We start from the raw sequence: 72,089 nt of genomic DNA, 5'->3' as shown, positions 1-72,089 counted from the left end.
TCACCCACCATCTTTATCCAAAAATCCTTCTTAATTTTTTAAATAAAACTTTACAGAGGTACAATATATATACAACAAAAGCACATCCATTTAAAATGTGCAATTGGGTTAGTTTAGATATAAGTATATACTGTAAAACTTCCATGACAATTAAGAATTTCCATGAGCTCCAAAGTATTCCTTGTGGCCTCATTGGCTGTCCATCTCTCCCTCCAATTCTCCAGGCAGTCACTGATACGCTTTTTATCATTATAGATTACTTTGGAACTTCTGTAATTTTATACAAATGATATCAGATACCATACACTCTTTTTTTGGGGGGGCAGGGGGTGGCCTGGCTTCTTTTACACATCATCATAATGACTTTGACATTCATACAGTTGCATGTACCAATAGTGTGTTCCTTTACATTACAAAGTAGTATTCCATTGTGTGGACGTACCACAGTTTTTTTTTTTTTTTTAACCATTGAAGGACATTTGGTCATGTCCAGTTTGGGTTATTGTAACTAATGTTCCCATGAACATTTGTGTACCAGTCTTTGCATGGACCTTTTCATTAGTTGTTAATTTAAATATTTTTTTTTTGGTACTAGGAATTGAATTCAGGGTTTCTCAGCCACTGAGACACATCCCCAGCCCTTTCTATATTTTCATTTTTTATTTTATTTTATTCACAAAGGGAAATATTGATAATTTTGACCAGATCAAAATTCTGTACAAGATACCATAAGCAACCTCAAAAGATAAGCTGTGGTCTTTGCAAGGACAACTGTACAGCATAAAACTAATAAATTCTTAGTACATAGAACATACAAAACCATAGAAGATAAAAATGGGGTATAAAAAATAGAACATATGGAAACTACAATCACCCCAACAGAAAACTGGACAAAGCCTTCAAGTAGGCAAAGCACAGAAGAGAAAGTTGGAAACACCTTAAAAGATGTTTCATTTTACAGCTGATCTAACAACCAGCTACCATCCTGTCACACGGTCAGCTTGACAAGAGAAAGCATGATGCTGCCAAGTCTTGGTGAAGATGTAGAGAAATGAACCGCTGCTAAAATAGAAAGGTCAAGTTCTGCACACTTGAGAGAGTGATTTAATGATCCCTAGTAAATTAGAGAATTTTCATGCTGTATGACCAAGAAATTTCACTCGACAGCCTTCACTCTAGGAAGACTCATGTGCATTCATGTTAATCACGGCAATATTTGTAACAGCAAAACTTGAAAGCAGCCTAGGTTCCCCTCAGGTTTTACCAGTATCTGAAACTTATCTTTCTTTCTCTCTCCCTCCCTCCCTCTTTCCCTTCCTTCCTTCCTTTTCTTTTCTTTCTTTCTTTCTTTCTATTTGTTCCAATTAGTTATGAATTGGACACTATTGCCCTGTGTGCATATTTGACTACACGACCCGTGTGATTCTACATCATGTACAACTAGAAGAATGAGAAGTTATATTCCATTTATATATATTTTTTGAGACAGGGTCTCACTAAGTTGCTTAGGGCCTTGCTAAGTTGCTGGCTTTGAACTTGGAATCCTCCTGCCTCAGCCTCCCAAGCCACTGGGATTACAGGGGTGAGCCCCTGCACTTGGCTCAATTTCAATAATTTTGAGAGGTTATTTTGAGAGCTTCTTACTGGGTCTTGCTGCCTCCAGCCTTACCCTGCACCAATACGCCCTACGCATTTCTTCCAGGACATTCTTCCAAAGGCACAGCTCTGATCCTATCATGCCCTCAATGGTTGTCTGTAAGTAAAGGTCAAGAACATCCCCGCTTCTTTCTACACTGCTCATAGCTCACGCTTAGTACCTTTCCTCTGTCTGCAACAAACCCCACTCTCCAGCAGGTTGCCTATTCCTGGACCATCCGCCTATTGTTTCAGAAAGCCTTCCCATCAGACGTTCTGCACCTGATGTTTAAGAAGGTGTAGAAGAAGGGCCATTTCCTCCTTGAAGTTCAAGGTGGCCCTCGGACCCTCCTCTGATTTTCCATCCCCCTTCGTGGCCTCTCACAGACCCAGTGCTCTTGTGCAGAGGAGGCTCTCCTCCTGTTACACAGGTGAGCTTGTGCAGCTGTGATTCTGTCTGGGACACCCGCAGCAGGATGTTGTCTGTCCTGTGCTATTGGCATATACAACAAACGTGTGGCTCATCCAGAAAGTTAAATGTAATAGCATTTAAAATCTTAAACCATGTTATGAAATGTTTCTAAAATGAATTTTGAATGCCTCTGCCTTCTTACCCAGACTTAACTGAAGCTCATCTGGACCTTTTTGCAGGTCAGGATCATCACCATAATCGTCAGGTGTAGGTGTGCACTGTCCATGGGCAGTGGAGGGCACAGAGCTTTTACCCGCCCCAGCTAAATGACCCTCTGCAGCTGTGCTTCTGTGCTTCGATTGCCTTTCTCACCAGGCTGTTGGTTCTTGCTGCTCGGTGCCTGGTCTCTGCCGCCTGTCAGTCAGATAGAGTCAACCACATTCTCAAAGGAGGGGCTCATGTAATTTTTAATGAAATCATTCCAGGCTCCATGTGTGGAATTGCTCATCAAGCAAAGCTCTTTGTTAGTTTGTGTAGATTACAGTCCAAATGAGGAAAAGGCCCAGGAAGGAGTGAACTGGTTGGAAGTAGAATAAAGACCAGAACCTAACTTTCCCAGTTTGGACCCCAGGACTTCCCTTCCCTCACAGCTGATTTTCAGGAAGTAGAAACACACAGTGGTCCTCAGGTTTATGGCTACCTTTTGAGCAGCTGAGTTTCTAGAAGCATAGCTGACAGATTGATATGTTTTACTACATAAATAGTCACTAACTGGGTCTCCCTGTCTTCTGATGAACTTTGGAGACAGACCAAAAACTACCAGCAGCTGGCAAAGGGAGAACGGGCTCGTTCCTGGTCTGTTTGTGTCCTCAGAGGAGTCAGCTAGCAAAAGTGCCAGCGGCTAAGCCATCGCAAAGTGGGGCCCCAGCCTCCGGAGCTGCACACCAGTGCTCCTGTATCAGCTCCCTGCTCTGGGCACATTTTCAGGTTAAGACTGATAAAAATTCCAGTAAGGCCAAACTTTAGACAGAGCTGCTGCTTGTGTTCAGACCCTGCTGGCTGTCCATCCAAGGGCCATTGCCATCTCTTTCTTAACTCACACAACCCGGATTGTATTCGGAATGCGGAGACAACGCAAATGCATCATCTCCCAGACTTCCTTGCAGCAGGATGGCCATTGGATACATTTCTGACCAATGAGATGTGAGAGGCTCGGACAGAGCAAAACTCATGAGGATGCCTAAGTAGTTAGGGCAAAGGGGACCAATTCTGTAATTTACATTGAAATGTCTCAGATGATTGATGACAGGTAGTTGGACAGATGCGTGACAGAGCCGATATGTTGAACTGTTAATAGTAGAACCTAGGTGTTGGGTATACAAATGTTTCCTATAAATTACTTTCAACTATATAATTAGGCTATCATGAAAATAAAGTGTTGGGAAATACGGCTCCTGTGGAGAAGGCATTTGGCTCTTCGCCCTTCATCCCTCTCTTCCTGCATGTCTGGACCAAATATAGAGATTGTGGCATCCGTCTTGTGACCGTGGAGGCTGTTTGGGCTCACATGGGACATGAGATGCAGGAGTTCAGAGGATTCGAGTCCTTCTCTCATTCTTCAGGTGGTCGCTCCAGGAATTTCCTTCTAGACCTCTTGCTGAATGAAGCAAATGGATCCTCGTGTGTTTGCAACAGCATCGGCTAGGTTTTCTGGTACCCTTGGGAACTTTAGAAAAAGATACCTGTTTGAAAAGTTTTAACGATAGGGTGTATAAGGGAGACCATCCCAAATTGCTTTTCAGAGGCTTTTTGCAATGCATTTGTTGCAATGTCTCTTCTAGTGCGCAGTCTGCAAATTTTGCTCTCATCAAATGGACTTCTAGAGCAGAGGCCTGATTTCCAAGGGAGGGTCTGTGCTCCCTGGCAGACACTATAGCTGCACTTGGCAGGCTGTGGGGTCGGAGTTATGCTGATTCCTCATTTCAGAGAAGCAGCCGCAACGAGGCAGCCAGAGAGTGGTTACTATGGACGAAGACTATAGGATGTCCAGGCTCGGCACAGCACAGGGTGGCTTGTGCTCAAGAATGCAGAATGCAGAATGCAGAAAGCAGAATGCAGAACTGAAGCCGTGAATCCCAAAGACTGACCCTGGGAATTAGGGACTTCCTGAACAGGGGTTTAAAGTGAAATGGCTCTCCTGGGGGATCCCAACATACCACCATCAGGAACTAATATCTAACTTTAAAAATAGAACTCCCAAAGTATGGTCTAGTATCTCCTTTTGTTAAAAAAAAATGCATTACATTAAGAGTTCTCCTAGCTGGGCACAGTGGCACATGCCTGTAATCCTAGCAGTTCAAGAGGCTGAGGCAGGAGGATCACAAGTTCAAAGCCAGCCTTAGCCACTTAGCAAGCCCCTAAGCAACTTAACAAGACCCTGTCTCTAATAAAAATATAAAAAAGGACCAGGGATGTAGCTCAGTGGTTGAGCACCCCTGGGTTCAATCCCGGTGCCAAAAAAAAAAAAAAAAAAAAAAAAAAAAAGAAAGAAAGAAAGAAAGAAAGAAAGAAAAAAGGTGTTCTCCTATTTTGATGTTTTAAACTACATTCTTAATAAACTATATTTAACAAAATATATTTCTGTGGTATCTAGCATATTTCCAGAAATGATTCAGCAAAGCATTTCCTCTGTCTTCCCATGCCAGGCCAGTTTTCCCCACCTGCTCTCGTTTCAGTTCTGCGTCTCTGGAAGCTGGCTTCACCCATCTCAGGGGCCTTCTTTCCTTTGTTGGAGGCAGATACTCCCATCTGGGAGTGCTGCAGAGCCCTCTGCACCTCCATGGTCCCCTTCCTAGACAACAGCTCTTCATAGGGAAGTTTCTGGTCAGGAGGGCAGGGGCCTCTGTAACCTGGCCGGTCTGGCTGGGCTCTGTACCTGCTGTTACAGCTGAGATGCTTCCCTCCTCTCAGGCCTCTGGAGCTACATGCGCTTTGACACCACCACCTCTGCCAGCGTGTGACCCAGAAGAGGCCTCGCGTCTGGGCCCCTGGGAAGAACAGCCTCGGGAGGAGTGACAGTGTGGGCATCATCAGGTGGCCCTGATACTCTCTGTAACTGCCTGCAGCACAGCTAGGGTTGCCTATGTGGGTCTTTTAGCATGGCTCTGTCCCCAAGCCACAAGGCTTTGGATATGCCACCTGGGATGCTGGTGGGCCTGCGTGGGGAGAGCCCTACCAGATTCTTTGGGGACTGGCCAGATAGGCAGCCACAAAGTAGCAGCAGCTTTCTGAGTCAGGAGTCTCCCCACCAGCCCTGGAGAGAGCAGCTGGCCTCCCCACACATGTGGGAGACAGGGAGGCCCGGGTGGGAGTCTCTCTTGGGAACCCTTCCTGCCCAGGGATCACCCCAGTGTCCCTACTCCATGCTCCGAGTCTCTGCTCACTACCTTCAGCCTGGACTTCACTCCTCCAGCTCAGGCCCTGCAGCCCGTTGCCTGGTTTTTCCCCTTTGGCTTTTCCCCCTTCTGTTATGGTTTGGAAGTGAGGTGTCCCCCAAAAGCTCACACGGGAGGCAATGCAAGAAGGTTTGGAGGAGAAATGATTGGGCTATAGCCTCAACCTAATCAGCGAATTAATCCCTGATGGGATTAACTGAGTGGTAACTGGAGGCAGGTGGGGTGTGGCCTAAGGCTCCTCGGGGGCGTGGCTGTGGGGTATATATTTTGTATGGGAGCGTCAAGCCTCTCTCTCTGCTGCCTGATCACCACGTGAGCTGCTTCTCTCTTCCGCACTCTTCTGCCATGATGTTCTGACTCACCTCGAGCCTGAGGAATGGCGTCTGCTGTCTAAGGATTGAGACCTCAAGACCGTGAGCCCCTAAATAAACTTCCTCCTCTACAGTTGTTCTGGTTGAGCTTTTAGTCACAGCAGCAAAAAAGCTGATTAAAATACCTTCTTACAAGGGACCCAGAGTTCTAGAGGGCTTAGCTCGCCACTGCTTATCCTCAGAGTAGACTCCCTTCCTCCAGGAATCCCTCCCTGACTTTTTGTCCTGACTGGGTGTCCCCCTTCTGTGGACCCTCGGGGTCTTGCACCCCTCCGTTACAAACCTTGGCATCTTCTGCCATCATTCCTGCCTTGGTATCTGTCTCACCCACTGGAACGCAGTTCCCCAAGGGCAACCTGCAGCCTGCTCTGTGTCTCCAGCCCTGGAACAGGGCAGGGCGTCCAGGTGGGGCTCTGTAAACGTGTGGGCAGAGCCATCCTGGGGGAAATGTGTGCAGGTGAGCTTGACCTGTGACTCACACACGGTGCCTCACAGGCTGGCTTCAAAGGCCTTTCCAAAAAAGAAGGCATGAGATGGATTGAGTGACAGGTTGATGAACCTCCCAAGTGAACTCTGCTCATGTGGGATTGTGCTCCTTGGAATGAGAATGTTTTCAAACAAAAATTAAATAGTCTTGTGAATGAGCCAAACTCCACACAAAGGCAGCTGATGAAACATTCAGATTTTTTTCTTGCAGTTTTAGTTTGAATTTTTTTTTTTTTTTTTTCTGGTAGTTGCCCCTTCTTGCTTTGTTCAAAAGTCAGGGAGAGCAGACAGGTGACAGGGGTGACTCTGTGTTTTTACTACTTCTGAGTTAAAAAGAAAAGTAAAGCACCCTGGGAGCGAATTGCAAACTGTTCATTCTGGGTGTTACCTGTACAAAAAATGTAGGTGGAGGGATAGAGAACGGAGAACAGATACCTGCTAAATGCCTACTGTGTGCCAGGCCCAAGTACCTACCGTGGGCTGTTCTAGACACTTAAAAATGTGTATGACTTATTCAGTGTTCACAGATCTGTGAGGCTGGTGTTTTAATTTTGCAGCCAGGTGAACTGAGATGCTGGGATGCATGAAGGGATCGAGGGAGGTTAAGTCAGAGAACAGCTCCCGGCTGGTGAGGTGGTAAAATCAGTCTGCAGAGTTGGTTCCTCGTTCCTGTTCTCTCCACTCTATGATAGAAATGTTCAGCCCTGATGCCAAAGCAGTCTAGAGTCTGCAGGTCCAACTTTGAACACCTGAGAGCCGAGGTCAAATGAGCGACTCTCTTTGATGCTTGGAAACACTGTAAGAAAAAGGACTCCTTTCTCCTCTTTTGTAATTTGTGCATGTGGCACTACCTGTCACCTTATTGTTAAAACAGACCTCAACTATACGCGCACCCCAAATCCAGGAGGGAATCGTAAGTCACCTTCTGAGTACAGATAAGCTTTGGGAAATCATGGCTTATTGTAATAATCTGAAAAAGGCACTCAATTTATATGCAATTTATGGATGTTCCAGAAAGCCTTGGAGTTTAGGTGAAGGTTATTCCCAGAACTCGAGTTTCAACTGACCCTTCAATGACAGTCCTGCTCTGTGTGTGCATCTGCCTCTATGTGTGAGCAACGTGTGCACATGCATCTGTGTACCAAGGCGGGGGAGGTGGAAAGTCAAGGTGAAGGCTCCTCTTCTGGCATCGTGAGCACTGGCTCTGCACAGCATCATGCGCCCCTCCCTCCCCACAGCATTCGGCTTAGGGCCTCTTGACTTGCAGGAGCTTTGGGTTGATATTCCTCCATGAATCAACTAACATTCTTGCAATTCTCCAATACCTTGACCAGCTTTACATTTAGCCAATGGCAGATTTCACCATATTAAAACAGAGAGTTACAATGTCCTGATCTGGATTCTGGTCCCTGTGCTGCTGCTACTTAGACTAGTGACCTTGGTCGAGTCACTTTCCCCCTCTGGGCCTCATTCATTGGCTTCTATGCCCTTCCAATGCCTCAGAAGCTGGGTTAGGAATCTGGTGATTCAAAGTCTCCAATCTGAGTTCTCAGTCTTCTGGGAAGCCCTGAGTATCAGCAAACAAGTGTGCTATTCACAACATCGAGTCCTGCCACCACCACTCAGCAGGCTAAGCCTGGGGCTTCAGCTGAGTGGAGCCCTGCAAAGAAGGGAGATAGCCAAAGACCATTCCCACCATGCAGGTGTGCACGAGGATCTGTGCTGGCAGGAGAAGCAGCCACAAAGGGTCAGCTTCCACATCTGTAAAATGAGAGGTCAGGCCAGAGCAGAGGTCAGCCAGCTAGAGCGGACTCAACCTGTGGATCGAATTTGACCTGTCAGTTATTTTTGTAAACAATTTTGTTGAAGCGCTTCCCTGTTCTTTTGTTTGCATATTGTCTATAACCATTTTCCTGCTACGAGGGAGGGAAACAAGACAGTTTGGCCCACAATACCTAACATCTTTACTGCAGAAAGTTTTGCCAGTGCCCCAGACTACAAAACCTCTCATTTTCCTCCCATCGTGGCATTTCCATGACTCCCTTAGCAGGCGGAACACACAACTTGCATTAGGTAGATTTTCTTTAAAAAACTCAGCACAACATCTTTGTGACCCAAGGACACCCTTTCATTCTCTGGGAGAGTTGGGTCTGAAGACCATGCCCTTGAATACAGAAAAGAGGCTGGGTTCCATTCTTAGAGGAAACAAAAGTTCTGCTTATCAAGGTAGTGAATCCCTCGAGGGACTTGCTGTTGTATAGAGGTTGACAAGCATGTACTAGCAATTAAAACATTTCCGGGAGTCACAGTCTGCAAGTGCACTCAGTCATGTGAGAGCTGATCCACCTGAAGGCTGAGGGATCTACTCTCATGTTGGGCTAGCTGGGAAATCATGAACCCTGGCTGGGTTTTCTTTGCAGGAATCCATGGCCTGGAGCTGGGCATGCTCCATGGGAGGCTCTAACGGTAGCAGAATGAGCAGTTCCTTGAAGGATTGGATGAAGCCTGGAGCCAGTGGAAAGGTGGGAAGTGTGAGGCCAGACTCTGTTCGCCAGGGTCATGCACTCTTCCTCCTCTTGAACATCCCTTCTGTCTTTTTTCTTGATGTCTTGAAGGTGGACTCCAAGTCTCTAGATCCATATTTGTCTTTGAACCATCAGGAGTGATTGCATTTTTGGGCCTAGTTCTATATCCCTCTCCTATGCTTCCTTTCCTAGTAGGTTTTTGACCCTCCCACTATCTATGGGCAAAATGGCAGAACAGAGCTCCATACATCTGGAATCTGGGTTTGGCCATGCAACTTGTTTTGGCTAATGATAGATGGATACAAGTGATAGTGTGCCAGCTCTGAGCCTAAGCTCATATTTCCATCTGTCATTTGGTATCTCTACTATCACTATAAGATAAACATGCCCAGGCTAGCCCACTGGTCAAAGGAGGATGAAGTGCATATGGAGGAGGGTGGCACTGATCAACCATCAGACCTGCAGTGAGCAACAGAGACGCTGCAACGTCTGAAGCAGGGCTCTCGACTGAGTCCACCTAGAGCAGCCACATTCCAGCAGACCCAAGACGTGAGCGATAATAAATCACTGGGAGCTCAGCAATTAATTTTTTAAAAAGATGAACCTATAACTTAAGAAAGCACAAGAATGTAGACAGAAGATATCAAGAAAATCATTTAGGAAAAGATGCACATAAGGGGCAAAATATTCAGAAAGCATCTACTTGATACTTGTAAGAAAATTCAAGAAAATATAGACTTGCAAGATTAAGAAATTAATGTAGGATAAAACAACAACAGTTTTCACAGTATGATTCAGCATTTTTTTTTTTTTATAACATCTCCCTTTCTCTTTTGTGGACCAGTCCTGAGCCTCTGCCCCTAAAGCACCATATTCCCCCTGTTCAAGTCAACCTTGTAGTGTCGGCTGTGTTCTGTCAGCAGATGGGCTGCAATGCTGTGAACTGTCCCTCCTCTGGTCTACCCTAGTAAGGTCTTAAGAGAGTGTGGGCACAGTAGGAACACACCAAAAGCCCCCTTTGGTATTCAAATGACACCAGAAATAGGATGATCCCTATCTTTAGCACAGGAAAAATATAGTGGAGATGGAGATGTGGCAGAACTTGGGTCTTTGCTCTGCCTGGACAATTATATCATGGGCTAGTGAACTGAAGAGAAAGTACCTGGCCACAGGTAAAAGACGATGAGTTCCTCTTCTTGGTGCAGTGTCCTCGCCTGTCCCACACTTTGTCACATTCACCCTCCCTGGAGGAAGGTTGGGGAAGGTTTTCACCTTCCTGAGCCTGTGGAAATGCATAAGGAAACAGGCCTTCTTTGACATGAAAGGGTTTATTCTAGCATGACACTTGGAAATCCTCCTGTCTTCTCTGAACAAGGTAACTGCTCTCACCAAGGCTTGATGTGAGCTGAGGATCCTCTCTCAAGGTGGTTCAGGCTGGAAAATTAGTTCTCCACAGGGTTGCTTGAGTGTCCTCACAACATGGCAACTGGGACATGAACCAAAGTGATCCCAGAGAGTACAAGTTGGAAGCTGCAATGACTTCATGACTACAGAGGTCACATTCTATCTGGTCCTCCAGATCCTTTTGGTTGTAGTCAGCCCTGTTCAGTGTGGAAAGAACTACACAAGAACCTGAATGAGAGGAGATGAGACTCGTTGTGGGCCATGTTGGAGGCTGGCTACTACACTCAGGGTAGGAGAGACTTGCCTAGTGGAAGAATTTTCTCTTTCAACAATAGTTGTGTATATCCTATATTTGTATATTGTCATAGGTGCTGTTGAAGTGCTTACATGTATTAATTCAATCTTTCCAATAACCCCATGAAATAGGTCCCATTACCCTCATTTTATAGAAGAAGAAACCGAGGTGCTAATAGTTTAAGTAATTTGCACTCATGCAAAAGTAAATGTCATTCACTTAGAAATAGAACACTCAGGATTGAAACTGAGGTGATCAGCTTTGGGAGCCACACTTACCAGCACTGTATTATCCCATCTCTAGGTCATATTAAACTCTCTCTCTCTCTCTCTCTCTCTCTCTCTCTTTGTGGTGCTGGGGATTAAGCCCAGCATCTTGTGCATGTGAGGCAAGCACTCTACGACTGAGCTATATCCCCAGCCCTAGGTTGTATTAAATTTTGCCATCATGGTTTGGTTTGAAACTGTTTGTGGGGGTGAGAAAGGAAAAATCAAGGATAGAAGGGAGTCAAGGGTGGTGGAAATGGCTCCTTTGCTACTAAGAATAGCAAGTCTGGGCACCCAGAATCCCCTGCTCTACTGGAAAGATGACAATCTAAACAATGCTCCTCCAGCACATTGCCTTGGTGGAAGGTCCCCATTTGCCATCACTGCTCAGAAACTTCCACAGCTTGGTTTCTGGGGTTGTGCCCATGCCACAGCCAAGCTGCTTCAGCATCTTCACACCTCCCTGGAAAAGAATGGGATGGGCTTTCCCCTTTAAATGAGCGCTTAGCTCTGTTGCCTCCGAAGTGGATGTGGGCTGGGGTAGACCAGTTGTACACGGATGCACAGTTGAGGTTTGCTATGAGGCCTCCCATAAGGTCACATCACCTCCTCCTGGGGCCTTGCACAGGTTTTGGTGCCTCAGAAAATGCGGCACTGCCAACCTTTGAGGGGAAAACCAACAGGCTTTGTCACAGAGAAATATAAAATGTGACTCAGAACAGGGGGCAGGTGTAGTGGGAAGAGGCCCAGGAAGACCATCAGTGGGTGGGCCGCCATCTTTGCTGCTCTGGCTTCATGAGCCACCTTTTCTTCCTTTCTTTCTTTGGCTCAGGAGCTGACTGAACACGTGGTTCCCAGCTGACTGCTCAGGCTCTCAGATAAACGATGAGAAGACAGGTGGCACCTGGGTACCTTATCATTCTACATGGCTGGGGGATGAGATCAGATGGTCTCTCTCCTCTACACCTGCATTTATGGAAGGCCTCCCTTGCTTTCTGATAGGAAGAGAAGAGGAGAGAAGGAGGGACACTAGGATTCTGTGTTCAGGTACAGGGAGTAGAGTGTGTGAGCCAGTCGGTTTTGGTCAGGTGAGAACTACAGACACAGTACTGAGGCCCTGTCTTTTCCCAAAGCCCTCAACCTAGGGGCTGAGGAGGACTCCCTGGAGGTCATAATAGGAGGCAACATCGGAGCCAGGCGCTCTTCCAGGGCAACACAGAGCCATCTCTTTTGGTAGGTGACTTGTTATTCCCACTTTACAGATAAGGAGACTGAGGCTCTGAGAGGTTGGGTAACCTAAGCAGGTCTATCCGCTCGTGTTGGTGGCCAAGCTCTGCAGACCTGCAGCCCACACCCTTGACTACTACCTCCACTGCTCTTCAGAGCAGATGGAGCCCTGAGGTCATCTGACTGTCTCGTCACCTGTACACCACACCTTCATGATTTTGCTTTTTCTGTACTCCCACCATTAATGTTTATTAACATTTCCCTTTCAACTAATTCTCTGCGTTTACTTAAATCCATATGTTTTAAAAGGAATCTCAATAATCCTACTAGAGATGAAAAATCAGCACTTGCCATAAACAGAAAAGAAATGTAAAAGAAATTCGGCAAAAACAATGTGACTTAATTTTTTGCTAAATTTCAGCTGCCTGCCTAAGTCCTGGAACCCTTGGTTCCTGGAGCAGGACATGAGAGAGAACAGAGGCGGAGGTTCCTATCTATACTTGCTTCTGTGATACTTCTGTCTCTGGGGGCCTCCAAGACCGTCTTGTTTGCCTCCTGTACCCTGTGAAAGCCGAGTTAGGCCAGGGTTCTCTTCTCACCATGAAGGAAACCGAGGCTCAGAGAGGTGAACTGCTGTCCCCAAGAGCATGTTGGTGACTGTCAGGAACCCTGACCTTAGGCACTGTAGCCCCCACCCCCATTTCTAGATGCATTTCCAGGCAAGCCTGGCCTACCGGCTCAATTGCTGGCCTAGTCCTCGGATACATCTTGTCTGTGGCTCTGCCACCTGGTCTTGCCCTGCGGTTCACAAGTTTCCCCAGGAAGACGCAAGCCTCTGCTGGATCAACTGTTGCTGTCCACTGTGGAAAGAGCAGCCACCTGCACTGGAGGCTGAACCAGCATCAGGACCCTCAGTCCTCAGGGAGTCCGCCTCTCCTGTGGCCCAGGCCCTGGCTTCTTTTGATCTGCCCGAACTGGAGCCTCTGTACCTGGAGGCTTCCTCTGCGTGCTTCAGAGGGGGTGGGCGTCCTGGTGAGGCTGGAGGCTTGCAAAGACTCCACTGATACTCACTGCTCTGAAAACCTGAGCTTAGAGCTGTCTTCATGCGGACACTCACGCCTCTGGCACCCCCAAGTGAGGGGAACCACGAAGGAGGGGAAGAGGCATCTGGACAAAACAGACATCCCCAGGTAGACGCATCCATCTGTGGGACATGCCTCATCCCCTGCACCTGTCTGAGTGTGAAGGGAGAGAAGCATGACGTCACGTGGTGAAGAGATTCGCGGCAAGGCAGATGAAGACTGAGCACTGAGTCAGCGTGCTCCCTGCTGGTGCGCGCCCCCCTGCAGAGCCGGGACCCCAGGCCAACAGGTGTGGTCAGGACTGCACAGCCCGCAGGCGAGAGAGGAGGAGCGGCTATTTCTGGGCACGGGCAGGCTAAAAGGAAAGAGAGACGATGAAAAGAGTCAAGTGTGCGGTGACATCTGGGGACATTTAGTGGAGAGACCCAACATTTGCGCAAACGCTTTCAAATGTCATAGACCCCGAGGTTTCTTGTTTTCCAGAGTGTGGTAAGGAAGACGTTCACAACCATCTCCTGCATCCGGGCTTTGCCTGCGCCTCTTCTTGCCTGACCCCTCATCAGCGACCAGCCTCTGCTCCAATGTCCCTGATCTCAGTGAGGTTGCCCTGACCCCCCTATTCTAAATTGTACCCCATTCGGGCTCTTGGGACTTCTTTTTTATTTTTTTTTTTCCATAGCACGTGTCCTCCTGACCGCTTGCTACCTAGTCTCTGCCAATCATTCATCTACATTATTTACCGTGACTTTTCTTTGACTCCCCTCGCTTGCTCCGTGAGTGCAAGGGTGTTTATCATAGCCTCGTCGAGTTGGCACTCAGTAAATATCTGTTGATTGACCTCCGTCTCTGAGTTATCAAGACGAAGTCAAATTATAGGTTAAAGTACTTAGAAAATGGAGCCCTTGGTGGTCACTCTCACCCTCATCACCTGTCAGTCTGTCATTATATCTTGTCCATGTATAGAGACTTCCATCCCTGGAGCCCTGGGACCTGGACTCCCTGTCTTTGCACCAGGACAGGCAGGCATATGAAAGCCACGCCCCTTCTGGCCAGTCGCTTCTCATGGGCTTCCCAAGACAACTTCCCCCAAAAGAGCTTCTACAGAAAAAATAGTGTTAATTAAGTTAAAAATTAATGCTGTGAGCGCTCTCTCTCTCTCTCTCTCTCTCTCTCTCTCTCTCTCTCTTTTCCCCCCCACCCCCATATATATCCCCATTAGCACAATTTTCTTTGACTATTCCCATAATTCTTAGTGGATACCTTGCAAAGTCACTTACAAGATAATTAGACAAGATCTCTATGATATGACTGATGTAAAAAGGGGGAAAATACAGTAGTATTACGATTTACTCTTCTAAGCACATTCGCTTAAATAAAAAAAAAGAAAAACTAATGGCAAAAGTTTCAAATTAGCAACCCCAAATGCCCGGCTTAATGCAAGTACCTTTTAGGTCTACAGTTGCCATAGCAACTCAAGGCCGATCTTGGTGGTCACTTAGTGCCCAATTCCATTGAAGCTCAAAAATTACCTTAGCCGGGTGCGTATGTCGATCAGCACAGTAAAGACTGGGCTACAGAAAATTAAAACTTTTTTTTAGCGAGCGAAATTAGTTTTACTGCCGCAAAAGAAACCTCTCAAATCTAAGTGTTTTTCTTCTTTTTTAAAAAAGCATAATTTGTTGGCCATTAAAATAACAAAAGGGCTTTGAGAAAGGATTATGGGTTTCTGGTGTGTCACCACTAGACTAGATTTACTTTCTATCCCACTGATGTTGTAATCTTGCATTCTGAGGTAATGTTTTAGCTCTTTTCTCTTCACATAAATAAAGATTTCAGTGATAGCACTTCATTCCTTCTCTGGAGAATTCCTTTAGATTTTCCATCCTGGACTCTCAGCCTTGGAAACCATTTCACCAGGCCGGGCCGAGGACAAATTGGATGCAGGACTTGGGTCGGGGGCAGGGAACTCATTACCAGAGATTTTCATTGCTACCAGCTTCAAATGGAAGCTGGGGGAAGCGGGGTTCACTCAATGGGGATGCCGGGCAGCTGATGCCTCCCTCCCCAGGACGAGAGATGCCGATTTTGAAATGGAAAGTTCAAAGTTCTCTTCTTAAACCCAGAGGCGCCTGGCCCTGGGATTTCTCCGAGCCCAGGCCGGGATGAATGCTTGCTTGCTCGCTCGGGGCGATTCCGATCTCAGAAAGAAAGCACTGGGGTTTGCAGCCCGGGCTTGCTGCTAATCACAGGCGCCTCCTCTCCCCCTTGGAACCTCAGCCGCTCCCTGCAACTCTCTCCGGGCAGCATAGATTTAATTAGGGCTAAATCTCTTTAAAAATTCACATATATATTCCCTTCCATGTAAAGCCACTGCAGAAACTACCCGGGCTTTGAATATCTTTTGAAACCGAAACAACTGTATGTAAATAAAGGCCTGCTATTTACCAACAAGGGAACAAAAAGCCTGGGCACCCCTCAGCCCCTGGCTGGCTGGAGGACTTCCCTCCCCAGCAACTTCCTGCTTATTAGCCTGATTGCCAACTTGCTTTATTATTCTCCAACTCACCCTGAGCCCGGCCTTTGAATGCAAAGGAAAAATGGTGTTTATGTTCCAGATTTTTTTTTTTTTTTTTTTTTTTTTTGCTTTATTCTCATGGCTGGAGTAAATGATGAAGTATTTTCTGCCTCTGCAGAGGCAGCAGGGAGAAAGCCCATATTGTAATTACCGTAAACAAGCAGGCAAGAGAGAAGCTTCTGGAGCCTCATGGTAGAGGACCCTGGAAAGGTGGGGAACACTGGACCCTCTGAATCTCTGCTCATGTGGGTGATAACAGAGGGCTTCACCCACCTTGCAAAGGTGGCCCGGGCCCAGCTCGGGGTGGAATGTTCTCCAGCTAGTAAAACGCACCTTTTAATTGGGTGTCAATGGATTTTTTTAAAAAGATGAAACTTTACAAACTTCTTTGAATGTTTTGAAGGAAAGTTGTTTGCATTTGACTGACTCAAAGTGTCAGAAAGTTTGCTCGAAAAAAATTCCATGAGAAACACATGACGTATACAAATCTGATTCATGTGAACATTCAGAGAAAGATTGTGATCAGGAAACAGCGAACAGACAATTATCCAAAGTACAGGTCAATGTGTGACCGCAACAATAATGTCAAATTCTGGTGCCTGATTTGGAATTTGATTCCAATGTCCTCAACTTCCTCTGTAATCACTGAAAATGAATAAATCAACTATGTCTCCATTTCATTCTCAAAAGTATTTCTTTATCCCTGGGGTTTAGGCTTAAAAAAACTATTTTTGCCAAATACCATCGACAGAACTTCTCCAGTGATGCCTGAGTGTCACTATGGAGATTGGAAGGGGAGCCAGTGACCAGTAGTGGTCATTTCAGTCATTTCGGTCAGTCCCCCTCCCCCCACTGGGTGGCAGTTGAGTTCTGTCCTGATCCTCACTCGGCGGTTCTCCTCCTTGTTTCTGCCCCTTGAGAGGGTGGCAGATCTCTTCTCCTAATTTCTCCTACACTAAGTGTGTATGCTCTTCCTTCTACTAATTAATGTGAGGATAGAGAATCAAAGAGGGTATCCCTCCAAAGAGTTGTTTTTGAAGAGTGACAAATTAATCCCCTCGGATATGCCTGGAGGCAGGCAAGAGATCTTCTGTTTTGTTTTGCAAAATTTTGCAATTAGATGTGCAAAAGTTCCATTTTTAGTAAAGATTTTTGTTGATGAATCTCATCTACTTCAGAAAGCACACACACACACTCACACAGCCTATTTCCATGGAGCAATTGTGAACATATATTTTTGCACAATTGAAAAACTCCTGTGCAAAGTCTGCTTTTTGTGCCTCCCCACCTGCCACTCTGGCCCACCTCCTAGCAACACCTGGCTGTTGGTCCCCAAGTGAGTGTGGACTCAGGATGTCCTCAGGGTGCACACTGCTTCACAGACAGAAGAGGGCATCCCTTCATGCCCTCGCTTTAGCCCTAAATAAACCCTGGGAGATATTATCATGGCCCCCATTTGACAGATGAAGAAACTGAGGATCAAAGCAGTCAGAGAGGAAGTGAATGTTGGAGCCAAGATTAACTCAGACGATTTTAATCTAAATCCCTACCTTCTTCTACCAGGTTCCTCCGGCTTCCTGCAGATTTCACAGAAATGAGAATGAAAGTTTTGGTGCTGCAGCTCAAAGATCAATACATGGAAGCTCACAGGTCGTATTTTCAAGTTAAATAGTTTTCACTTAGTGCCCACAGAATTTGGACATAAATCAATGCCCTTCAATCAATTATGACTTTAAGAATAAACCTTGGGTGTGAGTCATAGTCAGGCAGACAACAGGCAACCCACCGAAGCTTTCCCGGCACATACTTAAACAGCCTCCTTAGTGAAATATCTCTGAAGCTGAACGTAGCTCCTAACGACACCTGGAGCCAATCCTTCCTCTCCACCCTCCCTGTCTACCAAGTCAGAAATTGGTACCCAGAGCATATAATTTGCCTTTTTTTTTTTGGTCAAGTCTTCAAAACCATTGCACTTTGGCCAGACTACACAAACATCAAGATGTGCTTTTCCTTTTTGAACCCTCAGGGGGATGGGGAGGGGCTGACATGTCTTGGGCTCTGACTCAGTGCCAGGCACTGTGGGCTGTAACGGCACCCAATCCACACAAGGGTGCTGGGAGCAGGGACAGGAATCTTGATTCCTGCTTCAGGGATGCACAAACTTGGTCCCTTGACAGTTGCAAGTCAGTGTACAGAGGGAGCAAATAGAGGACTACTGTCCCTTCCAGTCTTTCACACCACGTTCCCAGCAAATGAAGGAACAAATACGAAAATAAAAAATGAAGGAAAAATAAGACACAGAACAAAATGTTTTCCCTAGGAGTTTGACTGCCTCCATCTTGGAAGACAGGCACAATGAACAGTCACAAATCTCTCTTATAGGCCCATTTTGGGGGGTGGGAAATCTGCAAGAAAGCAAATGATTCGCCCAAGGTCTCTCTCCATTTGCTCAGTGGTAGAGCCAGGATTCAAGTCATGATCCTTTTATTTTAATTCCATCCTCTGGATTCATACCACACTTTTGTCAATAGTATCTAAATTTATTCCACTTGGGTGGAGTAAAGAACAACAAGATGGCAGAAGATGACTACTCTCTCTGCACCATTACAGGAAAAGGAAGAGATAGTAGATCTTTCTTTCATGCTGACCATTTAGTGTTAGCTTCTCATTGATCAAAGCCTCAGTTCCTTCCCCTGTGCCCAAGAGTCCTGGTGAATACTGACTCGCACCCCTAAGATCCTCATGACTGTTAGGGCTTTGCTTCTTCAAGTCCCATAAGTTGGCCTGCTTCTCTGGTCTTCGGTTTATGAGTGTTTTGTATTTGTGAAACACTCAAGAGAAGCTGACAGGGTATTTAGACAAAGACAGAATATTTTTTCTAGGCCCAAGATCTTATAAGCTCAGCCAAGCTTGGGCCTCAAGGGGGTCCCTGGGACTAGAACAACATTTAAATGGGAATGATTGCTTTCTACTGTGCCTTGTTCCCTGAGAGAACAGCCAAATGCCAGTCCCAGGGACCATGTCTAGGGCATTTGTTTCCCATTTGGGTTCCCAGCTGGTTGTGGGTGTCAGCCAGGATGGGATTTGCAAGAGTGGGAAGTGACCCAGTTTCTATTCGATGCCCCACTTTGTGAGCCGTCTCAGGACTCACAGGGGTCCCCGCACTTGGCCACCTGGCCTGGCCATACTTCAGCGTCTCTTGAGTGGCATAAATACCAAGTATGATGGTCAAAGGCAAGAACTTGATCTGATCAGCCAAACTTTTCATTGCTGTGTGACCTTGAAATTTAACCTTCCTGAATTTCAGCTCCCTCATCTGTTAAATGGAAATAATAACAGTTCTTATCCAACCAAGATTATGTGAGAAAGTGCTCAATAAATAGTAGATTATCATTATTATTAGCTGTGTAGTTTGAATATACATCTTTAAAAATGTTGGGCTTAAAATTGTGAAGTGTGCTGATACATGCTACAACATAATGAATCTTGAAGAGTTGTTAGGTGATAGAAGCCAGACACGAAAGACTATATATTGTATGATTCCTTTAATAGGAAATGTCCAGAATAGGTTGATCCATGGGGACAGAAAGAAGAGGTTTGCAGGGGATGGGGCAGAGGGAACTGGGGAGTGACTGCTTAATGGGGAAAGGGATGATGGAAATTTCTGGAAACAAACAGAGGTGATGGTAACAGCACATTGCAAAGGTGCCAAATCATATTTTCAGTTCTTTAAAATGGCTAAAGTGAATTGTACACAATGCATATTTTGTTGCAATTTAAACCAATTGCACAAAATGTGACTCTTCGTGCTTGTCTCTCTCCAATTCTCTCTTCTCCTTTGAGATCACAGATCTCCCTTGATATTCAGAGAGGCAGGATCATTTTCTATAGTCATTTACCCAAAAGATTAATTCATCAAAACCCAGAACTTTCCATTTAAAAAAGTGCTTTGCAATTTACCCACATTCCTTACTATTCTGGAGGTAGATGGCAAGTTATATCCACCCCTCTCCCTGCCCCCACCCCTGAAACATGAGGGTCAGAGAAGGTGGAGTCAGTTGTGCCTGTTCCTATGCTGACATCTTTTTCAGAGTGCACAGAGCTACTGGGTGTCAGAAACTGAACTCAAATCCTTGTCTCAGGTTCCAGAAGAAGGCTTTTAACTTCTCCACTTCACATGCCACAGAGTTCTTGACAGTACATTTTATATTGCAGAAATTCATTCATTTTTGCAGTATTCGTATGGAAGTGCTCTTGGATTGATGTTAATTCCTGGCTGACTCACAGGGAAGGGCAGATTGTGGTTGTTGGAGACTTTGCATTTGGTCCTTGGCTTGCTTTATTTAACTGGAAATTACTGCCTTCACTAGGGGCCATTAGCACATCAAAATGGTGTTTGTTGAGCCAGGAAAAGTGATACATTATGCTTGCATTTATTCTTTGGTCCCCAAAGACTAATTGTTAGTTTGTGTTTTTAAACACCCTTTCAAGTGCTAAGAGCCCCTAATGAATTAAATTAACAGACCATTAGGGTTAAGAAAAGTGGTGTCTATGTGGACAAAGTGTTCCCATTACTGAAGCTGGCCACCAGGAAGAGATAGTGATCCCAGGAAACACTGCAGACCCTTCTACTCTAACACCGTGGGACCCTTGACAAAGTGCTCCCCCTGTGTTGCTGGGCGACCCGTAGTTCATCCATTGTCACAGGAACTGTCATAGGTGAGGACACCACGGCCTGGATAGCTGGTATGCTGTGCCAACTCAGACTAAGGGGCATCTGCACATAGAATGGGGACCCTAGAAAACACCTATTTTACAAATAATGTTGGGTACTTGGTTTGGTTTGGGGTCTACACAGCGTTTACTGAATTTCTCCTATAATCTGCCCAGAGCCCAGATCAATACTGGCTTGAAGGCAAAATCCCATGATGTCACTTAAAGATCTGACTTAGCTGCAGGGAGCAATTTTCTTCCTGCAACTCAGTGACTCCAAGGTCATTATAAGCACCATAGGAAGTTGTTAAAAGAGATTTTGAGGCTGTCCCTAAAATCTGATGAGGCGCTCAGTCACTTTCTCTGAGTGGATGGAAACCCACCCCTACTCTGCCAAGATAAAAGCAGCCATGGTAGAAACTTCTGGAAACCTCTAAACTGCATCTGTTCCCAAGGGCCCAGAGCACCACTGCCTCAGCCTGGTGTTATTAATCTCGGTCATCACCACCACCGTGGCCTTCTTGGGATGGGATGTCCAGCACTTCACCTGTATTGATGACCTCATCGAAGCTGTCTTTTGAGGTCAGAACTCTTATTTTCCTGTTGCAGAAGACGCGGAGGCTCTGAGCAGCTGGGCGGCTCTCTGGAAGTCACTTTGGCACCGCACACACTGACTCGCGCCGGCCCAGCTGGACTCCTCCTTTGGGTGGGCTGGCTTTGTGGTTTGTCTTCATGATCCAGCTCAGTTGATCTCCGGATGTACCAGGTTCACCACACCTGATCAAGCCAGGGCGGTTCGGGTCACGGACATGGTCTCAATCAACCACAAACACCCTTGTATCTTAGGGCACTGGAGAAAGGGACCAGACAACAGTCAAAATCAAGGTCCTCTTCTCTGTGTCATGTTTCTGCAAACTCGTTGGATGTTTCTGCTGCATTTAGCAAAATAAACTGGCCCTGTCTGAAGTTTTCTAACCAGAGTCAAGCTCCTCAAATTCAGCCTCAATACCACCCCTATGCTATTCTGAGCAGTATACCACTAATAGGGGCTGCACCGTGCTAGGGGAATTTGGCTTCTTTTAATATATAATAATCACCATTACCTCTCAATTACTTAACAAATAGAGAAGCACAGGGCCATGTTATTTCAAAAGAGCCTCCTGAGAGTAGGGCTGAAGATCTCCAAATGTTACCCAAAATTAGCCGGGAGGGGGCAGGCTGTCAGATCTTCTAATATGCACTCAGGGGAAAGTGTGGATATTATGTACTAATAACTCTGGCAATGCTGAACTATTCTTGGCCCTCTCAATGGAAGCTCAGACCTGGAAAACACACTGCTCCTTCCCTTCCTAAGAGACAGCTAGACAATAGGAAGAGGATTTGGTCACATCTCTTCTGTTGCTTGCAGTAGGATCACAAGGGATTTAGCAGGCCCACCTTCTGGTTAGAGATCAAATAGCAGTTTGGCAAAGATGGAAAAAAAAAAAAAAAAAAAACCAGCAGTGAATGAAGTAGTGGTGAAGGAAGAAGTTAAACTGTTTGATATTATGCAAACAAAACCAATCAACCCGCCAACCAGCTGGGTTCTAAGATATCCCACGCCCTAAGCAATGGCTGCTGACTTCTGCTTTAGTTTGTCAATAAGTGAGCATTGTTAAAATCTGTAAAAAGATGCTTTATGAAAGTTAACCAGAGTTCATTTCCTTGAGGAATATACTCTTTCTCAAGGCAATTTTTTAGCCTCTGATTCCAGCACTGTTTTCTAAAGCAGAAAAGAGAGGAGAGGAGAGGAGAGGAAAGGAGAGAAGACCTTAGGAGAACTTTAGTTTTATTTCCAAGACTTGATTTGGCTTTAATGTACAATTGCAATCTTGAAAGAGGCTTTGGTTTTCTGGTGGCATGAGAACTAAAATTAAATTTGGGGTTGGCTAAAAACTCTTGACATATAATGAGGGTCGAAGGTTAGGGATCTGTCTGTCCCCGAATCATTCTGCTTCATTTTGATGGGTATCTCTGCCTGCTCAGAGCAGAAGGCGTGCTTTTAACTCACAGGAGCGTGGGGGCTTCAACCTCTCTGCCTGCTGGCTTTGCGTGGGTCTTTACACCAGTTGAATAGCTGTGCATTTGCTGTGGAATCAAGGACTAAAGAAATAAAGGGGAGAGAAGAGATTACCCTTTTAGAACCCCGATTCCCATCAAACCAAAGGTAAGCTCTTTGTAACTATTGATCAGGAAATAAACCCTCCTTTATTATTCCACAGATGCAGGAAAATCTTTCCTCTGGCTTCTTTTCTCCAACTCCTCCTTCAAATACTCGGTTTCTACTGACTTGCATTTCTTCCTGTAGACCTGCCAATGCTGAACTTTTCTGACCTGAATCAGTAGATTTTCTTCCCACTCCAGATGGGAAGTTAAACTGGAGAGTTAAACTTTTCCATCCATAAATATTCCAAACCCATTTACATTTTTAACTCACTCAGTAAGAAAAATGGTACACCTTGGCCAAATGCAATATCCGAAACAATAATACAGAATTTTCCTTCAGTTCCAGGCTTTTTTCTATTAGAAATTAGTTAGAGATTATGACTTGAGATGGGTTCTAAACACTTCTGAGGAAACAGCGTTTTTCTTATTGATGGTTGGATATATTCAACTTTGCTCAACAACCCACTCAGTTTGGCTAACTAGCTACTTACTAGCTGCTAGTGGGTGCAGAGGTGGGTAATGATTTGCACATATATGTTTATGTTATTTTAGTAGAAAATCCATGTGCCATTGGTAATGAATTGAAGGTTAAGTGACAATTTTTCCTTGCAACCACTCTTGCTGTATAGTCTGTGAACTGAGAACTGGATTAACCTTTAATTACCCTCAACGATCTCTCAACCCTGAGACAACAGTACCACTCCTACGAGTAGTATTTGCATATACAAGTTAATGAGAGAAACATCTGTTTGCATATTTGGTATCATTAATATTATGCGGATGAATAGATATTCACAGTGTGATGGGCATCCGTGCTAACATCTCATTTTCTTTCATTTCTAGTCTTTCTTCTTCTACTCTCAGATGCAGCTGGACTTGTAGTAATTAGAATTAAGGGCTAGCTACAGTCAACAGCCTTGTGCAGGACACACAAATGCAATGCAATCTGCGCACCTGCAAAACTGCATTTTATTCAACGGGGAAAGAGATACAACTGCAGGTCTCACACAGTGTACACTGTAAGGCTTGCGAGTTTGTGTGCATGTGTGTGCTTGAAACAAAACCAGGTTCAATTCGACTTAAAAAAATTCTTTGTATGTCTATTTTCGGAAACACTTCCTTTTACACACAGCTTTCCTCGGATGGCTTTATCAAATGCTTCTGATATAAAGTCTGACAATTTTAGAGCCGATCAAAAGAAGACCAAGTCAATCAAACCTTTATTTTCCTGGGAGGCTCACTGAAGGCTGACTGGGTTCAAAGATCTGCCTGCCAGCACCTCAGTGGCTTGTGGTGGGGTGGCCTGGGACCTGAGCCTCCAGACTCCAAACTTGGAGCTTTTCCACTGAACTGCACTGCATCTATGCATGGAGCTTCAGGATCTTTACAGCAGCCACTAAGCCCATTTTATGCAGCTTCCTAGAAAAGTTATTCATTAAAGCTACCACTTGAAAGGTGTTCCTATATGTGTACTGCACAAGTTCTGTGCATGCTAAACAGACAATCTTTATTGACAAGGTTTTTGTATTTTGTGCACATTAATTGTGATTTCTGCACATTGGGAGTTTTTATTTTTGCATTGATCCAAAGATAATGAAAGATTTTGTCAAGATTTTATAGGGCTTTCATTTCACGGTGTATTTTTCCATACTTCAATGCAGAAAAAAAAGTGCAGCTTCTTTATGCTTTTCAAAAGCAAAACTCTCTGAGTTCTAACTTCATTTCACCCTCTTCTGATCACAAACCTGGCGCTGGACACTGTCGCCATTCAGTACCTTCAGCTTCCAGCACTGCCGTGGAGATTATTTTATAGAGCTCTCCCGAATGTCTCATCAGGATGAGGACAATTCTTGGCTTTCATTAGTGAATCGATCCTCATTAATTCAAACTACACAGAGGTAGTGGCGAAGGGGCAGCCAGATTAACTAGGGAATACTTTGAACCATAGAAATTTTTTATGGGAATGTACTATTCTTACTTCTACAGACATTCTGTAATTAAAACTGGCCTGGAACTCTAAAGAGCTTTAGGATCCATGATTAAATCAATTGGTTTGTGATTTTATATCCATTATTTTCAGGCAAAGGTGGATTATGTGACTGTTGGAAGCAATTTGCTAAGTATTTTTAACATCTAATACCCCACCTTCTAATTTATACACAGCTCATGTATACTATCTATAATGTAAAATGCATTTCTAAAGAAAGGGCTAGTTCAGATAGCAACTGGGTTATTATTATTTCCAAATAAATCATATTTTACCATATTCTCTGAAGAGAAATGGACACAATAGGATGGTTTGATTTTCAAAACAAAAAATTTTTGAACACCTGGTGTGAGCAGAGCATGGACCAGGGAGTAGGTGACCATCTGAAGTACAGTTAGTGCCCACCATCATCTTCTATTTCCATTTCTAGGTGGAAATGTGTCCTTGCCAATTGTGACTATAAATGCTGTGTGTGTGGGTGTCTGACACACAGGAGGCATATAATAACAATGACTATCGGTTGGATGGGTGGTTGGATGGATGGATTATGGTAGCAAGAGGTACCACTCCTGCCGCCCACTTATTAGCCATTTCTAGAATCCAAAGGAATGCACTGTTTCTAGTGATGCCAGTAACACTTTTAGTCTAGGTTGAAGTTTTGCCAAGGGGGACATCACTATAATTCATGGAACCAGCAGTAGTCGATTCAGCATGAATCCCGCAGGCATCTGATGTGTTCCTAACCACTCCGGAATCGCTTAGGAGGTAAAGAAAAGTGTGTGTGTGTGTGTGTGTGTGTGTGTGTGTGTGTGCGCGCGCGCGCGCGCGCATTGGGAAATCCATAAAGAATGTAGATAAAACTGCACGTGGTAGACAACTGGATAGTATAGGTTAGCTTCTGACTTTATAGTGACTTTTGCTTCTTTTATTGATGTAGATCTCATTTGTGTTGTTACGGCGTGTTGATTGACCACATATGACTTGACTTGTGGGTGCTCTTATTGTATTCCTGGTTGTGTTCTAGGCTCTAGAATCTATTCTGTGTACCCCTGGGTGTGTTGACTGTTGGCTCATAAATACATCTGCTCTAAGGAAAGGAGGCTGTGAGCTGCAGGACCAGGTGCCCCCTGAGGGCGGAGGCCGAGTGGGAGGTAGCAGGCACATCTGCTAATCCTCTGGTTGGGACTGCTTTGGTTCCTCCTGCAACTGCACTTCACTCATGTCAGAACCCAGGGCAAGTGATCAAGCCTCTGGTGTAGGAGGAGGTGGAAGCATATGTGCCTTCCTGAGATGGACAGAAAGACTCTCCGAGGCAGACCTTGGACTTCCATGGGCACAAAAACTTTGGGACTTGTGACACTAAATGATCCATTAGGGAGAGAGAAGAAAATACTAGGACTTTTATGAACATGTTTTGATGAAAATAGTAAGAAATATGAAAAGCATGGCATATGATCATTATGTGGCTTGAAATCAATACATATATATAATTGAATCTGCATTTTCCAGAACAGCTGAACCCCTCTTCAGCATGGTCTCTATCTCCTTCTCCTCCCTCTTCTAGCTCTGGACAGTCTGGATGTCACATATAACTTCTAGGTCTCTGAATTTGCTATGCTGTTGTGTGTCTCAGGACCTTTGCTTGGGCCAGTTTGTAACCGTGGCTTCTCTTTCCCTGTGCATAGCAAATTTCAGTTTTACTGCTGGGCTTATTGAGCAGGATGGATCTTTTCCACGGGCCCTCCCACCCTTTCCTCGCTTGCATCTCTGTTATTGCTTTACCACCTTATGCCACTGCTGGAGGACAGAGCTCCAATCCCTAGACATTTGTATATAAATGCTTGCAGAGCAAATGAGTGAAAGAATGAAATAAAAGTAGTCTGCTTGAGGACTAGCTGCTGGGTTTGTACCCTGTGACCTGTTTCGGTCCCCAGGAGGGGTCGCTCTTGGTACTTCCTGCAATGGTGAGAGCCTGTAGCTTGGATCTTCTCTGAGTGGCAGGATTCTCAATATGGCAGAATCTAATTTCAGTGAGAGTCTTCCCTCCCGCTTCTCCTCCCTGCTTCCCCAACCACTCGCTTGGGAATGACAGAAAGGCTGAGCCTTTGACTTTATGATGATTTTTCTGTGCATGCCAGGAGTCCCCTGGAACGCTGGACTGGGGAGTCCCCAGCGTGAACGCCCTGTTGGATGGACCACAGCTGAGCCTGCTTTGGAAGAGGCTGGGCATGTGCCAGAGACTTTTGAAATCAGTCAGTGACTGAGAACCAACACCCAACACCCAGGAGCGGGTTTTTTGAGGCATAAAACCACATTTCTGCTTCGGAGTATAGGCAGGCTAGGGGATTCCTTCGTGTTCCCTTGGCAAATCAGAGAGAAAAATGCACCAAACTGGGTGAGATATTTGTGTTAACCGCAATGTGGGAGAATGTACTGTTGCTGTGTTTTGAAAAAAGTTATGGAGGCACCCAGACCAATAAAAATGGAGTACAGCATGAAATGTCTCAGTCCCATCCTTTAAAAATTGCTGTTTTTTTTTTTTTTTTTTTACTTTGTTTTAATTCAGGGACGTTTTTATACCTTAGTAATAAATTAACATTTCAAAAGTACTTTTACCTGCTGAGATGGCTCATTCCGCTAATATGGGGAACTCTGTGGACTCGAATAATTAGTGTAAATTGCCTTTGAATAACACAGAGCTGGGAACAACTTTAACTTGCGAAAGCTTAATGCTCCTTGCTGTACAGGATGAAGAGTTCTTAATGGGGCCTGGAAAAACAACTAATACCTACAAATCAAAGGAGAAAAGCCGTTTTTGATGCATTTGTCTGAGAGTGTGAGTTTTAAACTAAATTGTTAACACTTCCCCCCTGCTGAGGGTCATGGATTAGCTAGGCTGGGAGATTCTTTGAGAATCTTTCACACTGACCAGGGGAGGTAGGGGGTTCCAAATACAAGTGTTTTCTTAACCCTAATCCCTACCTCCCTGACCAGGACGGCTCTGCTTTTCCCTCTAATTAGGTGAAGAATTAGGAGGTGGATAAATGTGCTCTGGACGAGGATAAAGTGATTAGTTCACTCCAGACCATGATAGTGATTTCTAGGCGCTACTTAGTTCCTTTCACGATAATAACTTTTCTCTTTTTCACAAAAACGTATTCAAGCAAACCTCAAACATGTATTTATAGGCAATGATAATTATCTTTGGGCAAGTTTGGGGCGGCGTATTGACAAACTATTTTTACTCTCCTCTGCAATTCACTTAATTTTCATAAGATTTTTATCCCATTGGGGGACATCTAGAGTTTCTTATCTGAACCAAGTATGATAATTATTTGTGCAATCAGCACAAAATCTAATAACCTAACCAAAAAAAAAAAATGTATTCACATTTAAATGATCTTTTCAGCAAAGGAGGAAGACAACCTGTTGGTTGGGAACTGTCTGAGATAAAACCATTTTGACACATTTTCTGCATATGAATAGATTCTATTGTGTGTGACTTTTCTTCTTTAAAAAGAGAATCTTGTAGATATTCTTTATGGAATTTCAGGTTGATTAAAAACAGTTGTGGGAGAGTTTCAAACTTTGGTGGTATTAGCGCACTACACCAATGGTGAACATCCCAGGGCTACCTAGACCTTTAAATCAGTTTCTACACAAATGCCCCGACAGGTACCAAGAGAACATGCAGACTTTTGCATTTAGATGGTTGGTTCCAGAACTGAACCCAAGGCTTTCCCTTCTCCTGCCCTTTAAGCTCAGATCTCTATTGAACATCTTGTCCATTTGCCTTATCTGGAAAGTGCTGGCAATTAACACAACGTGGCCCTTCCACCTCCCTTCCAAGGGCATTGGAAGGCCCAAGGCGTTTTTCCCCTAGGCCTTTTTAAAGGTAGGTGTTTCGAGCTTCCAAAGGCAATGATCTACTTGTGAGCTTTGGGAACAAGTTCTCCCTGTTTTGTCCCTCTTGGACATTCTCACTGAGGATCATAAATGGACTAGAGCACAAAAGAAGTGAAAAATGAAACTAGCTGTAGGCTGGTCTCCAGGCTGGCTCATCTGCCCAGGAGTAGACATGGCCAGCTCGGGCCAGCTCTTCCCTTGGGAAGGCACGTCTTTATTTTTCTTTTTACTTAAAGCTGAACTTTCTTCAAACTGAGTTTTCCTTTCCATTCCTACAAACATCAGGGCTGGTTGAAGGCATGCCGTCCGCAGAACGTGCCGTCATGCTACACAGGACAGAGCATACTGCACCAGCCAGGATGGTGTTTGTCTCTTGATCTTATCAGCTTCGTTTCCTAAAGTCCAAAAAGATCTAACAGCACCGGTGAGCAGTTTGGTTTAGACAATCTCTATAGTTATCCATCACTGTCACCAGTGAGCCGGTGGCATCAGCACAAAGCTAGGAGACAGGAAGTGAGGCCAGGCCGACTCCTCCCTGGCTACCTGGCTAATTCACATTCACACCAGCTCTTCTGAGCCTTGTCCTTCCTCACTGTTGAACTCCTTTCCCTTGTTTCCTTTCTTTCTTTTGCTTTTGTTTTGGTCAAAGGAAATCTAGCCCATTGCCTTCTGAGATCTTCCACGGTATATTACATATCTCAGTTTTTCAATTCTCTGTAACTACAGATGAGAGAGGGGAAAAATGTGTAAGATAAAATATACATTCCTGAGCTAAAATGAGGGTGTCTGAGGGCGACCAGGTTGGTGGATTGAATGTGACCACTCCCATCTTTTGGGTTTGACTTGGGTAAATTCCATGCACATAATGAGAATTCTAAGCAGGAAGTTACAGTCGTTTTAGCAACGTGGATTTGTCGTCTTCTTCATTAAATGTGGGGCTATTCCAAACTTGTCCATTTTTGTTTTATAGTGTGGTTCTTTAAAGTAGCATCAGGAGCTTCGCTAGGGCATCTGGATTCCCACCCACTTTAGTCCGAGTGGGAAGCAGCTCATCAGCCACCAACAGGACCCTCATGCAGAGACCCAAAAGAGCATGAGGTTTAAAAATGGGAACTGTTATCCTAATCAGGGCCCAAATCTGATAGGATCAAGTAATAGTCTCCCTGGGGAAAGATCTACACGTCAAGTAGTAAACTTGATCATTGTAAGAATATATTTAACACAGGAGACAAGAACACCAAACCAGAAGATTAACATTTCTGTTATATAATTACAAGTTCAAGGAGTTCAGCCTCTTATCACTTCATAGTGAGTATAGAAAGTAGGAGTGATCCCTTTTAATTTGTAATTATTTGACGGCAATGTGAGGTCCGGCGGCCCTATTCTTACCCTTCTGGGCTGGAAGACATTGGTATGCAGAACCCATGCAGGAAGGCCCGGTACACTATCAGAAGAAGCCATGTTTGATTATTCTTTAAAACCAACTAAGAGAAGTTAATCTCATTGAACTTCTTTTTATTCAACAAAAGAGTTGGATGTTTCCAACTCTAATGTGACTATAATGTTCATTAAATGGACTTCTTTACACCTTTAAATGGATTAACTGCACATCTTTACAGTCTAATTATTATACATGTCATTCAAAAAAATCACAGATCTAATTCAGGGCATGATAAAGGCCTTTCTTTTGTGACTCTGGGAAAGACACTGCCGTAAATGGATGTGATTTTTATCAGTGCCATTTTTTTTTTTTTTTTAAAGGGCACGTGTTGCTCCAGGGAGGTGGGAGGGAAGGATAGCCCTGGATGTGACTTGCCTGCCCCAGTGGTTTTATTTTAGAGATTTAGGATGGGCCTGGGCTGGTGCCTGCTCCTTCGGGCCCTCTGTGCCAGGCATCTGGAGGTTCCTCCCACCTCGGGGGGCCAGCTAATGACTTCAACCTGCCTGGGACGGCTCTGAGTCAGATAAGGAGTAAATTATGGACAGCCTTGTTCAGTCCCTGGCCTTTGGGGCTTCTCAGAGTTCCTTCACCCAGACCTTTCCTGAAAGTGGGAGAGTCCCTCTCCCGGGCTTCAGGAGAGCAGCTGTGTCTCCACATGCAGGCTTGACCACGACTCTGATCGGCCCTGCATGCCTCTCCTTTATAAACTTGGTGTGCTGTGGCAGTTCTCTGGTGCCCTGGGGTTGGCATGGGTTCTGCTTGGCTCAAGAGCACACAGAAGGCTCTAGGAGCTACGACAGAAATACAAGAATCTTTTGCTCTTTGGGGACAAAAGACTAGAATGGAGGACCCCAGAAGTCCCCAGAGAAGTCCCCAGTCAGGCCTTTTCTGTTGGAACTGAGGTGGGCACAGATTGGTCCCCATTCTTTCATTTCACCGACGTTTGTGGAGAGATTACTATAGGTCAGGTACTAAGCATGGACAATCAGAAGCAACCCAAAGTTGAGTGGATGTGACTCCTGTGCTCAGGGAACAGCCCACCTGAGCGACATTAGCAGAGAATTTTGTGAGTTGAAGGGGGCTCAGAATTTCCCAGAGAAGGGAGACCTAGAGCTGGCCACCTGGTCAGAAGCGTATCCAGAGGGCTTGCTTTGAGTTGGTGCATGTAAGTTCACAGTAATTTCACTTAGATTTTTACCTAATGTGGAGCTGCTTTGGAGTGGTGGATGAGGACCTGTGGGAGGAAGTGGACGTGTCCTTAGAGCTGGTCAGCAGCCTCCTCATCCCTATTCCTGGCTCCTCCAGGGGACACTGGGGAGAGGGAGGGTGACCCCAGGCTGGACCACAGCAGGGGATGCGGGGTGTCTCTGGAGCATTGTGAAGCATAGTGAAGAGACAGGTACTTTGTGGGGCAGTGCTAGGTGGAAAGGTGGACCTGCCCCTTCCTGTCCACATGGCCAACAGGTTGCCTGACCTCTTTAAACCTCAGTTTCCTCATCTATGAACGAGGATAAACATAACCAACTTTCAATGCTCTATGTGGCTTTAGGAACAACAAACATGGAAAGGCCCTAGCACAGAGCCTAGCACATAGTAGGTGCTCAATCATGTTTACTCTCTTCTCTCTCAGCTGCCCCTTTTGTTGCCACCAAGCCCTGCCATGTCCCATTCTTAATGATCCGTAGTGTAGGTCTTCCTTCAGGAACAGGGTCGCAACTCCAAGCTGCTTCTACCAGAGGTCTTTACCTTTTGAAAGCAAAGTCCTAAAGTAGTCAAAACCCTAAGGGGGTGGCGTGATGTCCAGGGGGGTTGGCATTTGAGACCCATGGGGTGGGCAGCCGCAGCATCACTGTCCAGACTCTCCCAGCCAGAAGCCCCGGTGGGGTCCTGGTCTTGAGCTCAGCCTGGTGCCTGAAACTCCATTGCAAACCTGCCCACTGTGTGCACTTCCAGCTCTGGACTGCGAGCGAGGCTGGGGTGGCTTGGGCAGGTGCAGTCCCCGCGCTGGGCTACCCACTTCCCACCTGTGCCCGCCTCTGGGTTTCTTTTGTTTCTGGCGTTTCTCAGGGACATGGCAGCGATGGACGACATCCCTTCAGAGACGCCTGTCTTGAAGCAGAAAACTCTTTCATAAATCATTTAAGATCATGCTGTACCAACATCAATTATCAGAATTAATTGCTCCTTAAAATGTACAGAATTGTGCTACAAAGAGTCAACATCGGCTTTGGAGCCGCAAGTCTCTCCCAAGTCTGAGGAAGGAGCAGGAACAGGGACCAGGAGAAAGCAAACACCGGCTCATTGTGTGCTAGGTGCGGCGTCCGGGTTTCCAAACTAATAAATAGTGAATGAGTAAATAATTTTGTTTTCTCTCTGCGTTATAAAGATTCAGTCGTATTTGGCCAAGTAACTTCAGGGAATATCATTAAATACTTTTCAAATAGTGTTACTGGAAGCCATGTTCTGCTGTTGGAAAGTGTCTAACAGATCCACTCAGAAAGCCAAGGTGGAAGGTGGTCTACGTGGAGTGTGGACTTAAAAGCCTCCTCAAAATTGAGACTGAGCCCTGGGGAGGGAAGTCACCAGCGGAAAGCCAGCCTGGTTCACACACTCATTCACTCACTCACTCCTGAATTCCAAATGGGGCTAGGACTAAACGGTGTGCAATGGAATAATAAATTACAGAAGTTAAAATCTTGTCCAAATACCTTTTATCGATGATAAGCCAGAAAAAAAATAGTTATGAAGATCTGCATTCAGAATATTTAGGAATAGAATGCTAGTATTTTTGCCTATGTATATGCATAACTTATATGTATAGCTGATAGGGAAGGGGATGGACAATATGCATATAATGTTTACAGTGTAAATGTGTGAACTACATATAAATGATAGCATGTTGCAAATGAGATGATGTTAATACCTAAGGAATTAGACACACACCACTTGTTGGCCAGAAATGTTTTATTTCAAGATTATTACTTCAAGATTCTTCCGTACTGAAGCATTCTGTGATGATCTGTTCCCATCATAATTTTCTTTCTTTTCCCATATGGGGAATTGGACCCAGCTTCTCTATCACTGAGCTACCACTCCCGTCCTTTTTATTTTATTTTGAGACAGGGTTGTGCTAAGTGGCCTAGGTTAGTCTTGAACTTGTGATCCTCCTGCTTCAGCAACCTGAGTTGCTGTGATCATAGGTATGGTCATTACACCCCACCATCATACATTTGTTTGATCTATGTTAATTTTGTCATAGGCACATCGGGTAATGGACCAAAGTTTTCATTTGCATGTACAGTATGCAGAAACCTGACACTAGCTTCAGTGCTGTGGAGCAAAAAGAATCTTTGTTCAGGAAGTCTCTTATTGGACAATTAACATGTGGAAACTATATCAAACAGTATGTGGAAATGATAAGTTCACATTGAATTTCCAAAGGGCGGAGGCTTATTCTTCTTGGAACAAGACTGTCACAACTCTTGCTGATGGAATAAATGGGATCATTATATTTCAGTCTCTAAGTAATTATCAGAAATGAAGCTTTGTGAATTCTTTCCTAATGGGGCCACCTGTCACCCTTCAGTCTTTGTATATAATGACATCTGAAAACCTGGGCCTGAGTTTAGCTCTTCCAAATGTTAGGGACCATGTCCTGATTCCCCCCTGTCTTGGTATGATGAATAGATACATTTTCCATCCTCCACCCAACATGTGATTCTGTGTGTTCAAAGTGTCTGTGGCAGATATGCGAAGCTATAGCAAAACCAGGTGTTCTACCATAATCGTTTGCTCGTTGGCAGACTTGATTGCCGAGACATTCGTGGGAGGGTAGGGGGTAGACAGCAATTTTCTCACCATGGCCTTCCCTGGCTGCCGCCTGCTGCCAGCTGCTCTGGGCTAGTGGCGGCTGCATGAGGCTGCTGCTAGAGCCCAGGACTGCTGGGCAGCTCTGGGTGGGCTGTGGTCAGGGAATGGGACTCCCCAAACCTTGCTCAGAGCCTAAGGCAGAAGCCCAGCTGGCTTCTGCCAAAGCAGAAGATGTGGCAAAGATGTGGCAGCTAGCTGTGTGGCTCAAGACTTTCCTCCAAGGTAGGACAGAGAAAGCAACTTGTCCCTGGGATTGTGGGTGTGACCCACAGACTCTTGAATATGCAGCTGTTTTGTGGATCTCTGGTTGATCGTTTGATAATTTTCTCATGCAAGGCATTCTGTGATGGTCCTCTTGCCATCTTGGATTTGTTGATCTGTGAGAGAGGGAGAGTTAAGCAACCTCCTTATATTTCTTGTTAATTTTGTTCTCATCTTATAAGGTAATAGGCAGCAAGCTTTTATTTGCTTTTATTCAGAGATCTGGCACCCACTGTGGATAATTGGGAGGAAGAAGGAGCCTCATTTGAGAAGTTATTTATTAGACAAATGACATGTGGAAGCTATACCAAACAGTGTGAAAATAAGTTCTCTTTGGATTTCCAAAAGGTAGAGGCCTCCCCCTTCCTTTTCTTCCAGATGGAGAAGCTGCGTTGTTTGGTTCAATGATACATATACTTTTTTAGTACCAGGGGTTGAACCCTGGTACTAAACATTGAGCAACATTCCCAGTCTTTTTAAATTTTTGTTTTGAGATAGGGTCTCATTAAGTTGTTCAGGGCCTCGCTAAGTTGCTGAGGTTGACCTTGGACTTGTGATCCTCCTGCCTCAGCCTCCTGAGTTGTTGGGATTACAGGCATGCACCACCAATCCTGACTGGTTCAGTGATCTTTAAATGGCAGACATTCTTCTAGAGTCTTAGGTGGTCCTCCCAGGGACTGTGGCTTGGAAACACGTATGACCATTTAAAGTTCTCCTGTCACAGGCAAAGGTGTATAGACAGAATAGCAGGTCCACAAGGAGCCAACTTGGTAGTAAGTGCTTTCATTAGGTTCTGCTTTGTATTAAGCTCCCTAAAACAAAGGGGAAAAGACCTTGAGGGTCTTTATTATCTGAGCGATGATGTGAAAGTACTCTGCAGGGGCTGGGAGAGAGGGTGGGGTGTGACCTCTGAGCCCAGTCCCAAGTGCCCGAACCACCTGAACACTGTGCTTACCTAGGAGTTACAGTCCTGTAGGTCCGTGTGGATTGAGGCCAAGACATCACTGGGAAATATAATTTCACACTAATTAGAACTTCTCACAGCCTACTTCCTGCAAGGTTCAGGTTTGCTTTAGTGATGCAAAATTTAATCAGTAATCAAGAGTCTTCATTCTTAATGCAGAAAGAATCCCCAATACTTACTTCTAGCTGCAAAAGACTTTCCTGCTGCAAACTGGGTCCAAAGAAAGGGAGTGACACATTAGCATCTTAACCTACTTAAGTCCTTTTTCTTTTAGGAGGTGCTGGATCTCCAACCAGGGCCTCATGTGTCTCGGCAAGCGCGCTGCCTGAGCTATCCCCCCAGCCCTGCCTATGGAAGTCTTGAACTCTCCTGCAAATGAGGGGTCTTCAGGAACATGCTTGGAGCCTCCTTTCTCTCCCGCTACTTGACAGTCTCAGCCGAGCACCGTCATCCTTAGTGAAAAGGTTGTGTGATTGTGACCACAGTCCCCAAATTGACACCTGTTGAAATAATGTTGGAACCACATTGGTAACTAATCGCAACTAAGATGTCAACTCAACTAATCTGATGATGGAAATACCCAAGAGACACCCTCGTGCCCAGGCTGGCGTTCCCGGTCAAGTCCAGGCTTGCTGTCTATTATCTGGCAAGCCTGGGACAAAATTAGCACTAAATATAAGTTAATTCAATTAACTCCTCCCATCCCAGCAGGCAGCCCCAGCGCCCTGGGCACCCCGGGCCTTCTCAGCAGAAGGGCGGCACCCCCAGTGGGGAAACACTTAGGGTGCACTTTCATTATTTGAAGTGTGTCCTTTGCAACCAAGTATCTGCCTGAAACTCCCTCCGCCACTACAGCGACAGCAGAGTTTTTCTTACCCGTAAAGACATGGCAATACATTGTGTGAAATTCATTCGCAGGAAAATACACCTGTATTTATACACAGCGTCCCTTAAGGATCTTCCCAGAAATACATGTGCTTCCCGGACAGAGGGAGGGGAGGAGGGGGACTGGGGGGAGAGAGAGAGGAAAGTCTGATTTAAAAAGAACAAGAAGACAGACTGAGAGTCTCCCTCCCAAATAAAAATAAAAATTAAAAAAGAAGCTATAATGACGTAGAAAAAAATTTCACTGCATGAAATTGTTTTATTATAAAGACATTCTTTGAGCTGATGCTTTTAAGGGACACAAAGGCCCCTTTTATTTCCCAAATTCCAGCAATGCCCATCCGTACCTCTCTCGTCTCCAGAGAACTGAACACCAACCTGTTTAATTTTTCTTCCATTTTTCCAATATCCAAGATGATGTCAAGATAGAGGCCATGAAGCCACAGGTTGAGACCTTTTTGAATGCCAACTCCAGCCACACAGTCAAGGAGCCGAGCAGAAGAGCTGGGTTTAAATCTCACGTCTGGGGCTGTAACTGTGAGCAGGCGGAGCCTTGAGCTCACCCGGAGAAGAGATCACCTGGAAATCCCAAGGATAATGCGGGCTTCTCCAGGAGACTGTGGAGCGGGACAGCCCGTGGAGAGCCAGGGCCATGTTCTCACCTGGGCCTCCTGGTGGCGAGTGACAGCCCACACTGAAGCCACCATGGGGCTCAGGGTGCGCAGTGGTGGGAAAGGGCTTCTCTCCATGTGGAGCCAATTAGATCAGACATTAAAAACAAAAAGAAGGTTGCAGGATGTCTCGAGTGTGGCTGAAATAAGGTACCTGGGCAGGAAACACCGGGTCACTAAAGTCTGCAGACCTCATTAGAAAAGGCAGATCAGCGGGATGAACCAAAGTCATTAAATATGTTAATTTGCAGCAAGGAAATTAAAGTTTGGAGAAGAAGACAGCAGCCATGGAAGCCCTAGACCTGGGGCGGCTGCTTGGGTGACCTTAGGTGCTAATTTCTTTGTCTTTCAGGAGGGAGTTGGAGGGTGCCACCACAATTCCATTTACTTGGTGACTCATTGCTCAAGACACCCTGGGCAGGTGCTTCCCAGGCATGGCTGCACGTTAACCCGGAACGCCATTTGACGATCCAGGCGCGTGGGTCCACAAGCCCAGGCTCTGTGTGTGAGCCCCTGGCTCTGAAATACATCTGTGTGGTTCAGCACCTTTCAGGCACAGACAAGACTGAATAAATGAATGAATCTGAACAAGATTTTAAGCAGGAAAGAGCCTGTGCACAGGAAGTCAATGACCCAGGGCTCTGCTCCTACCTGTATCCTGCAACTGTGGGGCTTTGGAAAAGCCACTTTACCAACCGGGAATCTAGGATAGACGACCTCAACGTTTTGCTCTGTGGTCACTTTTCCCTCTGGCCCATGAAGGTAGTAGGGGCACTCATAGACTCTTTTTCTCTGTTTGCTTTTGGCTCCTGACTTTGTGGATGAGCTGAGCTGTGTAAGTCAGGCCTTTGAAGCTCTTTGGGAGGAAGGGGAACCCTAAAGGGGAGGTCAGGCAACACTCAGCAGTCACTCCTCCAGGTATCTGCAGATAATGAGAAAATGCAAGGTTGTGCAGAACCCAGGGCCGATGACCTGCGTCTAGAGGGATGGGGTTGAAGGATGGTTTTAAAATGTAAGAGGAAGGGAGAGAGAGGGTGAGTCAGCAAGAGGCCCCCAAAGTGGAGACCTGCACCAATCAGGTGAGCTAACAACAGGCAGGCTTTACCCCTGGCAGGAGGCCTCCAGCAAGCCACACCGAAGCCAAGCCGAAGCCACAGACAGCTGCCTGCTTTTTCAAAGGGAAAATGTAATTTGTAAACAGTCAACATCTTAACAAGCTATAAACAACCAGCCCTGACTTCCAGCAGATTTACTGATGCCTGAGTGACTGAAATCCACAATGCTTTTCCAAACCTACTTCGTTAATTTGCGGACTGGTATTCATTAGGGCGACAAGTCCCCGGGGGGAGTGCCTGGAGCGTGGCTTCCAACATGGGGACGAGGGGCTGGGGTCCCAGCACTTTTCCAACACAGGTGCAGGCCCAGGGCAGTTGATCCTGTCTTTTCTCTCTCGCCACGTTATAGGCTGGCCCGTGACTCATAGGATAGGATATGTTTGTTTTGTTTTAAAATTCTAGCATTTCAGAAATCGCCCATCATTTATCACTCATCCTAGATGAGCAATTGTGGGTCCATGCTGGCTGCCTGCTTTTCCTCCCCCAGCCCCCCGCCTCACCCCCCTGGGGAAATCAAGAAAAACAAGATTCTACTTGTCCGGGCCCTTGGAGACTCCTCTGAATCGCTGGAATCGTCATAATAAGTGGTAGTAATAGAACCGTATACAGGATTGTAAATACAAACTGCTCCGTGGAGTGGCAAAAAATAATGAAGTAATTAGGTGAACTATCATCAGCACCTGTGACTGATTGGTACAAGCACGTTTCTCTTCTATTGTGATTTTTTAGGAGCAATACACAGATTCTGAAGTTGCGTAACTTCTCGTTCTGCCCCAGCTTCCCTCTCCCGAGGGCCTCAGTTGCTGGGTCTGAGGCCAAGTGCTCCAGGATGGGGGACCTGTGTCAGGGCTCAGCCTGGGGAAACCACAGGGGGGAAACGACAGTCCTGCTTTCCAGCCCATTAGGGTTAATACCACTTTAATTAGCAATTGATGTGAAACCTAAGAGCGCTATTTAATGAGCCATTTCTAGGCTAAACCTGTGTCTCACAGACAGACCTAAACCATGAGCCCACTCCGATGGGAGACAATTGAGGGAATGGAGACTGGCAAAACAACTCACTGTTGATTCTAAACGGAAATGACCATTCAAATGCTCAACCCGCCTTCTCGTACCTTCCTTCTGGCTGGGATTTCTGCACAATTGCCAGGAATAATAATTTCATGGTGATAACAATAGCTAATGCTTATAGTATTCCTATGCACCAGCCCCTGTTCTAAGCTCTGCATGTATGTTTACTCCTGAAAAGGTGCCATAGAGAACATTATTGTTTCCATTTTACAGATGGGGAAACTGAGGCACAAAGAAATTAAGTGCTTGTCCAAGCTCATGAGCCAGGTTTCCAACCTAAGCTGTCTGGTGGCAAGTACACATCTTAATCTTCTGTCACTGCCCTGCCTGGTGAGTGCTTCACAGGGCTGTGGCCCAAGAGATGTCCAGTGTGTCAGGCACAGGTGAAACACCAAGGACTGTGCTGAAAACCAAGAACACTTTCTCAGACTTGCCAGGTGACCTGGGAGAAGCTGGCGCCTTCCTTAGGAAGGGAAAGGCAGATGTCCAGATACAACCCCCATACCCACAGAGGGGCACCGGGAGCTTTCCTCACCACCTAGGAAAATGTAAGAGGTGGACAGTGTGAGCCATTGGTTGAGAGCCATGCACACCAGGCTGCTTCTAAGCTTCCTCCCACCCAGAACCTCTCTGGGTCTGCAGACTTTGACTTCTGTCAAGTCATTTAAGGATTTAATTTTTAAACCAATAGGGTATGGAATCCGAGGCCTGTGCTTTGCTACTTTGGCTCCACTGGGCCGACAGTCATGTAGCTGCTCCCCAGCCTGTCGCCATTTCTGACATCGGTGTGGGGTGGCTGAGCAGAGCACCGGGGGACATGTTCCCCAACCTCCTTGCACCTCCATGTTCTCATCTATAAAATGGAAATAATGACCCCACCTGCCTCTTGGGCTGACTGTGGGGACTCCGTGGATTAGTGCTGTTCGCTGCTAGTTACTACTGTTTTCTACAAAGGCCACTTGTCCCAGAAGTTAACGAAGCTTAATCTTTCCAAGCCTGTCCTGCAGGCCCTTCTCCCTGGCCCTGTATTTCCGATTGATGATTTTGTCTTCTGTTTCTTAAAGTGGCTCTCTAGATGGAATGTTTCCGGCCCCTAACTCTAGGACCCACCAGGGATTATCTAGAAAACCCAGCTTTGGGTTGCTCAGCTCTGTCCCGCTCAGAAGAGAAGCTTCTCGGTGTTGGACATGAAACTGAAGGGACACTACTTCTTTCAAAGACAGAGGCCACAGATAGTGAGCCGTCTAGATGCGCTCATCCCAGTTTGCCGGGACTGTGCCCGTGGGAAAGCCGGAAGCCCCTGTCTCCTGCACCCCCTCAGGCCTGGCCAAACTGGGTCCAGTGGTGGAGGACACAGCGTGCCACTCATTCACCACGGGGCTCCCAGCTAGCGGAGTGTGGGGTCAGGGCAGGTACCCAGGAGATCTGTGGGGACGAAGGAGCGCCGGTGGCGTGGGTAGCTCTGAGGAGGGAGAGGGCACCGGGATCCGAGGAGGACAGGTGGCTTTCGCGCAAAGCCAGTGTGAAAAACAAACCTGCCATGGGGGTGTCGGGTCAGAAAAGGGCCGGAGCGTGCGCAGGGCTGTGCAATGGGACGCCCGGCCCGGAGAGGTTCCGTTTCCCTCTGTGCGCTGGTGGCCAAAGTCAGTCCTCCATTTCGGATCCCACGTCAGCACTTTCTCAGCTTGGAAACAATGCCGCGTGCAGATCGCAGAGCAGGGCGGGCTGGAGCCGGCCGGGAACGCGCCCCGGGCGGCCAGGCTCGGCTCCGGGCTGGGGGCGAGCTGCTCGGCCGACCCACGTCCCGCAGGCTGGGTAGACTCCAAGTGCCAGAGGACCAGGGATCAGACAGCCCAACGGTGCTGCGCGATGCAGGAGGCGATCTGAATTCTACTTAGCGCGACACCCTTCCCGCCAGACTGCAGCACAACGCAGGACACTTGTGTCCAAGCCCCGCACCTCCGGGCGTTGGCTCACGCTGTCCCAGCGACATCTCTATGAAGCCCACGGGGGAGAGGGTTAAGATACTGGAGAGAACCTTAGGATTTCTGCAGGCCTGGACACAACCTTGCGGCAGCCACAGATGGCTCTGTTGGAAAGGTATCCTCCTCCTTTGCCAAGGATGGAGAAGTTTTTCAAGGTTATTTATTTTCCTTTTTACAGATTATTTTCAATTTTAGATATAGTTTTAAAGGTTTCGTGTTGGTGCATCGGAAAAAGAGATTGCTTTTGCTCCAGCTGAGCTGTGGCATACACACACAGGACTTGACACACAGAAAACAAGAAAGCCAGGAAAATAACAAGGGCCAGAGACTGAGATTTCACAAATTTTATTTTTCTTCCCTCTCAGAATAAACAGTTGGTTTACTGTGACTGCTGAAAATTAGACTGATTTCCTTTTCAAGTGTGGTATCAATGAACAGGTATATATCCCAGAAACTGCAGTTACTTCAAACATTTATTTAAGGAAAACAGGAAGACTTGAATTAAAAAAAAAAAAAAAAAATCTGTGTAGGCAGCAATGGAAACCTAAGTCCACAAATCTGATTTATTTACATATATCAGCATTTTTTCATTCGTCTGATTTTTGGACAATGGGTTTTTAAAATTGAGAATAGTGCGCTTAAGTGATAAAAAATTTCAGGATTTTTTTGATACATGATTTCACCTGTATAATGATCAGATTCTTCCTGTTGCTACTTGTTGGTAGCTGTTTTCTAAAAAATGAATGCTACATACATCTTAAATTGATCTATATTCCCCTTAAAAATAAATAAACCTTTGATAAAGAAGGTGAAAAATAAATGAGATGTTGTTGAAGCTCCACCACAACTTATGAATCAGGATTATAGTTCAAAAGGCAGTATCTTTGGAGGCTGAGCAGTAGCTACGGAAAGCTTTTATTTTTCATGGAAATTAACCTTAACAGGAAGGGGAAATGATCTTGTAGGATTTTCTATTTTGGAACTAATATGCTAAATCGTTTTGGATTTGATGGTCTTGGAACGCAGTTAACATGACGTTGAAAACAGCATTTTTAAGGAAGAAAAGTTTTCCTTCTGCAAGATTCCTTACACCTTATCTTAATTTTAGTTGTATGTTTTCAAATTCCAAATGCTCATCCCACCACACTGCTATACTCATGCACTGCTTAGTTAATTTTGTGTGTGTGTGTGAAAATCATAGCTAAATGACTTATTGCCTCACTTAGGGCTGTCTCAAAGATGCTTAACGCTGATATTTCATTCAAGAAGAACTCTTAAAGTTCTTGCTCTATTTTGGACTAATTGATGTTATAAGAATAAACCTGGAGATATTTATTTTCCAGTACTGTTTTTGAATTTATTTATCCCAAATTAGGATAAAAATCAGATTGTTGATAATTGTGAAATATGATATTGCAATTCATTGCCAAACATCACAACTATGCCTACGTGCAAGAATTAAGATATCTTATGAATCAGCACAGAACACTGGGTAAAATGAGGCGTCTGCCCCAGAATCTTCTCCCTGTGCTATTTATTCAACAATGCCCAGAGAGTCCCCAGGGGTATAGAAGTCATGACCAGGTCACCGACTTCTGTACACAATGATGGTTTCTGTGGGAAAAAGGCTCCGATGTCATACTACTTACCTTGTTTTAGACCACAACTGTTGCAGGTAGGAGTGTCCCCAACTGCTTCTCGGGTTTATTCAATCTGCATCCAGGAAGAATCCTTTTATCTGACCAGTCAATTCTTAGGTGTTCCTTAGGAGCAAGGGATTTTGGAAAATACCGTGCATGCTTTCCTCAGTAGTTCCTCTCAGCTGAAAGCCTTAGAGATGGACAAGTGTACAGTGGCTGCCCGACAGGCAATGAAATTCGGAGCAGGAAGACTCCTTCCAAAAGCCTTTCACACAGCATGAGCACATTTTCACAAATAGCCACTAGATGGCGCATGACAACCATTTGTGTCAGCCGCCAGGGAGGGCATCTGTCCTAATCTGTTCATAAGGTACCATTGGGTTCTAAACAATTCCTCCAAGACAATTTCATACTAGATTATGACTATCATTTCAGACTTTCAACGAAACCTAAGGGGTCCTGGCTTACATTTGAACATGGGGGAAGAAACTTTATCGGATTGTGTACCGCTGTATCTCCACATCACCATTAGTAAACATTGACACTTAAAACTGAATTAAGACATAAATATTAAGCACCAATGTATAGCTACCCATTCATCTACCAAGGCTTCCACAAACGTTTATTAAGTATCTACTGTGTGTGAATGTCACTCATGAAACTCATGTTTCTAAAATGTTGAAAGAATCTTTTATTACCAGAAATGAAGACGAGTATCAGAAAATAAAGACAGAAATTTCATGTTGTCCAGTTGGGTCAGATATAATGTTAAAACTAAATATGCCTTTGGAACTTCAGCAGCTTGATTTCTTTTCTTTTTTTGCTATTTAATGGTTATTTATTCATTCTCTATTTTTTCATTATCTATTTCTTAATTGTTGCATTATAGTTATATGTGAAAGTGGATTTACTATGATATATTCCTATGTGCACATGCTGTAGTTTGGCTAATTTTATTCTACTGTTCCTCCCCCTCAATCCCCTTTCTCTACTCCACTGTTCTCCCTTCTATTTTCATGAGATTGCCCCCTCTTCTTTTTTAATTCCTTATTTCTCTCTAGCTTTTGCAGGTAAGAGAAAACATTTGACCCTTGATTTTCTGAATCTGGCTTATTTCCCTCAGCATGATGTTTTTCAGTTCCATCCATTTACCAGAAAATGAGATAATTTCCTTCTACTTTATGGCTAAGTAAAACTTCATTGTGTGTGTACCACATTTTCTTAATCCATTCATTTGTTGACGGGCGCCTGGGCTGGTTCCATAACTTGGCTGTTGTGAATTGCACTTCTATAAACATCGGTATGCCTGTATCACTATAGAATGTGATTTTAGTTCTTTTGGATAAATACCAAGGAGCAAAATAGCTGGGTCATATGTTTTTCGAGGAATTTCCATTCTGCTTCCAAAGTGACTGTACTAATTTGCAGTCCCACCAACAATGTGTAAGTGTACCTTTGCCCCACATCCTCACCAACATTTATTATTACTTGTATTTTGGTAATGGCCATTCGAACTAGAGTGATATGAAATTTCAGGGTAGTTTTGATTTGCATTTCTCTGGCTGCTCTTAATCTCTTGTTATAAAATCAATCTGAATGTCAGGAACAAAACAATACCATGAAGTACTTTATAAATTCACTCCCTCTTCCAGCAAAATATATTTCCCTTGCCTTAGGAAATGTAAACTTCTATAAATAAAACAGATTAATAAAATACACAAATTCTGTAGTGGAGTTAGTTTTCTCTTTTGTGTACACTGTCATCAGGTATAGGAATGAGGTCTTTCATGACATAAATTTTAAAGCTTAGTTAATCTAAACCCTAATAATAATATCTCTATCACAAAGTATTCAGAAAAACATGAGACAACTTCTTCAAAAGATTAGTTCTACAGTTGTAGAGAGAATTGAGAAATCCCTAAGACACTTTTCACTTTAAAAGTCCATGGTTTAGAAAGATCAGGAGCATTTGAATTCTTTCACTCTTCTCAAAATAGGTGTGATATTTCTTCTAAGGTAACCTCTAACCAAAAGAAAAGAATGGTCTCATTTTTAGAATTACTGACTGTTTGTTTGAACTAAAGAATTAGTTGCATTTCAAAATAAGGACATGCCTAATGAAATGATTAAAACATACAGAGCATTAAATTATAAGCAGATGGGAGTGAAGCAGAACTAGGGGGAGGGGAACTTGCTGGAGACCTGAGTCCAGGGGAGCTGACAGCTTTGGGTTTTCCTCAGAATATAGAAGATGATTGTTAAGCAACAGAGGTAAGGAATCAACCACCTCTGGAAGACAAGTCTCTCTCTCCCTTTTGATGGGTAGCCATGCAATAAGAGCCAGAAAGGAAAATCCATGCTGAGTCTAACAGTTTAAAGAGACAGTCATTATTGAAGAAAATGGACACTCAGTAGGGTGCCTAGAAAGGGAACCAGGAGTCACTTTGGGAAAGTGTCCTCGAAGTGCGAGGCCTTACGGAAACCAGGAAGGCAGACAGACCCAGATGAAGTCATGGCTTGGGACTGGGCCTTCTCTTCATGAGAAATACATCGCCCTAGCTGTTGTCTGGTCCAGGTTGTTCCTGTAGCGCCTCCTTCCCTGAAATTCATCACTTAAGATGCAGCTCTAGCGATCCAAGATGGCGGCCTAGAGGGAGACTGCACCTCCGGTCGCTCCACAACCCAGGAGTTAAGAAGGGGAGGCATTGAGAGACTCGGACTGAAGTGGAGCCACGGGTGAGTCTGCCCACTGGGTAAAGCTCGGCCCGGGTGGCAGGCCCAGATAGAGGTGGCTTATCGGAGCCGGGCAGGGCAGCTAGAGTCATCCACAGGCAGTCCTGCGCACTCCGGCGGTGGGCCCCGCCCACACAGCCAGCTTCTCCAGGTTCTCGAAACGGAACTGGCCCCCTAGTGAGAGCCTGTCTGAACAGAGCACGCTCCGAGTCCCGGAGCCCCTGCAGTGCAGTGTACTCCTGCAAAGAACCAGCGGAGAGCCTCGATCTGCAGTCAGCCTCAGGGATAAGGGCAGGGCAGCCGGAGACCTCTTCAGGCGGCTCTGCCCACTCCGGCTGCGGGCTCTCTTCACGGGGCGATCCAAGATGGCGGCCTAGAGGGAGACTGCACCTCCGGTCGCTCCACAACCCAGGAGTTAAGAAGGGGAGGCATTGAGAGACTCGGACTGAAGTGGAGCCACGGGTGGGTCTGCCCACTGGGTAAAGCTCAGCCCGGGTGGCAGGCCCAGATAGAGGTGGCTTAGCAGAGCCGGGCAGGGCAGCTTGAGTCTTCCCAAGGTAGTCTTCCACACTCCGGCAGTGGGCTCTTCCCACACGGCCAGCTACACGGTGCAGGCCCACAGTGAGAGCATTTCCGCACAGAGCCAGTTCCAAAACGTGGAACCAGTAGGGGGCTAGGGGCAGTATTCTTCGAATGAGCTGCTTTATCAGATTCCTCCAAGACATCAGGCTACTGAAGGCTGGGAGGTGATACACTGGAAATCTACTGGGACACTATAAGCCAATAGTGGAAAACTGCAACATCTCAGGGTCCCACTGACAACTGACCATTATGAGAAAACAAGGGAAGAAAATGTCCCAAACAAACCTAGATACTACATCAATAAAACCCAATGACAGCACAGCAGAAGAAATGTCAGAAAGGGAGTTCAGAATGTACGTAATTAAAACGATCAGGGAAGCTAATGAGGAGATGAAAGAGCAAATGCAGGCATTGAAGGAGGAGATGAAAGAGCAAATGCAGGCATTAAATGATCGCACCAATCAACAGTTAAAAGACCAAATACGGGAAGCAAGAGATCATTTCAATAAAGAGTTAGAGATACTGAAAAAAAACCAAACTGAAATCCTTGAAATGAAGGAAACAATAAACCAAGTTAAAAACTCCATAGAAAGCATAACCAATAGGATAGAACACCTGGAAGACAGAACCTCAGACATTGAAGACAAAATATTTAACCTTGAAAACAAAGTGGAACAAACAGAGAAGATGGTAAGAAATCATGAACAGAATCTCCAAGAACTATGGGATATCATGAAAAGGCCAAATTTGAGAATTATTGGGATTGAGGAAGGCTTAGAGAAACAAACCAAAGGAATGAACAATCTATTCAATGAAATAATAACAGAAAATTTCCCAAATCTGAAGAACGAAATGGAAAACCAAGTACAAGAGGCTTATAGAACTCCAAACATACAAAATTACAACAGACCCACACCAAGGCACATTATTATGAAAATACCTAACATACAAAATAAAGACAGAATTTTAAAGGCCGCGAGAGAAAAGAATCAAATTACATTCAGAGGGAAGCCAATAAGAATATCAGCAGATTTTTCAATCCAGACCCTAAAAGCTAGAAGGGCCTGGAACAACATATACCAAGCCCTGAAAGAAAATGGATGCCAACCAAGAATCTTATACCCAGCAAAACTTACCTTCAAATTTGACGATGAAATAAGATCCTTCCATGATAAACAAAAGCTAAAGGAATTTACAAAAAGAAAGCCAGCATTACAGAACATTCTCAGCAAAATATTCCATGAGGAAGAGATGAAAAACAACGATGCAAATCAGCAACAGGAGGCGCTAGCCTAAAGGAATAGCCAAATAAAGGAGAAACCAAATCATGTCAAAAACAAATATGAGTCCATTGACTGGGAATACAAATCATATCACAATAATAACCCTGAATGTTAATGGCCTGAATTCATCAATCAAAAGACACAGACTGGCAGATTGGATTAAAAAGAAAAATCCAACAATAGGCTGCCTGCAAGAGACACATCTCATAGAAAAAGACACCCATAGACTAAAGGTGAAAGGATGGGGAAAAACATACCATGCACACGGACACAGCAAAAAAGCTGGAGTATCCATCCTCATCTCAGATAATGTGGACTTCAAACCAAAACTAGTCAGAAGGGATAAAGAAGGACATTACATGCTGCTTAAGGGAAGCATAAATCAGCAAGACATAACAATCATAAATATCTATGCCCCGAACATTGGCTCATCCACGTACGTCAAACAAATCCTTCTCAATTCCAGAAATCAAATAGACCACAACACAATAATACTAGGCGATTTTAACACACCTCTCTCATCACTGGATAGATCGTCCAAACAAAAATTGAATAAAGAAACTATAGATCTCAACAACACAATCAGCAATTTAGACTTAACGGACATATATAGAATATACCATCCAACAAAGAATGAATACACTTTCTTCTCAGCAGCACATGGATCCTTCTCTAAAATAGACCATATTTTATGCCACAAAGCTACTGTTAGTAAATACAAGAAGATAGAGATACTACCTTGTACTCTATCAGATCATAATGGATTGAAATTAGAAATAAATGACAGAATAAAAACAGAAACTTCTCCAATACCTGGAGACTAAATAATACACTATTATATGATGAATGGATAACAGAAGACATCAGGAGGGAAATAAAAAAATTCTTAGAAGTAAACGAGAACAAAGACACATCATATCAAAATCTCTGGGACACTATGAAAGCAGTACTTAGAGGAAGATTTATTTCATGGGGTGCATTCAAAAAAAGAAGTAGAAATCAACAAATAAACGAGTTAACACTACAGCTCAAAGCACTAGAAAAAGAAGAGCAGACCAATACCAAAAGTAGTAGAAGACAGGAAATAGTTAAAATCAGAGCCGAAATCAACGAAATCGAAACAAAAGAAACAATCGGAAAAATTAATAAAATAAATAGTTGGTTCTTTGAAAAAATAAATAAAATTGATAAACCCTTAGCCACACTAACAAAGAGAAAGAGGGAGAAAACTCAAATTACTAAAATTCGGAATGAACAAGGAAACATCACAACAGACACGAGTGAAATACAAAACATAATTAGAAGCTATTTCGAAAATCTATACTCCAACAAAACAGAAAACCTTGAAGACATCAACAAATTTCTAGAGACATATGAACTACCTAAACTGAACGAGGAGGACATACACAACTTAAATAAACCAATTTCAAGCAATGAAATAGAAGAGGTCATCAAAAGCCTACCAACAAAGAAAAGTCCAGGACCAGATGGGTTCTCAGCCGAGTTCTATAAAACCTTTAAAGAAGAGCTCATTCCAATACTCCTCAAACTATTCCATGAGATAGAAGAGGAGGGAACCCTACCAAACTCGTTCTATGAAGCCAATATCACCCTGATACCTAAACCAGACAGAGACACATCAAGGAAAGAAAATTTCAGACCAATATCCTTAATGAACATCGATGCAAAAATTCTCAACAAAATTTTAGCAAATCGCATACAAATATATATTAAAAAGATAGTGCACCACGATCAAGTGGGTTTCATCCCAGGGATGCAAGGTTGGTTCAACATTCGGAAATCAATAAATGTCATTCACCATATCAACAGACTTAAAGTTAAGAATCACATGATTATTTCAATAGATGCAGAAAAAGCGTTTGATAAAATACAGCATCCCTTCATGCTCAAAACACTAGAAAAAATTGGGGTAATGGGAACATTCCTAAACATTATAAAGGCCATCTACGCTAAGCCCATGGCTAATATCATTCTAAATGGTGAAAAACTGAAAGCGTTCCCCCTAAAAACTGGAACAAGGCAGGGATGCCCTCTTTCACCGCTTCTATTCAACATCGTCCTTGAGACTCTAGCCAGAGCAATTAGACAAACCAAAGAAATTAAAGGGATACGAATAGGAAAAGAAGAACTCAAACTATCCCTGTTCGCTGATGACATGATTATATATTTAGAGGAACCTGGAAATTCCACCAGAAAACTTTTAGAACTCATAAGTGAATTCAGTAAAGTAGCAGGTTACAAGATCAATGCTCATAAATCCAACGCATTTTTATACATAAGTGATGAATCTTCAGAAAGAGAAATTAGGAAAACTACTCCATTCACAATAGCATCGAAAAAAATAAAATACTTGGGAATCAATCTCACAAAAGAGGTGAAAGACCTCTACAATGAGAACTACAGAACACTAAAGAAAGAAATTCAAGAAAACCTTAGAAGATGGAAAGATCTCCCATGTTCCTGGATAGGCAGAATTAATATCGTCAAAATGGCTATACTACCTAAAGTGCTATACAGATTCAATGCAATTCCAATTAAAATCCCAATGATGTACCTCGCAGAAATAGAGCAAGCAATTATGAAATTCATCTGGAAGAATAAAAAAACCTAGAATAGCTAAAGCAATCCTCAGTAGCAAGAGCGAAGCAGGGGGTATTGCAATACCAGATCTTCAACTCTACTACAAAGCAATAGTAACAAAAACGGCATGGTATTGGTACCAAAATAGACAGGTAGATCAATGGTACAGAATAGAGGACATGGACACAAACCCAAATAAATACAATTTTCTCATACTAGACAAAGGTTCCAACAATATGCAATGGAGAAAAGATAGCCTCTTCAACAAATGGTGCTGGGAAAACTGGAAAACTATATGCAATAGAATGAAACTAAACCCCTATCTCTCACCCTACACAAAACTCAACTCAAAATGGATCAAGGACCTCGGAATCAGACCAGAGACCCTGCATCTTATAGAAGAAAAAGTAGGTCCAAATCTTCAACTTGTTGGCTCAGGATCAGATTTCCTTAACAGGACTCCCATAGCACAAGAAATAAAAGCAAGAATAAACAACTGGGATAGATTCAAACTAAAAAGCTTTCTCTCAGCAAAGGAAACTATCAGAAATGTGAAGAGAGAGCCTACAGAGTGGGAGAGTATCTTTGCCAACCATACCTCAGATAGAGCGCTAATTTCCAGAATCTATAAAGAACTCAAAAAACTCTACACGAAGAATACAAATAATCCAATCAACAAATGGGCTAAGGAAATGAACAGACACTTCACAGAAGAAGATGTACAAGTAATCACCAGATATATGAAAAAATGTTCAACATCCCTAGTAATAAGGGAAATGCAAATCAAAACTACCCTAAGATTTCATCTCACCCCAATTAGAATGGCGATTATCAAGAATACAAGCAACAATAGGTGTTGGCGAGGATGTGGTGAAAAAGGAACACTCATACATTGCTGGTGGGGTTGCAAATTAGTGCAACCACTCTGGAAAGCAGTGTGGAGATTCCTCAGAAAGCTTGGAATGGAAACACCATTTGACCCAGCTATCCCACTCCTTGGCCTATACCCAAAGGACTTAAAATCAGCATACTACAGAGATACAGCCACATCAATGTTCATTGCTGCTCAATTCACCATAGCCAGATTGTGGAACCAACCTAGATGCCCTTCAGTTGATGAATGGATAAAGAAACTGTGGCATATTTATACAATGGAATATTACTCCGCAATGAAGAATGATAAAATTATGGCATTTGTAGGCAAATGGTCGAAATTGGAGAATATCATGCTAAGTGAGATAAGCCAATCTCAAAAAACTAAAGGACGAATGATCTCGCTGATAAGCGGATGAGGACATATAATGGGGGGTGGGAGGGGCTAGCATTAGGTTTAGGGTTAGGTTTAGAGTTAGGCTAAGGAGAGCAGTAAGAATGAAGGAAAGAAGGACTGTGTAGAGGGAAAAGAGGGGTGGGAGGGGTGGGAGGGGTGGGAGGGGTGGGGGGGAGGGGAAAAATATAATAAACATCATTACCCTATGTAAACGTAAAAAAAATAAAATAAAAAAAAAAAAAAAAAAAAAAAAAAAAAAAAAAAAAAAAAAAAAAAAAAGATGCAGCTCTGTATAGTTAAGAGACAAGGGTTTGATGAGCTAGAGCTCACAACCGCTGAGAAGGAAGATCCCCGAGTGGTAGCAGTGTGCGGGATCTGCAGGTTTGGCAGAGACCATCAGTTTATCTTGGTTTTCTATCTGGCCACTTTTAGAGGAACTTGTTCCTTGGAAACCAACATTTTTCTTTTCTTTTTTTTTTTTAATCTGTGTCCTGTCTCTATCTTTCCTGGATACACAGTGGCAGTTTCGACCCATTTGAGCTGCTTTCCTGAACAGTGGCTCCTATTGTCTCCAAGTGGGGGTTCCTGGATGAAGGTCTAATGAGAAAGGAAATAAACCCTCTGAGATGTTGTCTAATTTTTAAAAGGCATCTCACCTTCCTCAGCTGTATGTGCCCTTTGTCTTGCATGTCTGCAACGGGGAGGATAGTACCATTGTGGTGACGGTGGCTTGCACCCGGGGCCAGCCTGGCTCCGAGTCAGGGTGAGGGTCACCTTCAGAATTGAAACCGGTTCATGCTTTAATAGCAGAAAGAACACCTGGACACGAGTTGGTGCACGCACACAGAGACCCTCTCCCCACCAAAGGGATGGGTGCCAACCTTCTCTGACAGACAAGGTCCCTCCCCATCTAGCTGACGTGCCCTGGTGTGCCTCTGATGAACTTTCCCATCGGCATGTCTGTCTGGAATCACAGAAGCGATTACCAGCCTGAAAATGGAGCCATGATTGCAGAATCTCGTTTCCCCAGCATCATCCAGCAAGGGAAGGTGCAAGCGATCAATACTGTGCTGCCTTGTGCCTAATCTAAAGGCTCAGAGCCAAGTCTGCTAGGAGACAACGGCTGTGTGTTCGGGAATTGTCTCCTTCCCAAATGCTGCATTTCCCAGGCTGGTTAGGGAGTAGGGTCTCCTCCTGCTGCTCACCTTCCCCCCTGATCACTAAAAGGCCATAAGCTTTTATCATTCCGCCCCACCCCCACCGCAGTACTGAGGATTGCGCCCAGGGCCTTGTGTATGCTAGGCAGGTGCTGTACCACTTAATAACATCCCCAACCTTTTAAAAATTTCATACTGAGACAGAGTCTAGCCAAGTTGCCTAGGCTGGCTTCGAACTTGTGATACGGGCTTACTTGCATGCATGATTGTGGTTTGCACCCAGGGCCAACCCAGGGATTGAACCCAGGGACACTTGAGCACTGAGCCATATCCCCAGGTCCCTTTTATCCCTTATTTTGAGACAGGGTCTCCCTAAGTTGCTTATGACCTTGCTAAGTTTCTGAGGCTGGCTTTGAACTCACGATCCTTGGGCCTCAGCCTCCCCACCGTTGGGATTACAAGCATGTGCAATCACGCCTGTCTTATGGTTTATTTTTAAAGTGTTTCCAAAAGTATTTTTTAGTAAGCCTCTTTCAGTCCATGGAAAGAAAATGGGGCATAAATATATACATTTAACATTTATGCATAAAGACATAAAAATAGTAGCTACCAAATTGCCACCATCAGAGATACACTCTGGAGATTTGACAGTGTTCTCATGGCTCCGTGAGCCCAAGAACCAGCTGGAGGAGGGTAACGCCTCGGGCCTTCACTAGCTACGCTCCTCTGGAAACTTGGGACCTCAAGGCTGAGAAGCCGGTGGGAATGAGTTGACGGCCAATCAAAAGCAAAGCTTATCAGGGCGTGGCTAGGAAATGAGACAGAACTGACCAATAGGGGAACGGCTGGATGGAGAGTGGCGCTTCGGCTGGGGATAGGGAAGCGCCACGCCCACCGTCTGTGTGTACCGCCTCCTCTCTTCCTGGGCACCCCAGGGTGCAGGGAGGGCGATCTCTCAGCACCTGGGTTGGGAGGAGCCAGAATCCTGAGTTAGCTTTTGGCCCTGCTCGGTCAGGCACACCTTCAGCAAGTCCTGGGATTACACTCCCTGAAGACTCGGGGATGGCTGTCACCGTCCGTCGTCACGGTTGTCGTCCTCACCACCTGCATCTTCATCCTAGCAGTAGTAGAAGCTAAAGCATGGTACAAGGCGTTGTTCTAAGCGCCTTGCCTGCGCCATGCCATTTGGAGCTACCTCCCGGTCACCCCGTGAGGTAGAGTCTGTGTTCTCCCCAAGTGCTGGTCCTAACAGTGCTTGACACACAAGAAGCCCCCGGAAAACCAGCCAGGAGAAGGCCTGCAGGGAACTGGCATTCTTTCCGAGTTTCCTAGGCATCCTGAGGCTGGGGGCCCATGGACCTCCTGCTGAGAAAAAAGACCTAGAGGATTCCTTCCGAGGGGACTAGGGCGCTGTTGGGGTTCCCCAGAGAGTTGGGAGGCACTGAGCGGGCCCGACTTGATCACAACCACACACTTCCAAGTACCAAAACACCATTCTCCAGAACTGGGTCCCTTGCAGGGGCAGCAGAGACAAGACCAAGTCAACTACCCTGCCCTGGGAGCAGACTCCTGGGAAGATGGAAGGAGTCTGATCAGCTCTGAGACCCCTGGTGCAGCTCAGGGCCCTGCCCAGTCAGGAGGGGTGTCTCACTTGCTTTGGGTCCAGCTGCTGGGATGGAAACAGCTGAACTTCAAAAGGAGCACAGTGTTTCCCCAAGGACAGCTGTGGGTGTGTGGGTGGCTGGGAGCTGAGGAAAGGACTGGAAAATGGGGAGAGAGAAGGAGAGGGAGGGAGAGAGAAATTCGGGGAGGAAATGAGTAACCTCGGGTTGAGCTTTATCTTAGGAGAGATGGACATCCTTGAGATTGTCTTCCACTTTTGTGTTTTGATCAAAGCTCAGTAGTAAAACCGCCCTGATAATCCCTGGAGTATTCACACAGAGAAACTCTTCCATGGTCATTCCATCTGGAATCCCCTCCTGCGTGCATGCGTACTTTAAGGACTGCCGCTAAAACTTCCTGGGAGCCAGAAGGTGAAGAAGGGAGGAGGGAGGCATCTGCGTCACTCCCTGCCAGCAGATGCTTCTGTGAGCTGTTTTCCTTAAGATGCAGTGATTTTAGAGAGTTTGGCTAAGGGGTGGAGAAAACCCCAAACAAACAAAAGCAAGTCACTCAGGATTTGAAAGACAGAACAGTTAAGAGCCTGAACTGCATTCTGTCTTAGGAAGACAACAGAAGACAGGGAAGCAGGCAGTTTCACAATAGGTGAGAAGATGTTATCGAGGGAATCGCTTTCAATGGCTTAAGTTACAGGAGGGAAAACATGTGCTCAGAGCTTGGAGAAGTTAAAAAAAAGAAAAAAGAAAAAAACCAGGGATTGTGCAGAACAAGAGAACAAGCAAAACAAGGGAATGAACTGCCAAAGAAAGTGGAATTTCCATCCCTGGAGCTATTCTGAGCAAGAGGAGGGACCTCTTTATTGCAGGTTGTTTAGAGTAATGAACTTGATCCCACCACGGTGCTGGGAATGGACTAAATGACCCAGGCCAAGTTCCTTCCAGTCCAAACAACTCCATAATTATTGACCCAGGTGGCCAAGGGTTTGTCTCAGAGGATGAGGAGTCCATTTTCAACGGCCTTGCAAGGGCTCTGTTGCCAACAGTACTTTGTCATTGACTGGATCATTTTCAAGTCATTTCGTTCAGCAGAAACTCTAATGGGGAGGTCCACGCAGCAGCCTGTTAAGTACTTGCGGAGAATCAGGAGGGCTCAGGCCGTTCTGGCCAAAAGTAATTCCCAACTGCATCCAGCAGGCTCAGGGAAGACCCCAGGGGCCAGCAGAAGAATGCTCCAGTTCCCAGGAGAAAGGGAAGTAGAAAATACCCTCCATGTTTTCTCTTGCTAGAGAGTTCCATCTATTGGCCTCTGTCGCTGGTAGATGAAGATTTCCCCCAAGGACTGTGGAGCAGTCGGTCACATCCTGTTTTCAATCACGTAGATGTGAGATTACTCTGGCCTCTGATTCTGCATTTTTGCCATGTTTTTTCATCATAGTGGCCTGACATGAGGGTTTCCTACCCTGACTTTGAACTTCAACACTTCAGCTTTAACTCTCCACTTGGACCTTCACCTTCTAGTCTCAGAGACCATTTTAAGAGGAGTTTTAGCAAGCTGGTTTTGTCACTTTATATCCTCCTAGGATAAATACTTTGTAACAATCATTTAATAAAATCAATTATGTTGATAAGCTCTAATTCTCTCAGGCTTTACCAGCCATACATCCTGGCTCTTGCTTCTGCTTATGTAATAACAAAGACCTTCTGCTCTGGTTTGGCCCTTGCAAAATTCAGGTTGGAGTTTCATCTCCATTGTGAGGAATTAAGGGGTGGGAACTCAGAGGTGGGACCTTTGGGAGGTGATAAGGATTAAATAAGTTCATCAGGGTAGAGCCCTGTGATCAATACTGGTGGCTTTATAAGAAGAGGGAGAGTGCTGGGCATGGTGGTGCACGCCTGTAATCCCAGCAGCTCAGGAGGCTGAGGCAGGAGGATCACAAGTTCAAAGCCAGCCTCAGCAACTCAGCCAAGCCCTAAGCAACTCAGCGAGATTCTGTCTATCATAAAAAATAAAAAGGGCTGGGGATGTGGTTCAGTGGTTAAGTGCCCCTGGGTTTATCCCTGGTACCAAAAAAAAAAAAAAAAAAAAAAAAAAAAAGAACAAGAGGAAGATGGAGAGAGGCCAGGAGACACATAGCATGGTCCCTGTCTTGCCTCTTACCATGTGATATCCTGCAGTGCCTGAAACTCTGCTAGCAAGAAGGCCACCACCCGATGCATGCCCCTCCCCCCAAGCTTGGACCTCCAGAGCTATGAGTCAAAACTTTAAACATGAATATAAAAAGCTCTCAGAGTCACAGAGAATCACCCTGATTTCCCTCCCTAAGGAACCATGTGGGAGGGGAATTTACCACCACTCCTGCTACTGGAACCCACGGGGACAGACATTCCCTAATAGGAATGGTTGCAGATGGTTCCAAAGTGGCAAACCCAGGGGCTGCAACAGAGCTAGGTTTCTCAGACTCCTCCATGTGCTAAAAACACAAGTTCAAGTCCTACTGAAAAGTGGGGAGGGCCCCTGTTCCTGGGTCCTCTGTCCCTCAGATCCTTGAGGTCCCCTGTCAAGGAGTTTGGCCAAGGTAGTAACATCTGGGACAGATAAACCCTGTCCCTTGTCGTCCCCAGCCGAGAGGCGAGGGTACAACTCTCTCCCAGCACCACTCCTGTCCACAGACGACCAGTTCGGCCAGTGGGGTGTGAGTCCAGGGCCGTTCTCATTGGCATTTTCTGACTCCGACCACCATCACTTTTGTACCAGTTACATCTGTTGACTCAACAATTCCATCGGAGTCATTTTTTCCTAGGGAAACAAATCTGAGTATAGAAAAGCTGTTATAGAGAAAGATGCTTATTGAAGCATCATTTAGAGTAGTGAGAAATCAGAAATCAGCCACAAGTTCAACCATTATGAAATGACTGGGTACATTATGCACTAGCCCCTCGAAGGAATAGTGCACAGCCTTTAAAAACGTGTTTACAGAGCACTTGTAGGAATGCAGCAAATGTTTATCCCAAAAGATTAAGTGAAAAAATTAGGAGTGCAAAATTTTTACATTTAAATGATTGAAATGGCACTGGAATATGCATAAAAGTCTGGAAGGACGTGCAAGCAAGTGCTACGGACATTTGTCTTTAGGTAGTAGAACGGAGTAGTTTTTGAAAAATGTATTTTTTCTACTTTTTTGAATATATGACATCTCATAAAAAAGGGAGTAGATCTTAAATAATTTTAAAAAGCACAGAGAGGAAGGGAGGGAGGAAGGGAAGAAGGAAAAAAAAAAAAAAAAAAAAAAGCCCATTCCATCTCTCCTGCTGGTGGAAATGTAGCCCGTCTCTGCTGGCTCTGGACGCACAAGGCTAACATCCTTGCTGGGCCTCTGGCAGCTGATACTTCCTCCAAGTCAGAGCAGGGTCTAAGGACTCACTGCTTATCTGTATTCAGAAATGCGGTTTGCCTCTACTGAATCCACGAGGCTCTATGAGCACCCTTCACGACCCAACATCTCCCTGGAGAGGACAAAAAAGTGGGTCTTGACCCACATAGAAACTTAGCCTTCCAGGACTGACCCTTCTCTGCACTCTCTGCTTGTCCTCCATCGGTACTTGGCCTGCCGCTAGGTCAGTTCTGCACACCCTGGTACTGCTTTGCTGTCAGCTCCGCATACTGGGAGGAAGGACCGGTCCTACTTCCATTTTCCTGCGCCTGAGTCTCCCAACCTCGCCATTTGCTAAGGCAGCTGCGGTTTCTTTCAGCAACGGCTGAATCCAGTTTGCAATTTTCCCAGCACCTGTGGAGCTTCCTCCTGGTGTCCCCTCAGAGACTCATAGGCTGGAGGTGCTTCTCCCGCAGAGGTCTGGACCCTAACCACCCGCTGGTCCCTCCTCCTGGTGGCCAAGTTAAACGCAGCCTCTTCCTTTGTTCCTCCAGCCCTGGGATGGTTGCCTTTTGCAGCAGCTACCCTTGTGATTCTTTAGAATGCTCTTTCAGAACCTTTCAGCTCGTTAACAGATTTGTATTAATGATCTTTTATGACAAATTCTCTGTTCCAATGACTGGAGTGACTTTTTTCACTTGGGTGAAATGGTCCATCCCCAACAGCAAATATCCCTAAACCCTCACCACATACTTCCCCCCAATTCACAGAAAAACTGGACTCCTTCAGCAGAGACGTCCCCATTTCTCACACTCCACACGCAAACTGCTCTCTGCTCTCACCTCTGGTTCTGTTGTACAACAACGAAGCCATCTCCCCTGTTTAAGGCCAAATCCTGCACGGGTGCTTTTGAGTCCACCTTTCTCTGTCCTCTCAGCAAACCTGCTTTTTACCTACTTACTCATTTTCTCTCATTGAGTCAGCATTTCCTCAAATAGATCTTTCCTATTGGCTTTTAAAAAGGTTCAGTCTCACAGAATGAAAGGATTCCTGCCTTGTTCACTAACTCCCCACCATTATCACCGACTCTGTCAATCACCAAGCCTTTAAAAGGGCCATCCCAATTCGCTGTCTCTATTTCCTCCTTTTCTATTTACTCCAATCCGGTGTCTGGTCCCAATAGCTCACTTGGTTAAGATCACCAATGAGCATCATTTCTGAGGGAAAGCTTCTCTGCTGCCACAGAACTGGCAAGGGTCCATTAGTCTGGCACAGCTGCCCTTCCTGGGAGACCTTTCCACAACTGGGATTTCACATTTCCTTTTGTGCTTGGTTGGTCACTGCCGGTCTCCCCAGAGGTTGCATGTTCCAGGTGGTCAGGGGATCATATCTGCATCGCTACAACCTTGAAGTCTTGCCACCTGGCCCAGGGCCTGGCTCTTCCTCACCATGGATGAGCATGTACTGAACCAACGAGTTCAGTCTGTCCTGCTGCCCTTGTGACAGTGCATAGGCAAATAATGGGATTCTGTGTCTCTGAATGAAAAAAGTGTTGCAAACAAACAAGAAACTTCTTTCAGTCATCTTTTGTGTTGTTAGAAATATGTTGCTGGATGTGAAGATGGTAGATATGTAAGTGTTTCATTTACTCTCTTGTGTAGAACAGTGAGACACTTATAGTTATGCAAGTGAAACCTTCTATAAGAAGCAAAGCTCAAGTCCAATTTGCTGCCTGGACCTAAGAGAGAAAACTAGCTATAAAGGTTGGGAAAAAAATATCATGAGTTTGGTATGATTCCTCTTCTTCTTCTATAGAACAAGGAATGCTCTGATTATAAACTAGTATAAGGCAGAGACTAGTCTCAAACTCTGGTCAGACTGACCCCAAAGTTAGCACCTTAATTGTCATGAGGAAGCTTCAGTTAACAAGCATTACCTAAATATATCCGTGTTCTAGTTATCTATTGTTGCATAACACACCACTCCAAAATTAGTGGTGTAAAACAATGTCCACTTTATTATGCTCATGATTTTGTGGGTCAGGAATTTACTAGGGTCCCAGAGAAATGAGTTGTCTGCTCAGAATGACTTGGTTGATTGACCTGGCTCACCAGGGGCCTTGCTTCTGGCTCTTGGGTGTGTTTCTCGGCACCTCTTCACATCGTGATTTTTGGCATGAAGTATCCAAAATGGCTTTTTATACTCACATGCCTGGCACTGGGCTAAGATGGCTGGACTCTCTTTCTCCACTGGGCTGGCCAGGACTCTCTTTCTCCACTCGGCCTTCCCACAGGCCTCCATTGGGCTTCCTCCCAGCATGGTGGTCTCATAGGAATAAGTCTTCGTATGTGGGGGTCTAGTTATTCCAGCTCCAGTTGTTCAAAAGGCTATCTTCCGTCCTCTGAATTGTTTTCACATCTTGGTAAAAAAATTCAAGTGGATATCTTGGTTATTACTGTCTTCTCTATTCTGTTCCATTGATTTGTGAATTTATTCTCTGCCAATACTACACCATCTTGATTACTATAGCTCTATAATGTTTTTTGAAGTCAGGCAGACAGATTCCTCAAGTTTCTTTTTATTCTTTTTCAAGCTTATTTTAACTATGGTAGTCCCTTTACCTTTCCACATAAATTTTTAGAATCATCTTGTCCATGTCTATGAAAATTTTGTTGAGATTTTTATATGAATTATGATAAACCTGTATACATCAAATTGGGCAGAATTGCCATTTTTACTATAGCGTGTCTTTTAATCTGTGCATAGAATATGTCTCACTATTTATTTAGATCTGTGATTTCTTTCATCACTATTGTGTTTGTAGCATATGAATCCTGTACATGTTTTACAGTTATGTACTTTGTTATTTGAAATGAACATAAATAAACAATAAATAGATTAAAAATTTATTTTTAGTTTTGGTGTATTAATTGCTAGTATATAGAAATAATATTTTTTTGCTTTTTTATTTTATATTCTATAACCTTACTGAACCCATTTATTAGATTTAGGAGATATTTTTGTAGATTCCTTGGAATGGTCTATGTAGACAATTATGTCATCTGCAAGTAGGGATAGTTTTATTTCTTCCTTTCCAATTCATGTACCTTTCATTTACTTTTCTTGCCTTATTACAGTAGCTAGAAATTCTAGCACTATGTTGAATATGAGCCTTGGGAGTAAACATCCTTGACTTGGTCCTGATCTTAGGGGAAAAGCATTTAGTCTTTCATCCATAAATATAATGTTAACTGTAGGTTTTTAATAGATCTTCTTTATCAAGTTGGGGAAGTTCCCTTGATTCCTATTTTCTGAGTTTTTAAAAATCATGAATGGGTATTGAATTTGGTCAAACATTTTTTCTTCATCAACTTATATGATCATATGATTTTTCTGTCATTATTGTGGATTACACTGATTGATTTTAAAATAGTGAGCCAGCGTTTCGCTCCTGACATTAGTTCCATTCGATCATGGTGCATAATTATTTTTTATATTGCTGAATTTTATTTGCCAATATCATGTGAAGAATTTATGTATCTCTATTCATGAACAATATCTATAGTTTTATTTTTTAAAATGCTGTCTTTTCAACTTTTGCTATCAGAGTAAAGCATCAAGAATTATTGAGATGTGTTGCTGCCTCTTTTATGATTTGGAAGAAACTATATAGAATTGATGTTGATTATTCTCAAAACATTTGGTAGCAACCTGCAGTAAAAATGTATGGGCCTGGAGATTTCTGGTTTGGGAGTTTTCAAATTACAAAATTCTACTTCCTGAGTAGTTACAGAGGTGTCCAAATTATCTATTTCATATTGGGTAGGTTGCAGTAGTTTGTTTTTTCAAGTAATTGATCTGTTTCATATGAACTGCCAAGTTTATGTGGAAAGCTGTTCATAGTATCCCTTTATTATTCTTTTGATATTTTAAAGGTCCATATTATTCTATAGTTCATTCCTGATGTGGATACTTTTATTTCTTCTTTCTTTGCCAGTCTTAATACAAATTTGCCAATTTTATTTATGTTTTTAAAAGACAACCTCTTTGCTCTGTTGAGTTTTCTTTTGTTTTTCTGTTTTCAATTTCATTGATTTCTACTCTTGGCATTATGATTTCTTTGGTTTTATTTTGCTCTTCTATTTCTAGTCTTTGAGGTGGTAGCTTACATTATTATTTATTTATTTATTTATTTATTTATTGCAAATAAATAATTCGCAATAAATTGGACCCAGGGTCTTATGCTTGCAAGGCAAGCACTCTACCAACTGAGCAATATCCCTGGTCCTGCTTAGATTATTATTTTTAGTTTTGTGTCTTTTCTAAGGTAGGCATTTGCTTCTACAAATTTCCACATCAGCACTACTTTCCCTGTGTCTCTCAAATTTTGATGAACTGCATTTTTCATTCTTTTTTAGGGCATTGTATTTGTTGGTTTCCTTCAAGACATCCTCCTTGATGCATGAATTATTTAGAAGTGCGTACCAAGTGTTTGGAATATGATTTTCTTTTAATCTTTCTGTTACTGATTTCTAGTTTGAATGATCTGAGAACTCATTTTGTTTGATTTTGACTCTTTTACATTTTTTAAGGTTTGTTTTATAACCTCAGATCTGGTCTATGTTGTAGATGTTCCATGGGAATTTGAAAAGAAAGAATATTTTGCTATTGCTGGGTGGAATATTTTCCAGATATTACTTAAATATAAGGGGTGGATGGTATCGTTGTGTTCTTCTACATGTTTGTTGGTTTTCTATCTAGTTGTTTTATCCTTTAATGACAGAAGTATTTGTGTCCAACTATAATTTCAGACTTGTCTATTTCTCCTTTCAGTTGTGTTAGTTTTTTTGGGGGGGTACTGGGGATTGAACTTAGGGGTACTGGACCACTGAGCTACATCTCCAGTCCTATTTTGTATTTTACTTACAGACAGGGTCTCACTGAGTTTCTTAGAGCCTAGCTTTTGCTGAGGATGGCTTTGAACTTGTGATCCTCCTGCCTCAGCCTCCCGAGCCTGGCACCACAGCGCCTGGCAGTTCTATTAGTTTTTGCTTCACATATTTTCATCTCTGTGGTTTGGTATGTGCACATTTAAATTAGTTCTATTTTTTTAGTGGATTGATCTTTTCATCATTGTGGATGCATCTTTTTATCATCATATAATGCCCCTCTCAGGCTGGTACATTTTTTCACTTTGAGATGCTGCTTTTCTCTGATTAATATCTGCATAGTACGTGTTTCTCCATCTTTTTACTTCTAACTTGCCGAAGTTGAAGTGAGTTTCTTTTTTTAAAAATTTAAAATTTATTTTTAGTTGTAGATGGACATAAAACCTTTATTTTATTTATTTCTACATGGTGCTGAGAGTGATGAGCAACAGGTAATCCCCCAGAACAAACACGGAAGCCAGACCTGGTTTAGTCGGGGAAATGGTTTTCCCACGCTACACTGCCTTGGATCTCTTGGTGAACTATTAGCAGGTTCCTCAGGTAACTCACTGTTACACTCTCCCAGTCTTCAGGTACTTACACTCAAGCACGTCCTTCTTATCCTGATTTTGGAAACGCTATCTCATCTCTTAATGCAGTGTGTTGCTTCCATCTCCCCTTCAGTGGCTTCCATACTTGAATCTCTTAAATCTGCACCCAGCAAGCACACTAAACAGAGATTCTCCATGCTCTGTGTCTAAGAGAAAACCCCACGACCCGTCATTTTCTCTCTGCTCTCTGCCTTTGCAGAACTACAGAGGCAGGTGGGGGAGATTCAGGTCCCGGGGATTTTTCCACCCTGTGAAATTCTCTCAGGCCCTACAGAACATTCTACTACAGTGTATTTTGTCTGTGATTCATGGTCTGAATAGGTTTCATCAGGAAATATTCCTCAAAATGGCCACTGTGTTTCAGTGTGCCACGCATGCGAAGGCAGGTAGAAGACACTCTGCAGAGTGTGGCCTCCATTACGCAGAAGGAATCTGAAATTCAAAGAAGATGCCATTGCTCCATCTTGGGTCCAGATGAGGATTCAGAATATAACTCAAGACTTTCAAAAAATGATTCATGAGCTGGAGGAGTTATGGTGTGGTATTTTGAAGAGGATAGAGAAGTAGTAAATCCCCATCCTCTCATTGATTCCAAACAAGTATTCTCATGGTGGGAACCTGGAAGCAACATAGGGCAAAACATTCCCTTTTAGATCACAAGGAAGAAAGCTTGTACAGACATTAGATATTTTTTATTTTCTATGAAAAATAATTATTTATTTCACATTATTAAAACAAAACACCCCAATAGTTCAGTGTAAATTTTTGGTGGATTGTATTTTTCATTCCGAATTTTATGGTATCATTTCCCTTTCAGTAAAAATGAGATAATAACATTTGCCTTACCTTCTTTACAGGATCCTCATAGGATCAAATAGAATAGAGGATGAGAAAATGCAGAAGAATAAAGGACTCTAAACCTAAGGAAGCATTGTTGTATTGACTGAGGGTTTTAAAGTCTTCATGATTGAACAGTTCTTTAAAAGAACTTGATGAACAAGAAAATAACTGTCAACCTGGAATCCCATGTCCAGGGAAAACATCCTCCAGAAATAGAGGGAAATTAAGATATTTTCAGATGAAAAAAATAAATAAAAAAAACCCAACCAATCACTCCTGTAGAAATTTTTCTCCCTCCATTTGGATGCTTCCATTTTTCCTTCCCAAGGATCAGCAGCTTGTGCACCACAGGGTTTCAATCACGAAGCAAAATTTTATCATTTTAAGCAAATGTAGCATTTTAAAACTGTGAGATATAAAAATAGTAGTTTCAGTTCTACAACCACAAACTGGATGTTGGAGTATAACAGAGGGGAGGGACCCAGGGGAGGGACCCAGGGGAAGGACCCAGAAGATGCTCAGAGGACACTGAATAATGGTTTTGCCTTACATTTGGAAACCCTGAGGGTTGGCAAATCATGAACTTGGTCAAAGCTGCATTTTGGATGTTTATTTGAGTCTATTAATTATAAACAAATACAGAGAATGCAAATTAATTATCCCCTTAGGGAGGTTTTCTTTTCTAAACAAAGAATATTTCTTTCTAAATAAACCACTGTCACCACCATAAGCAGGTCTCTTCTTTATGGTTCACCGTGTGCTCCACTGCTGGATTCATCTTCCCAATGTGTGCCCTTCCGTGCGTCACTCCTGTCCCCACTGACCTTTTCGAGAGCTCCCTCTGGGTTGAGTCCCCACCTCACCTGTTATTCCTCTGGAGACCCCTTTTCCACCATGTCCCTCTATAAACCCTCTTCACGATGGTGGACCTAGGGCATATCCATTCATTGCCCCATAAAGTAAGATGGTGACCCACTCTTGTGCCTGTCCTCCTCTTTCCTGGCTGAAATCTCTTCCCCCTTCGAGGAGGAAACTTAATGCTAGACCTGAACTTCAGGGCCAGCCTCACCCCAAGATCACAGGCACAGTGACTTGTCTATGCCACTCATCTCCTCGTCTTCCTGGCTCTAGGTCTGGCCACCTCAGATGGACTGGAAGCTCCTTGATGGCAAAGACTGAGTCTTCTTGTCCCCAGCAATTGCCAACTAGTCACAAGGGCCTTTGGTTATGTGTTAGTACTCACACTGAAAACTTTGGTGAGACAATGACTTTCAGGGTTAGAAAACCATGATAATTATTCTAGGCTACTCTTTGTTTCTTTCTTTATTTTTGTGGTACTGGGGATGGAACCCAGGGCCTCACACATGCTAGGCAAGCACTCTGCCCCTGAGCTCCATCCCCAGCCTGGTAATTATTCCAAGTTACCTTCCATCTCAAGTGCAGATGGGAATTCTTTAAGACAGAAAGTGAATATCGTTCCCCTACTATGTGCCTCCAGAAAAGTTATCTGTGAGACCACTCTGCAGGAAAAGTCAGGCTGAGTGCTGAAGAAGTAAAGGAGAAAGACCCAGCTACCCAGAAAAACTTGACCAAAAGGAGGAGGTACCTAGGCCCAGGTTATTAACACAGTGGGCCAGGAATCCAGCATGGCGCACTGCTTGCCAGCCGATGCCTAACCGGGAGGGATCTGTGAAGTTGTTCTTGTGACAGATACTAATAGACAAATCGGCCTCAACTGGGGCCTTATGTGCTGTAACTTTTGGACTGAGAGAACCATTTGTTCACCCTTAAAATGCATGCCCTGCCCCCGCTGTCAATGGCCAGTGGCTTCTGTGGCCCCCGGTTTGACCACTCTGAGGAGTATGGACAGTCACCCATCCCCTACTGGTCACGGGATTTCCACACGTTCCCTAGTTTAAGTCCCTTTCTAAATGAGTGAAAAATCTCTCCAGTCATTTCCTTTTGATGCCACTGTAGAATTTTATTTAAATAAATGTTTGTCTTATTCCTTTTGGAAAAATAAAAGCAAAAATTAAGCTACCTAACAATGATATGATGGAATTACAAAATGCCAGGAACCAGTGACTTTCTACATGGGATGGTCTCACAGTCCCCAAGGCCAAAAGTCCAAGTGCTAGGCGTCAGCAGGGCTGAGCTCCCTCTGAAGGCTCAGGGGAGGAATCCTTCCCCATCCTGCCTGGCTTCTGGTGGCTCCTGGCAATCTCTTGTTCCTTGGTGGGAAGCTGTGTCGCTCCGAGGTTTGTCTCCATTGTCCGTCCTCTTCTCTGCTTGTAAGGACACTGGTCATTGGACTTAGGGCTGCCCTCATCTAGTGTGACCTCCTTTCAACTACTTCTGACTGCGAGACCCTATTCCTAAATAGGATTACATTCTGAGGTTCCAGGTGGACATGAACTTCAGGGGAACACGTTTCAGCCCAGACACAGAGAAAATCAGGAATGGGACAGAGGAAAGGGCTTGCCAAATAAAATGAGGCCTGCTGTGACCTGACTATTTGCACCCCTTGAACATCCACACTGGCATCTCTCACCATGGTGATGATTATAGAAGATGGGGCATTTGGAAGACCGTTAGGTCATGAGTCTTCTGCCCTTGTCGATGGGGTTCATGTCCTTATAAAAGAGACCCCAGAGAGCTGTCTCGCCTTCCTGCCATCTGAAGACTTAGAAGGTGCCGTCTTTGGGAAATGGGCCCTCCCCAAATCCCATATTTGCTGGTGTCTTGATCTTGGATTTCCCAACCTCCAGAACCGTGAGAAAGGACCTCCTTTGTTCATAAACCCTCCAACCCAAGGTGTTTTGTTATAGCAGCTCAAACAGGCCAAGGCAAAGGGTTGGGTTGATATCCAAAGAATAGCACACGTTGGCCGTCGCAGTTCCTTGTGTGGCCCCGCTGTTGTGATGAAGAACTCCAGGTCTAGGGTCTCAGTGAAAGCCCGTCATGGAAACGCTGGCTGGATGAGACCTGAAAGGCAAAACAGACAGGGAGCCCCACAGTTGGGGTGTTGGGGAGGATTTCAAAGGCAGGTTGAAGCCTGGCTGGGGATCTCAGGAAAGGCCTGGACGGTCATTCCGCATCTGCCCAAGTTCCAGCCTGGGGGCCTGGGGGCCCAGGGAGAGCCAGGAGGTGGGCAGGCTGTGGTCCCTACGGGAGCCTGAACCAGCCTCTGCCCTGCGTGGTCACTGTTCCTCCATACATCTCTTGGGTTTCAATCCTGCTGTCATTTCTGTGGCTCGTCACTGATGCATCTCAAATATTCCTCATTGTTGCTGGCTGGTAGAATCAAAACTGCCCTTTGTTAGTTTTTGCACTTACTTCAGATGTTTTATTCCAAACTCTGAGTTTTACAGCCTTGTACCAAATGTCTCTCCACCCCCTCACTTCATTATCTATAAGCAGGGTTATGTATGTGACTCTGTGTCTAGTCCACTATGACCCCTGGATCATTTCCAGCCTGCCTCTGGGATCCACAGACAGTCTAAATCTTACGCTGGCCTAATCTGCGTCTTCCTTCTCTGCAGGGCACGCTGAGTGTTCGCTCGGTGCTGCTCTGTATCAGGGATGTGGCAGGCTGCTCTCCCCCCCCAGCCACAAACCATAAAATTAAGAATGGTAAGACTCTCTTGATTAATTTCATTTGCCTGTCTTTAAATCCATTAAAGAGAATGTCTGTTTAAATCGTTCTTTTGCAAGCTTATTTGTAAATAATGCTTAAAAAACACTTCATCTAATTATTCTTACCACAGCTGAATGTTAACAGATTGAAGATGAGATTTATGTTTAGACAGCATTAAGGTACTAATTTTTTCTCAACAATAGGCACTGCAATTGACAAAATTAAAACAGAAAATGTAGACCAACAAAAATTAATTTGCGCCAGGCTTAATAGTTTCTCTAAGTAAATCCAGTCACTCCTCAGCTGCTTAGGAAGAGTCATAAAAATTTCTGAGAAGAATCTGGAGTTGAGGATTCCACACTAATTACTTTCCCTCCCCTTTTTACCTCATCTCCTTTCTCGTGCAAGGGGAGGGCCGGGTAGTTTCCATCTCCAAAATGCCTTCCCCTCGGCTGGGGTGAGGGAGTCAGCGGGAGGAGGGGGCAGGCCCGGGGACCACATAAATAAATGGGAATTTCTACATGGACATGAGGATTTTCTTTTTCATTTTTCAAAAATGAGAATAAGGCACGAGTATAAATTCCAAAAAGAGCAATTTATTTAAGTCTATCATTTTTGGCAACACAATAGAACGCACATCGGATGAGCAGTCACAAATCACTCCGCTTCCCACTGTCTGTTTTCTCCACCATATGTTGTGAGGGACTCGGTTCACATGCTGAAGCTTCGCCTCCTTCCCATGTGAGAATGCACATTGTGATTTCAGCAGCCCGATCACCAAGCCAGTGTTTTGGGAAGCGGTGGGGGATGGGGAGGCAGGGCTATAACCAACCCTCCAGTCAGAATATTTACAAAAGGCTAGAGAAGCTTAAAAAGAGCCCCCCCCCCCCCCCCCCCCCCCCCAGCCCTGTGCACTGGTCTGAGCCCCGCGGGCCACTTCCTGGAAGGACTTTCATCCGCTCTCAGAACTTCTGGGCAGGACACTCCTCAAGGGCCACCAGTGTGACCATGTGGCTTTGATGTGCTATCCATCGTCCTCCTGTTTGCTGTTTTGTAATCAAGGGTACTTCTCCTTATCTGTAACCTGTAAGGTGTGAGTCTGAGCTAGTCCCTTAGTAGAAAGGTTATAAAGCGTCCCCATGTCCCCCATGGGCACACCTGGTGTTCCATGATGGGTTGAAAATGGGATTCAGTTACTGAAGACATGGAGAAGATATGACTCCATGGGAAACTCAAAATTCCAGCCTCCTTTCTAGGTCTCTGCCCTCCCAGGGTGGACACACCCACACCATGCCCACACTGAGCTGAGCTGCCAATCATCCTGCAATGACCGCTCGCTCCGCTCATCACAGAAAAGGCTGTCGGATATTCGTGGCTTTTGCAATCTCACGACCATGTACGCGACCCAGATGGCCCTGATGAAGTGAGGCTTTCTAGAGACACTTTAAGCCCACTCAGTATGAGGTCAAATATTTTATTAAGCCCTGCTCTTTCAGTTGTTTAAGGAAAAAAAAAAAAAAACTTGTGTTTTCACTTATAGCATGACAAAGTATGAAACAATATTTTAAGTGTTTTTGTCGATTACCATCTAGCCTTCAGTTAACTTCATAAAAAATTAGAAAAAATTATTTTAGTTCTTGGGAAGTTATCAGAAATCACAGGTAAAAAGTGAAATTGGTTCCCTAAGTTGTGCATCGAACTCCTTGTCTAAATTAAACAGTGCAGATGTGGAAAAAATGAGCTGGGTTTCCCTATTTAATTCTAAATGAGCTTTCAGGTTCTGCTTCCTATGGCTGATTTTAGCCTAAGCCGCCTTATAGCCCCAAATCTGCAACTCGATACTGAAAGCTTGTCAAAATTAAGTGCACGCTTTATAAGTTTACATTTTTACAGTCTAACTGTTTTTCTTTGATATTTGACAGGGACACAGGTTCCCATGTCATCTGGCCTTGAAGTACTTTTAGGACTTTCTCCTGGGCCAATTTGAGGGAGCTCAAGGTTGCCGTGAGTTATGGACCCTTTAAGCTGCCCGTCCAGCAGCCGGCTCATGGCCCACACTTGAGGGCTAACACCTGTTGGCTGGACAGAGCAGTTAATTTTTTTTTTTTTAAATGCAGTAAGCCGCCAGAAATCAAAGCTAAGGGATAAAAATATAATTTTACCTCTTGAGCTTCCAGGGGTGGCCTTTGATCTCTTTCAATGCCTGTGTGGTGGAAGGCACAGATCTGAAACTTGTATCCAAAAGAAGCACCTTTAAAAGACAAAAATGAGAGAGTTTTCACCTCTGTCACATCACTCTTGCACAGTGACTTACACGGAGATGCAACTGAGATGGTCGCTCACAACACAAAGGCTCAGCCACCAAATATCCCCTCTTTAGGAGAATTGTTATTGGGAGCCCTCAAATTATACAACAGTCCATCATCCCTCATCAGACCAAATGTTATCTCCCTAAGAGGTGATAGTTGAGTTTTCCAGACGATGATTATAATGTGGCATTTGTTCTAGAATGTCTGTGCATTAAAGAATACATTAAACAGATAACTGTGAACTTCAAAGCGCTAAATACCAGTCGTGGGCTGGGACTCGGCCACACATACAGCCTCCCTCCTCCCCCAAACCCTTTGGTAGGCAAGACAAGGTCACTGATCAGGGTAATTTGCAGGAAAAGTCAATTTCTCAAGTACCGAAGCAGGTGTTGTGGCACTCTATGACAATTTACTGAATCTAAATTGAGGAAGTTGAAAAAAGCAAAGGTCATGATCCACAGGAAGAAAGGAGGAAAGAAAATCTCTTTGACTGTATTTTTAACTCCTCTTCAACCAAGATGCACTCACCAACTGAGACGATTAACACTCAAAATAAATAAATGAAAATCAGAATATCTCACTCCAATCAGCAACTTATCTGATTTCTTTAACTGAAAGGAGAGGATTTTATGTTTACTTGAGTTCACAAGGAAATAAGCTCAATTTATAAGAGCTAAAGAGCAGCTCTTCTGTTTGTGTTTGGAAGCAAAAATCAAACCAAGATGTCAGTTCTTTCCACCTTTGAAAAGTCACATGTAAGTCTGGGGGTGTAGCTCAGAGGTAGAGCATTTGCCTAGCATGCATGAGACTTTGGGTTCAGTCCCCAGCACTGTAAAAAAAAACCCAAATCTACATTATATAATACTTACTGCTTGGTATAAAGTACAATTTAAAGTGTAATTTATGGTGAACATTTCATATATAACCAGGGATATTTTATTCTAAATTTGTATATTCCCACTTCTTCAGCCCTATGGATAGAGGATGCAGTCAAAACAGGAAATACTTTTAGGAAGGGAAAAAGGAATATGAGTTTTAGAATCCAAAATGTGGTTGGTGCAGTAAGGAGAACATGGGATGTGGAATTAGAAGACTTGAACTTGAATTCTAGTTCATCACCAATTAACGGTGTAATCATAGCAAACCATTCAATCTCTGCAAGTCTCCATTTTCTCACTTGTAAAATTGGGGCCTGTTGTAAGGATGAGATGAGCTCATACATATGGAAGCATCTGGTAAACCAGAAATATTAATCACCATTATACCCTTAGCACACATATTGATGCTAGGCATCCCACCCGTGTGCATGAGGTCGCACAGGCATATAAGTTTCAAAAAATGAGTTAGTTTGAAGGAAAATGATAAGTAAGCAACAGTATGGAAGGAAAAAAATACAGAAGGTGGTCTGCCGAAGACTGACAGTCAAGTGACTTCTCCAGATTTAAATTCTTCTTGGGAGAAAGGGGAAAGAGATGGGGGGACCGATGGTGTTTCCAGTACGAGAACGTTTTCTTTTCTGTAGCTATCTTCCAGGCAGGTATCTGATGCAGCACACAGTAGGCAAATGGACTGCTTTGTATTCAGTTCAAATGTGCAGTCTGAAAAAAAAAAAAATGTGCTTCAGTTGTGCTTGCATGTCAGCTTCTCTGATTACAAAGAAGATTCTCTTGAGAACAACTCTGGTCCCGTAAGCTGGACTTCTGGTTCTAGCTGGTAGGCAGCCGGTGTTTTTAAGCAATGTTAAATGGAGTGTGATTCTTTTAGAGCAGAATTGGAATGCACCCCAGGAACCATGTCTTCTGGCTACCACGGTGAGCTCATCCAGTGTTTTATGTCAACTGTGATAGCTGCATTTCCTCAGTGTTTAGTGACTCTGCATATGTCACAGATCCAGGACTTTGGGTCCACTGCCCAAGTCCAGGACTTTTCCATGGACTTCATGTCCACTCAAAGTCAGGAGGGGCTTTTTATTTTTTTTAAGAAATTTAAAAAATAATTTATATATTTGTTTGGTACTGGAGATTGAACCCAGGGGTGCTTTACCACTGAGCCACATCCCCAACCCTTTAATATTTTTTATTTTGAGACAAGGTCTTGCTAAGTTGCTTAGGGCCTTGCTAAATTGCAGAGGCTGGCTTCCAACTTTCAATCCTCCTGCCTCAGCCTCCTGAGTTGCTGGAATTACACAATGTGGTGTGTGTGTACCACTACATCTGACCCAGGTGGGACTTTTGACATTTAAATCACATCCAGGGGCTGGGGTTGTGGCTCAGTGGCAGAGCACTTGCCTAGCATGTGTGAGGCTCTGGGTTCAATCCTTAGTACCACATAAAAATAAACAAATAAAAATAAATCACATCCACTCATTTTCTTTTCTTCCTTTCTTTTCTTTTTTTTTTTTTTTTTTTTTTTTTTGTGCTGAGGATTGAACCCAGGGCCTCATGCTTGTGAGACAAGCACTCTACCAACTGAGCTATATCCCCACCCACTCATTTTCTTTTAAAAATTTATTGGTGTTAGTGTAACGCCTAAACCAAGCACAGAGCAACCTTAAAAAGCATTAAGCACTCAATGTATTAAGAATTTAAATATAGGTTGAATGTCACCTTCCTCTAGACTCACATAGTCTTCCATTGCTTCCTTTAAGTTCTTAGTTCAGCTCTGAAGTCACTTCCCATGGTTGTGTGTGACCTCCTCTTGG

The 72,089-nt window shown here is 44.3% G+C and overlaps 1 long non-coding RNA gene across 1 annotated transcript; it reads right to left on the bottom strand.

Annotated features, from left to right (window-relative positions):
* Positions 1-32,984: 32,984 nt before the first annotated feature.
* On the bottom strand, positions 32,985-40,739 carry LOC124985127 (uncharacterized). Its single transcript, XR_007108808.1, has 3 exons — positions 40,358-40,739; positions 35,072-35,580; positions 32,985-34,928 (listed from the first exon to the last, which is right to left on the bottom strand). It is a non-coding gene; the product is annotated as an uncharacterized LOC124985127 (long non-coding RNA).
* Between the last annotated feature and the right edge of the window lie 31,350 nt (positions 40,740-72,089).

The sequence above is a fragment of the Sciurus carolinensis genome, chromosome 5 (assembly GCF_902686445.1).
Source record: "Sciurus carolinensis chromosome 5, mSciCar1.2, whole genome shotgun sequence".
Taxonomy (NCBI): domain Eukaryota; kingdom Metazoa; phylum Chordata; class Mammalia; order Rodentia; family Sciuridae; genus Sciurus; species Sciurus carolinensis.
This window is presented reverse-complemented; position numbering and strand designations above follow the sequence as displayed.